This window comes from Aegilops tauschii, chromosome 2 (assembly GCF_002575655.3).
Source record: "Aegilops tauschii subsp. strangulata cultivar AL8/78 chromosome 2, Aet v6.0, whole genome shotgun sequence".
In the NCBI taxonomy this organism is placed as follows: Eukaryota; Viridiplantae; Streptophyta; class Magnoliopsida; order Poales; family Poaceae; genus Aegilops; species Aegilops tauschii.
In genome coordinates, this window is record NC_053036.3 from 347,221,996 (window position 1) to 347,294,084 (window position 72,089).

General features: G+C 43.2%; 2 long non-coding RNA genes across 2 annotated transcripts; one reads left to right on the forward strand and one right to left on the reverse strand.

The window, feature by feature from the left end:
* Positions 1-14,007: 14,007 nt before the first annotated feature.
* Positions 14,008-15,534, reverse strand: LOC120973398 (uncharacterized). The gene is made up of 2 exons (XR_005768183.3): positions 14,764-15,534; positions 14,008-14,671 (listed from the first exon to the last, which is right to left on the reverse strand). It is a non-coding gene; the product is annotated as an uncharacterized lncRNA (long non-coding RNA).
* Positions 15,535-44,444: 28,910 nt separating this feature from the next.
* LOC120973399 (uncharacterized) lies at positions 44,445-47,179 on the forward strand. Its single transcript, XR_012202684.1, has 2 exons — positions 44,445-45,891; positions 46,236-47,179. It is a non-coding gene; the product is annotated as an uncharacterized lncRNA (long non-coding RNA).
* The last annotated feature ends 24,910 nt before the right edge of the window (positions 47,180-72,089 follow it).

The window sequence follows — 72,089 nt, forward strand, 5'->3', positions numbered from 1 at the left end:
CCACGAGGGTGGAGGGCGTGCCTGGGGGGGTAGGCGCGCCCCCCTACCTCGTGGCTTCCTGTTTGATTTCTTAACGTAGGGTCCAAGTCCTCTGGATCATGTTCGTTCCGAAAATCACGTTTCCGAAGGTTTCATTCCGTTTGGACTCCGTTTGATATTCTTTTTCTGCGAAACTCTGAAATAGGCAAAAAACAGCAATTCTGGGCTGGGCCTCCGGTTAATAGGTTAGTCCCAAAAATAATATAAAAGTGAATAATAAAGCCCAATAATGTCCAAAACAGAAGATAATATAGCATGGAGCAATCAAAAATTATAGATACGTTGGAGACGTATCAAGCATCCCCAAGCTTATTTCCTGCTCGTCCTCGAGTAGGTAAATGATAAAAAAAAATTGATGTGGAATGCTACTTGGCATAATTTCAATGTAATTCTTCTTAATTGTGGTATGAATATTCAGATCCGAAAGATTCAAGATAAAAGTTCAATATTGACATAAAAATAATAATACTTCAAGCATACTAACTAAGCAATTATGTCCTCTCAAAATAACATGGCCAAAGAAAGTTCATCCCTACAAAATCATATAGTTTAGTCATGCTCCATTTTCGTCACGCAAGAATGCTCTCATCATGCACAACCCCGATGACAAGCCAAGCAATTGTTTCATACTTTAGTAATCTCAAACTTTTTCAACCTTCACGCAATACATGACGTGAGCCATGGACATAGCACTATGGGTGGAATAGAATATGATGATGGGGGTTATGTGGAGAAGACAAAAAAGGAGAAAGTCTCACATCAACGAGGCTAATCAATGAGCTATGGAGATGCCCATCGATTGATGTTAATGCGAGGAGTAGGGATTGCCATGCAACAGATGCACTAGAGCTATAAATATATGAAAGCTCAACAAAAGAAACTAAGTGGGTGTGCATCCAACTTGCTTGCTCACGAAGACCTAGGGCACTTGAGGAGGCCCATTGTTGGAATATACAAGCCAAGTTCTATAATGAAAAATTCCCACTAGTATATGAAAGTGACAAAACAAGAGACTCTCTATCATGAAGATTATGGTGCTACTTTGAAGCACAAGTGTGGTAAAGGATAGTAACATTGTCCCTTCTCTCTTTTTCTCTCATTTTTTTGGGCCTTCTCTTTTTTTATGGCCTTTCTCTTTTTTTTATTCCTCACTTGGGACAATGCTCTAGAAAATGATGATCATCACACTTCTATTTATTTACAACTCAATGATTACAACTCGATACTAGAACAAAGTATGACTCTATATGAATGCCTCCGGCGGTGTACCGGGATATGCAATGAACCAAGAGTGACATGTATGAAAGAATTATGAATAGTGGCTTTGCCACAAATACTATGTCAACTACATGATCATGCAAAGCAATATGACAATGATGAACGTGTCATGATAAACGGAATGGTGGAAAGTTGCATGGCAATATATCTCGGAATGGCTATGGAAATGCCATAATAGGTAGGTACGGTGGCTGTTTTGAGGAAGATATAAGGAGGTTTATGTGTGAAAGAGTGTATCATATCACGGGGTTTGGATGCACCAGCGAAGTTTGCACCAACTCTCAATGTGAGAAAGGGCAATGCACGGTACCGAAGAGGCTAGCAATGATGGAAAGGTGAGAGTGCGTATAATCCATGGACTCAACATTAGTCATAAAGAACTCACATACTTATTGCAAAAATCTACAAGTCATCAAAAACCAAGCACTACGCGCATGCTCCTAGGGGGATAGATTGGTAGGAAAAGACCATCGCTCGTCCCCGACCGCCACTCATAAGGAGGACAATCGAAGAACACCTCATGTTTCAAATTTGTTACATAACGTTTACCATACGTGCATGCTACGGGACTTGCAAACTTAAACACAAGTATTTCTCAAATTCACAACTACTCAACTAGCACAACTTTAATATCACTACCTCCATGTCTCAAAACAATCATCAAGCATCAAACTTCTCTTAGTATTCAACACACTCATAAGAAAGTTTTTACTAATCTTGAATACCTAGCATATTAGGATTATTTAAGCAAATTACCATGCTATTTAAGACTCTCAAAATAATCTAAGTGAAGCATGAGAGATCAATAGTTTCTATAAAACAAATCCACCACCGTGCTCTAAAAGATATAAGTGAAGTACTAGAGCAAAAACTATATAACTCAAAAGATAAAAGTGAAGCACATAGAGTATTCTAATAATTTCCGAATCATGTGTGTCTCTCTCAAAAGGTGTGTACAGCAAGGATGATTTTGGTAAACTAAAAATCAAAGACTCAAATCATACAAGACGCTCCAAGCAAAACACATATCATGTGGTGAATAAAAATATAGCTCCAAGTAAAGTTACCGATGGAAGTAGACGAAAGAGGGGATGCCTTCCGGGGCATCCCCAAGCTTTGGCTTTTTGGTGTCCTTAGATTATATTGGGGGTGCCATGGGCATCCCCAAGCTTAGGCTCTTGCCACTCCTTGTTTCATAATCCATCAAATCTTTCACCCAAAACTTGAAAACTTCACAACACAAAACTCAGCAGAAAATCTCGTGAGCTCCGTTAGCGAAAGAAAACAAAAGACCACTTCAAGGTACTGTAATGAACTCATTCTTTATTTATATTGGTGTTAAATCTACTGTATTCCAACTTCTCTATGGTTTATAAACTATTTTACTAGCCATAGATTCATCAAAATAAGCAAACAACACACGAAAAACAGAATCTGTCAAAAACAGAACAGTCTGTAGTAATCTGTAACTAACGCAAACTTCTGGAACTCCAAAAAATCAGCCAAAATAGGACGACCTAGAAAATTTGTTTATTGATCAGCAGCAATTGGAATAAATATTTTATCACGTTCTGGTGATTTTTAACAATTATTTTCGTGAACAGAAAGTTTCTGGAAATTTCTGCAAGATCAAATAACTATCACCCAAGAAGATCCTATAGGTTAAAATTGGCACAAACACGAATTAAAACATAAAAACACATTTAACCAGAGACTAGATCAAATATTTATTCCTAAACAGAAGCAAAAAGCAAAAAAACTAAAAATAAAATTGGGTTGCCTCCCAACAAGCGCTATCGTTTAACGCCCCTAGCTAGGCATAAAAGCAATGATAGATCTAGGTAGTGCCATAGTAATAGGATAGATCATTAAAAGTCATTTCATATTCTCTACATTCAGCAGCAAGTTTCCTTTCAGGCAAGAAAAAGTAATCAAAAGGACTAAATTTAATGGGACAAAAGTCCCCAAGATCAATTTTAGGAGGTATAGGTTCCTCCTTCGGCCCTTCATATTGCACAACCAATTCATCATTATAAGCATTCTGTTGACAGAACTTTGTGAGCCTATACTCGAGAGAATATCCTACCTCATTATTTCGAATAGCCAAATCATCATTAAGTTCAGAAATTCTATCAACTAGAACATTGGTAGGGACCTTTTTTCTAAGGTTTTCATTGAAAGCAACATAGTCTAGAGATTGAAAACGCATTATTTCTTCCTGATCAAAGAGGATAGCCTCTATGGGAGGACGGCCAGCGTCCACCCTATAATGCGCAAAGATTTCTTTGGCCTCTTTTATTATAAATCTGAACTCATAAGCCAAAAAGATAGTAGCGGCACGCTTAACAGAAGAATGCTCTATATTAGAAAATTCTAGGAAAATCCTTTGTATGCAAGGGTGCAAGTGCATAAATTGCCTTTCAAGTTCAACTATAAGCATGGCAATAGCGTCCGCAAGACTACTAGTTCTATGAAGAATGGAACTACCCATAGAAGGCAAAGCACCGGCACAAGTAAAGAAATCTTGAATAACTCCTTTTCCAATAATATTACCACTACCAATTCGAAAAAAATTTGTATGCAAGGTAGGGGGTTCTTCAGCAGGAGCATCAGAATTTTCCATGATATTATTATCGTCCATATCGACAATAATTTCCCCAATTTCAGACATAACGGCAGAAAGAGCGAGGGGCAAAAAGGAAAGAAGAAGGCAAACGGAAAAGAGAGGGCGAATAAAACGGCAAGGGTGAAGTGGGGGAGAGGAAAAAGAGAGGCAAATGGAAAATAGTGTAATGCGGGAGATAAGGGTTTGTGATGGGTACTTGGTATGTTGACTTTTGAGTAGACCTCCCCGGCAACGGCGCCAGAAATCCTTCTTGCTACCTCTTGAGCACTGCGTTGGTTTTCCCTTGAAGAGGAAAGGGTGATGCAGCAAAGTAGCGCAACTATTTCCCTCAGTTTTTGAGAACCAAGGTATCAATCCAGTAGGAGGCTACGCGCAAGTCCCTCGCACCTACACAAACAAATAAATCCTCGCAACCAACGCGATAAGGGGTTGTCAATCCCTACACGGTCACTTACGAGAGTGAGATCTGATAGATATGATAAGATAATATTTTTGGTATTTTTATGATAAAGATGCAAAGTAAAGTAAAAGCAAAATAAAAAGCAACGGAAATAGCTAAGTGTTGGAAGATTAATATGATGGAAAATAGACCCGGGGGCCATAGGTTTCACTAGTGGCTTCTCTCAAGAGCATAAGTATTTTACGGTGGGTGAACAAATTACTGTTGAGCAATTGACAGAATTGAGCATAGTTATGAGAATATCTAGGTATGATCATGTATATAGGCATCACGTCCGAGACAAGTAGACCGACTCCTGCCTGCATCTACTACTATTACTCCACACATCGAACGCTATCCAGCATGCATCTAGAGTATTAAGTTCATAAGAACAGAGTAACGCTTTAAGCAAGATGACATGATGTAGAGGGATAAATTCATGCAATATGATAAAAAAACCATCTTGTTATCCTCGATGGCAACAATACAATACGTGCCTTGCTACCCCTACTATCATTGGGAAAGGACACCGCAAGATTGAACCCAAAGCTAAGCACTTCTCCCATTACAAGAAAGATCAATCTAGTAGGCCAAACCAAACTAATAATTCGAAGAGACTTGTAAAGATAACCAATCATACATAAAAGAATTCAGAAGATTCAAATATTGTTCATAGATAAACTTGATCATAAACCCACAATTCATCGGTCTCAGCAAACACACCGCAAAAGAAGATTACATCGAATAGATCTCCACAAGAGAGGGGGAGGACATTGTATTGAGATCCAAAAAGAGAGAGGAAGCCATCTAGCTAATAACTATGGACCCGAAGGTCTGAGGTAAACTACTCACACTTCATCGGAGAGGCTATGGTGTTGATGTAGAAGCCCTCCATGATCGATGCCCCCTCCGGCGGAGCTCCGGAACAGGCCCCAAGATGGGATCTCACGGGTACAGAAGGTTGCGGCGGTGGAATTAGGTTTTTGGCTCCGTATCTGATCGTTTGGGGGTACGTAGGTATATATAGGAGGAAGGAGTACGTCGGTGGAGCAACATGGGGCCCACGAGGTAGGAGGGCGCCCCTGGCGGGGGGGTAGGCACGCCCCCCTACCTCGTGGCTTCCTGTTTGATTTCTTGACGTAGGGTCCAAGTCCTCTGGATCATGTTCGTTCCGAAAATCACGTTCCCGAAGGTTTCATTCCGTTTGGACTCCGTTTGGTATTCTTTTTCTGCGAAACTCTGAAATAGGGAAAAAACAACAATTTTGGCTGGGCCTCCGGTTAATAGGTTAGTCCCAAAAATAATATAAAAGTGAATAATAAAGCCCAATAATGTCCAAAACAGAAGATAATATAGCATGGAGCAATCAAAAATTATAGATACGTTGGAGACGTATCAAACCCTCACTCATCTGCACCTGCTGTTCAGACTTGTTCTGGCTGTCACTTTGGTCAGACATCTTGCAGGCAAACTGTCAGCAGACCCTGTGAATAGATTATAGATGAGGTAGAGAAGATGAGCATCACAAAGTACAGGAGTTTTGCAAAGCAATTGAATCAAAAAGCTTAGTTTTAGTTCTCTACAGAAGTGATCTCGGAGCTACCGAATTGACAAACTCGGTGATACCGAAGCAACACTTGGAACCTAAACTAGTGAACTCGGTAGGGCCGAGTCACAGTTCGGTGGCACCGAGATTGCTAGGGTTTCACAGAATCTTGAACTCGGTCACACCGATTTGCACGTTTCGGTCAGACTGAAAAGCGCATGTGCAATGGCCAAGGCCGAATCAGTGAGACCGATTTCTATAGTTCGGTCAGTCCGAGATGAGTTCTGCGGAGAGCTAACCCTAAAATTTTCGAATCAATCTAGACCTAAGGAAGTTTTTGCTGGATGGATCAATCTCAATCGTGGCAAGAAACATGGCATTGTCCTTGTGCTAGGAATCGGAGTGAAAAAGACAGCACAAGGGGTCGAACACTTACCCTAGAGCGGCGAGTGTTTGCTACGGCGGCAACGGCTGGGCAGATTGCCGTTGACGGCTGCGGAGACCAGCGGCGGGAGATCGCTGGCGGCGAGAAGACGATCCGGAGACCCGAGAAGGCAGAGCAGGTTATGCGCGGTGAAGGATTTCGGAAAAATTTCCAAATTTTGACCCGTCGGTATATATAACCTGACCCTGTCGGTGTGACCGAGTGGAACAACTCGGTGGCACCGAGATGCAAAACTGCAGGTAGTTACTGTAACTCGGTGTGACCGAAAGGTTCTAATCGGTTGCACCGAGATTGAAAACCTAGATCAACTTAGTGATCTCGGTAGGACCGAAAAGGATGAATCGGTCAGACCGAGATGCACAAAGAGGTTTTGGAAGTTTAAGTCTATGACGAATCGGGGACTCCGAGTGCTCCTCACACAGAGTGGTTCGAATCTGACTTGATCAAACTTTGTGATGTAGCATGAATTGAGTTTGAGATGAGAAGAGCGTAGATAGCTAGAGGAAGTTCTTAGGCATTCTTGTCCATCCATTTGGTAAAAGAGAAAAAGCCAAACAATCAAAGCAACAAATGGATGTCCTCGAATGAGAAAAATATGCATTCAACATGCTCACATAATTAAAATGGCAAATGAAATATGTGACAAAGCATGCACAAAGACTCTAGCATCTATCAAGCAATTGGCGATGACTAGGTCATCTATATATGAGTATATTGACTTAGGAGTCAAATGAGAACATTTGATCATAGGTCATACTCATCGTTTAAGCACAAGTGGGGTTACCACTTTTACATAAAGCATTGTTGTGCTCACACCATTAGAGTTGCTTTAGCTCAATTTTAGAGTAAAGCTCCCCCTAGATGTGATATCCCCCTAAGAGGGATGAACTAACCTTGGGTTTTGTCGATGATGACTTCATGTAGGTATTGAAGATGTGGATGCTTAAAGTTGATATAGATCATTCGGAGCAATCCTTTGGAGTGAGTTGCACTTTCAATACCTACACGGGTTAGTCCCACAAGGAACAAGCAAGGATATCCATAGACATAGAGTGATGTGTACACAATATGATGTCCATGAAAGCATTAGGTTACCTTGTCCCTTGTCTTACCAATGAGAGGGTTTGTGACTCCTTGGATTAGTGCAAGATGTGGAAGTTGTTTGCACTTGTCATTGCCAAAATAATAAGAGTGAAGTATGTTGGCGGAGTCACCCTCAAGAACTCTCTAGTTCTTCTTCTTCGGGATCCACACCATCTTGATGGGAATCCTTGGAGTTGTAGTCGTACTTGATGAAGTAGAACTTGATGTAGTTTTGGGAACCCACTTGACTAAGGCCTTAGGTGCTTCTTCGAATGCATCAATTTCCTCTTGAAGCTTTTCCTTGCCTTTTTGCTTGTGGTCTTGTGGTGGAAGATCATCTTGAGCTTGTGTTCCTTTGAAAGAAGTAGGATCATACTTCTCTTGTTGAGGAACAAACTTCGTCTTGGGGTATTGATCTTCTTCCCACTCAACTCCATTGGCATTGAACTTCCGTTCAAAACCAACACCTTGATTCTTCCGGTGTCTTCCTTGCTTGCGTACAATTTCCTCAAATTGCTTACTTCCGGCAAGGCTCTTGTAAACACCTTTCTCTATAATTCCTTTCAATAAACTATTTTCTTGCTCAAGTGTAACTTGGCTAAGAGAATCATTAGTGGAATCAAGAGAACTACTAGAAGCAACATCATTGGATTTAGCATGATTGTTGTTACTACTAGATGAAGAATCTTTCTTGTTCTTGTTGTTAGATTTAACTTGTGGCATGTAAGTAGACAAGAGTAAACGCTTGGCAATGTAAGAAGAACTTTTCTTGTGAAGATCATCATTGATCGCCTTTAAAAACTCATGCTCTTGCTCAAGGTTGAGCTTTTCAAAGCGTAGCTTCTCATGAGTCTTTAAAAGTTCTCGATGATCTTCCAAGGTAGTTTCATGAGCTAACTTAAGAGTGTTTAGTTCTTTAGTTAGACGCTCAATCTCCTTCTTATCATCATCATTCGTTTTATCTTGATTAGCATGATTAATAGCACATTCATCATAGTTTTCACAACTAGAGTTGTCAACAAGTAAATCATCATCTCCTAGCAAATCATCTTCATCACTATTGAAATCAACATACTCGGGGTGTGTTACCTTTGGACCTTTAGCCATGAAGCATCTCCCACTTCCTTCATTTGGTGATTCAAATATGTCGTAGGAGTTGGTTGTCACAAGTGCTAGTTCGGCAACACCTTCATCTTGAGTATGTTCGGAGTCGGAGTGATAACTTCTTTCGGAGTGATTGTCGGAGTTGGAGCCGGATACCCATTCGCCAACATGAGCTTGATGTCTTCTTTCTGTGTAGCTCCTTGGTGACTTGTCCTTCCTTTACAAATCCTTGCTTCTCCGAGAGGGTCTTTGTTCATAACGATCATCTCTACTCCTTCTTTCTCTTGATGGTGATTCTTCTCTTCTACTCCTTCTTTTGGGAGAATCTTCTCTTCTTTTGTAGGGAGCCGTACACTCATTGGAATAGTGTCCGGGTCTTCACAATTGTAGCAATTACGCTCACGACTAGAAGATCTTGTCATTGTAGGACCTTGACTTGGAACTTCTTTCCTTGCTTCTACTTTTGTAGAACTTGTTGAAGTTGTTCACCATTAGGCTCAATTCTTCATTGAAGGTTTGTTTCTCACTTGATGATGTGGGAGCTTCACATGAGGCTTTGTAAGCACCGCTTGACTTGTTATGGAGCTCTTCCTTATCCTTGAGTGACATCTCATGAGCAACAATTCTTTCAATGACTTCCGTTGGCTTGAGATCTTTGTAATTGGGCACCATTTGGATCAATGTGCACACGGTATCATATTTTCCATCCAAGGCTCTTAGGATCTTCTTGATGATGAATTTATCGGTCATCTCTTCACTTCCTAAGCCGGCAATCTCATTTGTGATGAGAGCAAGCCTAGAGTATATTTCAGCGACGCCTTCGCCATCCTTCATTTTGAACTTGTCAAGCTGACTTTGGAGCACATCCAATTTGAATTCCTTGACGGAATCGGTACCTTCGTGCATATCAATCAAAGTATCCCAAATTTCCTTTGCATTCTCAAGACGGCTGATTTTGTTGAATTCTTCGGGGCACAATCCGTTGAAGAGAATATCACAAGCTTGAGCATTGTATTGCAGCATCTTCAACTCCTCCATGGTAGCTTCACGGTTTGGTTCTCTCCCATCGAAGAATTCACCTTGCAAGCCAATACACACAATAGCCCAAACAGCGGGGTTATGTCCAAGAATATGCATTTTCATCTTATGCTTCCAACTAGCAAAATTTGTACCATCAAAGTAAGGACCTCTACGGTGGTAATTTCCCTCGCTAGACGCCATACTCTCCTAGGTTGTGAAACCAAGGCTATGACCATCAAAAGCTATGGAAATTAAAGCAAATGGAGACCAAAGCTCTGATACCACTTGTAGGATCGAAAGTATGTCTAGTGGGGGGTGATTAGACTACTTGACCAATTAAAAATCTAGCCTTTTCCCAATTTTAGTTCTTGGCAGATGTTAGCAACTTTGCACAAGTCAAGCAACCAACCTACACATGCAATTCTAAGAGTATAGCAGCGGAATATAGAACAATGCATATGAAGGTAAAGGGAGGAGTTCGAGGGAGCAAACGCAATGATGACACGGAGATTTTTTATTCGTGGTTCCGATAGGTGGTGCTATCGTACATCCACATTGATGGAGACTTCAACCCACGAAGGGTAATGGTTGCGCGAGTCCACGGAGGGCTCCACCCACGAAGGGTCCACGAAGAAGCAACCTTGTCTATCCTACCATGGCCGTCGCCCACGAAGGACTTGCCTCACTCGGGTAGATCTTCACGAAGTAGGCGATCTCCTTGCCCTTACAAACTCCTTGGTTCAACTCCACAATCTTGATGGAGGCTCCCAAGTGACACCTAGCCAATCTAGGAGACACCACTCTCCAAGAAGTAACAAATGGTGTGTTGATGATGAACTCCTTGCTCTTGTGCTTCAAATGATAGTCTCGCCAACACTCAACTCTCTCTCACATGATTTGGATTTGGTGGAAAGCAACTTGGGGAAGGCTAGAGATCAAGATTTATGTGGTTGGAATGGAATATCTTGACCTCAACACAAGTGTAGGTGGTTCTCTCTCAGAAAATATATGTTGGAAGTGTAGGCATGTTCTGATGGCTCTCTCCATGAATGAAGAGTGGGTGGAGGGGTATATATAGCCTCCACACAAAATCTAACTGTTACACACAATTTACCAAACTCGGTGGGACCGAATAGTTAAACTCGGTCAGACCGATTTAGTTCATAATGTGACCGTTAGGGTTTTCGGTGGGACCGACACGTCAACTCGGTGAGACCGATTTCCTTAGGGTTAGGGCATAACGCAATCTCGGTGAGACCGATTACACAAACTCGGTGAGACCGATTTTGGTAATAATCAAACAGAGAGTTGGTCAGGCAAACTCGATGGGACCGATTCGCTCATCTCGGTTGGACCGAAATGTTACGAAAGGGAAACAGAGAGATTACAATCCCATCCCGGTGAGACCGAGATCCCTATCGGTGAGACCGAAAAGACTAGGGTTTCTGGCAGTGGCTATGTCAATTGAACTCGGTGGCGCCGGATAGACAGTTTCAGTGGGGCCGAGTTTGACTTTTGGTTTGGGACATATGTGGATGTGAGAAAGTAGTTGAGGGTTTTTTGGAGCATATCACTAAGCACTTTGAGCAAGAAACTCATTAAGCAACACCTCACCCCCTCTTGATAGTATTGGCTTTTCCTATGGACTCAATGTGATCTTGGATCACTTAAAATAAAAAATGTAGAGTCCTGAGCTTTGAGCTTGAGCCAATCCTTTGTCCTTAGCATTTTGAGGGGCCCACTTTCTAATCCATGCCATGCCAATCATTGAGCTTTCCTGAAATATTTATCTTGAAATAGCATTAGCTCAATGAGCTATATGTTGTTAGGAATTACCAAAACCACCCAGGGATAGTTGCACTTTCAGCCGTCGAGCAGATGCGCGAGATGCGGCGAATTCTCCCGATCTCGTCCAGATTCGGCGCGGCGGAGCAAGGACGGGCACCAGGAGAGGATTGACGGGGGCGCGGCGGCGGAGGGATGGGGCGCGCGGCGGCGAGCAGAGGGACAGGGACGCGGCGGTGGAGGGATGGGGCGCGGCCCTCGTGTTCTCGTACGGGATGTGGTGGCAGGGTTTTTTTTTTTGCAAAAAAACGGAACGTTATCCACATTTTAAGTAGGACTGCGGGTCAATTTATGAGAAAGGGGGGACTTTTTTGTAAAAAAGCCCAATGACGGACGACCAGAAGCAATGGCTGGTTTATTATTAGGTAAAGACTAGGAAAAGGGCCCGTGCGTTGCAACGGAAGAAAAAAAAATATCATAATCTTCAATGGGCATGATCACATTTTGTTGCATCACTCAGGTACACTATCACTCTCAATTTCATGAAAACATGAACAATTTTTTAAATCATGAACATTTGTTATATTTCATTATCGTGAACATTTTTCAATTTCGTGAACACTTTTACAAATTTTTGAATATTTTCTAAAATCAAGAACATTTTTAAATTGATGAACATTTTTCACTATTTGCAAATATTGCTTTAATAATTGTGAATATTCTTAAACAATTTTCTTGAATCGGCGAACATTTTTAGAATCAACAAACATTTTTATGGAAACTGGTGGAATAATTTTTGAAATTTACGAACATTTTTCTGATTTAACGCACATTTTTTTGTTTAACAAATACTTTTTGAAATGGATGATCATTATTTGAATCAGCGAATATTTTAGGAATGAATAAACTTTTTTATAAGTCACGAGCGGTTTTCGAATTTTAAGAATATTTTCCCATCCGTGAACATTTCTTAAATTGGCGAAATTTTTTCCTATTTCATTATCATTTTTTAATACACGAACTGTTTACAAAATCATGAACGTATTTTGATTTCTCAAAATTTTGGACAGTTTTTAAATAAGTAAACATATTTTTACAAAATCACAAACATTTTCAAAGTCCTAATTTAAAAAAATGGAAATGAAAAAGAGAAATAGAAAAACAAAATTTTGAAAAACAGGCCGCCCGGACATGGGCCGGCCAAACAGGTGCACTGCATTTCTCCCAGCGCGCACTTTCCAGTATAGAGGCTCCAAATGCATGGGCCGGCCCGGGGGGGGGGGGGGGGGGGGCTTCCCTGTGAAATTTTTTTTTATCACTTATTACAGGTGCATTGGTGGGTAATATTTTGCAAATTTGGGGGCAATTCCCGTGACGTACCGCTAGAAGGAATAACCCCTTTATCATTAGGTAGGTATAGATATAGATATAGATGTTTCATTGTGTACTTTTTTTCATCTAAATTGTACGTTGTTTTGTATACATCTGAAACATCTTTCTTTACACGTTGGCCAGTTTTAAAATACATGATAAACATGTTGTAAAATATGTATTTTTATTTATACATACATATACATTGTACATTTTTTATATACATAAAGTACATTTTACACATGTTTAGCATTTTCTAAATACATGATTATCATTTTTTTTCATATATGCTTTTGATGACTATTTTTCATGCACATTGTATACTTTTGTACCCAGCTGGAACATTATTTTTTTATACACAGTTAGAATTTTAAAAATACATAATTAACTTTTTTCCAATTATATGTTTTGTTGTGTACTTTTTTCATACACATTGTACATTTTCTTTATACGGCAGGGATACATTTTTTACATTCAAATTAGGCATGGAGGTTGTGTATACAATGCCTGGGTAGCTAAGTGGAGCACTGCAGAACATAATAAATATAAGATTTAATATGAATCATGCGTTATTTGTATCAGATCATACAAATATGTAACCTGAGTTTTCTTTTTTTTGCGAGGGGTGTAATGTGAGTTACTTCAATATTTTCTATGTATTGGATGCTACCTCCCAATTGAGATCTTACACTTTAGAGTATAGAAGGAAAATGCTGGCAATTTAGGTTGGCTGAACATTCTTTGCCAAGGTATAGTAAATACTTTATTAACTTTTATTTATACTTGGATACAACTCCTGGTTGTACTTTACTGTACATCACTACATAGATATATGTTTTTTTAGTAATGATAAATTTCAGAATAAACAAAAGAATTTCTTTTTTGATGGGAACACGAATATATATAGTTTTAGCACAATACCCGTGCGTTGCAACGGGTCAACCAAATGAGTATAATTCTCGCAAAAATGAAAATAAATAAAAAATTCGGTCTTTAGTTTTCTTCTGGACCAGATTTTTTTTATCTGGAGACGTTGTCGCGTCAATCTTAGTTTTCCTATAAATCTATGGCACGTTGCAGCCTCGCATGGTGGGGTGGGGTGGGGTGGGGGGGGGGGGCATAATTTTTATCTCGCCCAGGCCATCCGATCCTCCGAAACATTTCTCTTTTTTATCTCGCCTGGTGACAGTGATTTGGAGTTGGATGCTTCTTTATCTCGATTGATTTGATTTTACGTGGTTAGAAATTATTTTCACCGTCGTATGCCACAGTTTATGAATTGCAAATTTCAAACTTTTGAGCAATATGAGGGTTGAAATCTTACATGTTTTATAGTACACAAAATGCATACTATTATACTCCGGTGTTACTCAAGGCAATACCCAGAAACATCATCCAGGGCAGGTAAAGGAAAAAAACACATAAATTACAGGGAACTGCTCCTACTCAATTAGTACTAAACTTCTGGCTCCTGCAAGTATGTCCTACCCTAGCTTCAGGAAATACTTGATGATTGTTACCAAAGACACGAGCATTACGTCCAGAAAGTTTGCATGACAAGAGAATCAAACCCCTTCCTTCTGTTCTTACGGAGTTGCAGTCTAGAAGTGTGCCACCATTCAAGCATTGTATTTGAGGGATTGGGAGCACGCAATGAACAAGCATGTGGTCCGTTGTTTCATCCTCCTGAAGACAGAGAGAACACGGCGAGATGGTCGCCTGTAGGCCCCTGGAAACCCTGCGGTCAGACTTCCATATCCTGTACTTGAGAGAAAACCAGATGAAAACTTTACAATTCATTGATGTATAGCTCTTCCGGATAGCATTAGCAAGACAAAAACACTCCTTGCTCTGACATAGAATCTTGTAGCTGGATTCTTCAGAATAGTAGCCTGACGGTGACAAGCGCCAGGCAAATGTGTCTTCAGTATTCCCCTGAACCTGAATCCTATTAATCGCAATCCATAGCCTGAAGTACTGAAGCAGATCACGGAAATAGAGATTATTAGCAATGTATAGTACAGTACCTAACACAAGCAGAAATCTTCCCTCGTCAATGGATAGAGAGATCCATCTGATGTTTTCCACCGAGGCTCAGGACCCTGTAGGCTTCCTTGATTCCTCGCTGCAGGTCAGGCCAATAGTCGATGCTGGAGGCCAAAAACATTGCAGCAAAGGCAGGCAGGCGGCGGGGCGCGCGTCGTGCAGCGAGCGCGGTCGCGGGAGCGCCCGGCGAGGCGCGGGCGGCAGGCGGCCGTGGTCGACAGCCAGCAGGACACGCGGCGGTGCGCGCTCCTGCACGCGGCATCGCAGGCAGCAGCGCGGAGCATGGTGCACGGCGTTCGGTGGCGACTCATGCTCCAGACTCGACGCGGAAGAGGATGAGTAGGAGAAGAGATCGAATCTTGCACTGAAATTCGATCCAAATCAGAGACGGGTCTCGCGCGCGAGCACGGCGCCGCCCACGGCCCGCAGCCCCTTAAGCAAGATGTGGACACGCCGTTCCGCTGCAGCCGCTGTCGATGGCTCCAGGACGCACCTCCTCCGCGTCGCCCGTCAAACCACCGCCCCGGCCCCCGCGCCACCTGCAACGGCCCGACGCCTCGCCCCAAGCGAGCACGCCGGCCGCCTTATCACCCTCCGACGCGACGCCTCGGTCCGCCGCGCTCTACAACGCCCGCCGTCATGCCTCGCCCCATTCCTGGTCTAGGGCGTCGTGGACGCCCGCAGCGACGCACTGCCTTGGCTTCTGCGGCGTCGACGCCGGCGGCAAGCAGCGGGGTGTGGCCGGCGATGGCAATGGATAAGTGGTGGAGGTGGCCGGTGGTAGTAGGGGGTGTTTTGCAAAAAACGAAACGTTATCCATTAGTACTCACTTTAAGTAGGACTGCGGGTTAATGTTTTAGAAATAGGGGGATTTTTTTGCAAAATGCCTGACGACGTACGACAAGAATGTACTCCCTTCGTCCTAAATTTTTTGTCTTAGATACATCCGTATGAATGTATCTAAATTAATATAAGACAAAAAATTTGGTACAGAGGGAGTAGTATGCATGTAAGGAAGAAGGGACGCTTGTGATGGTATTTGTTTCAAACCAATCTGCATGTCCTGATCTGTTAGACACGCTTTGCATGTTTAGTGATAATTTTATAGATATGGTCCTGATGCTTATTTATCTTTCTGGGATTTCATCATCTACACAAATTGAGTAACAGAAAACCTGTTAGACCCACCCCAATGTAATTGAAGTAGTTTGACTCGATTTGAAGTGAAAAGGTCTTTTGTTTCTGTAGATTTGTCCCAAAAAAATCATTTTTTTAGGGAGCGCCTGGAACTCATTCGACTGAGAAATAGATTGGTCTCAGTCGAATCTATTTGTCTCAGCCCGATCACCTGCCACGCCCGAGCCAGGCTCCTTTCTCCCCCGCACAAAGCCCTATTGGGCCGAATACAATCCAGGCCCTTTGTTCTGTTGTTATTTGTAGGTTGTGGGCCTTTTTGGGTTGTTTGTTTTGATTGTCCTTGTTGGGCCTTTTTGACTAAAAGCAGAAAAAAGACAAAAGAAAGCCCGGGCCTCGCTGTACAGGAGCAAAAGAGCTTCGTTGCTTTTTGTCCCTCCCTGTTCTTCTCCTGATCACAGCACATGCCCCAGCCCCCATCCACGAAAATCACAAACCCTCACCCCCAACCCACCCCACTCCTCCTCCTTCCTCCTCCAGACCCAGCCGCCAGGGGACACACCTTTCCCCTCCAAAATGGCAATGTGAGCAGAGGAAGGAAGCTTGTGAGTAGAGGAAGCCGCCAGGGCACACACCCACCCACTTCTCCTCCTTCCTCCTCCAGCCCCAGCCGCCAGCCCCCATCCACGAAAATCACAAACCCTCATCGCAGCACGCAAAAACATGGATGCAGGAAGAGATCAGAGGGCACAAAGCACTCACCAGGGTATGCACGCCTCTCCCCTCTCCAGATCTCGGATTCTTGTCTCTGTTCTTGTATTCTTCAGAATTCTATTGTGAAAAACACAAAAAAGGGAAAAAACAAAAGTGAATACAGAACAACCCCAATAGCTGCAAATTCGTAAAAAAAACAAGGAGCTTTCTTCCTAGGTGCTGCATCCTTCATATACCTGACAAAGAAAACTCTTGACATCGATTCCAGCTATTCTTGATGCTTATGGAGCTTCTCTGTTTGGTTCTCAGGTTAGTGCCTACAAAAAAAGCAAATGAAATTTTAATGAACATCTGAATCTTGCTTGTACTATTCTGGTTATTTGGTTACAGAAATTTGATGTCTGATCTTTTCTACTATTATGTGGAAAACATAGAAACACAGGGGGGGCAAGATACCCAGCAGCAACAGTGGCTGACTTCTGGTGCTTGGAACCAAGGGCTGCATCATACACACCCCTGGATGCAAAATCAGATGCTTCCTCATGCTTCTATGAACAGAACACAAGGGAATGCCCTGAACATTCCAGTGAGTGCAGCTATGTATGGTATCTTCAATAGTCAAGGCAATACACAGGTATTTCTGGGCTCTTTGAAAAAAAACACTTGCTTTTGAAAATTGTCAGTAGACATTTCTGTGAATGTTAAAACTTCTTTGTGCAGGTAAACTTGCCTGTGAACCTGGGTCCACATATTTTAGTGGGTGACTCCAACCTAGTGTGTACTGCGCTCCAACCCCCTGTAAGTGTTTACAGTTTAGAGAAAATGGAAGAAAAAAAGAAAAATTCCACTACGATTGTTTTACAAGAAATTGGCAAAAATAATGATGCAGGCAAACAAAGTCGCTTATGAAGCCCCCATGTCATACACGCAACTCCTACTTGCTGCTGAAGAAGAGGTTCTCTACTAACATACTCCTGTTTGATTGTCGTGGATAAAAACTGTATTAACTTACGAAAATAAACCCAAAAAAGAAAAAAACATCAAACAAACAAAACTAACTAGAGCTGTTCTAATTTTCAAGGTGCTAGATATGCATCCTCACAATCGCAAGAAGATTGCCTTGTTCGTACTGAGGTATGTTTTTTCCTGCTTAAACTTGTGTCTATGTCCCCTGAATAAAAAATGTTTGACTGCTGTGTATAACTATAAAAAAACTCTCTCTACAGAACGATATGTACATGATAACTGGGCGATACAGTAGATCTTCAGAAGATCCATTACAAGCACACACTGGGGGTGGAGCTCAACATATATCTGGAGTCGATGACCAGCATGATATAGAGCTTGAACCTTTTGTTGACAACCATTTTTCAGAAAGCTTGAATGATTTGAACTGGGACAATGAAATGCAGACAGAAGCAGGAGGAAACAAAAACGCATCTATGGTGTCAAATGAGATTGCTTCTGACAATGATTCTGATTCCGAGGATGATCATTCTCCAGCGTTGTTGCAAAAAGCCTCTGAGATTACTGTTACAACTGCTGGAGAAGAAGAAAACAGTGGTGCAGCTGGCGAAGTTCAAAAATTAACACAGGATGATATACTGATATTCCTTGAAAATGACAGTATAGAAGCTGCTCAGAGTGCTAGCCAAGAAGTGCGCAGCCATCACGTACCCCATGTGGACATGGTCTTTGATACGGATGATGCAGCTTACAACTTTTACAATGAGTATGCCTCAATTGCTGGTTTTTCTGTGATCAAAGCATCTCGATATTGTGGCAAGAAACAAGGAGGCAGTGCAGCAACTCGGGTAACTTTCAAGTGCAATCGGTCAGGAAGAGTAATTTATGAAGAAGAACAAGAGAATAGGAAGAAGAAACGACGTGACACAAGGCAACAGAAAACAGGACAAGAGCCCTATCGCAACGCAAGGAAGAAAAAAGCAAACACCATTGCAATAACAGGGTGTAAAGCTCAGCTCATTGTCACCAAGAAGGATGAGAAGTGGGTGATAACAACCATAAACCTACAACACAACCATGATTTGAGTCCTCACACAGAAGTGAAATACCTTCGTTCTCATAACTACATGACAGAGGAGGAGAAACTCCTAATCCGAACTTTCAATGTTGTGAAGCTACCAACAAGACAAATAATAGCAATCCTAAGTTACTTGAGAGGCGGGAACACTCCTTACACCAAAAAGCATGTAAGCAATGTTAGAACAGCCATTGGCAAAGAGAGCAATCAAAATGACATGATGCAGGTGCTAACATATTTCAGGAAGAGACAAGCTGAAGATCCACAATTTTACTATGCGTTCAAAACAACTAAAGTCTCTGATGACGCAAGTAAAGTTTTGTGCATTTTCTGGGCTGACGGGTATTCTAGGAAAGTGTACGAGCTGTACGGAGACTGCCTCAGCTTCGACACAACATTCAAGACAAACAGATACAACCTCCCATTTGCTCCCTTTGTTGGTGTCACAGGACATGGCCAGAACTGTTTGTTTGCTTGCTCTATCATAGAGAATGAAACAGCTGACACCTTTCAATGGTTGTTTGAGACATTCTTGCATTGCATGGGTGGGAAATCTCCGTCCACAATCATAACAGACGAGGATGCTGGGATGAAGACAGTTATCCCTTTAGTTTTCCCGCATATCTGCCACAGGCGTTGTTTGTTTCATATTAAAAAGAAGGCTGAGGAAAAATGTACTAGGACTTTTGCAGCAAATAAAACACTGCATGATGATTTCAGTGACATCATTCACAACTCTCTGACGGTGGCTGAGTTTGAGCAATTGTGGACAGAGATGATCCAGAGATACAACATTGGGCATGTGAAGTATTTCCAAATCATGTGGAAGAAAAGGAAAAGGTTTGTCCCTGTGTATTTCAAGACGGACTTCTTCCCCTTCATTCACTCTACTGCGCGTAGTGAAGGCACCAACGCCATTTTCAAGGACAACATCACGTCAACTCACAATGTGATCAGCTTCCTCCAAGAGTACCAGAAGATTTCAGAAACCATACAAGATAAGGAGAGGGAGCAAGACTCTATCACAAGAACAACTTCGCCGACATTCTGGGCACGAAGTGAGCTTGAGATACAAGCTGCAAAAATGTACAACAGGAAGATATTTTACAGATTCCAAAAGCAGATAAAGTTTGTGCTGAATTTGCATGTTGAAGAGGTTGAGAGAAATGTGAAATATGAAGTCTACAAGACACCAATGCTAGCTGAAAAGGATTTCAGAACGCGAAGATTTGTTGTGATTGTGAACTTGCAGCAACAGTTGTTCAGTTGTATCTGTGGGAAATTTCAGAAAGATGGCATTGCGTGTTGCCATGTCTTGAGAGTCCTTTCTCATCTCAACATGTCTGTGCTGCCAGAAAAATATTACATAGACAGGTGGAGGCCAAAAAATACAAAGGACATACGGGACATCCGTTTCAATGTTCCTTTGGAACTAACTGCTGGAAGTCAACACTTAAGGTATACCCTTCTATCCAACAGGCTCAATGAGATGGCCTCGGACGGTGCATCAACAAACAGAAAATATTTGTATGTTGTAGCAGAATGTGAAAGGGTGCAACAAAGGTTGGATGAGATGACTAAAGAGGATGAACTTGCAGAAGCGCAACAAGCAAATGTTGACAAGGACACAATAGAGACTGATGCAGCACCGCATCCTGATGGTTATGGAGACAAACTTCAAGATCCTGATGTTGCAGTGTCAAAAGGGCGTCCACAAAAAGGACGTTACAAAACTTTCATGGAAAGTTTGGCATCTAAACAGAAAGTCACATGCAGTCGGTGTGGGAAGCCTGATCATTATAAAAGTTCTTGTACTGCAAGTACTGAAGATGTCAATTTGGCTCAGAGAGAGAAAGTCAGTCGCAAACAAACCTCAGGTTTCGCATCAAAAACTTTTCTCTTTTTGGTGTTACCTAACTTTTCCAGCATTACAAAAAGGTCTTGTAGTTCATTTTATTCATTTTGATAAAAAAAATTGCAGCCTCATCTGGGACATCTACGGGCAAGCAACCAGCTGGTGCAAACCCGAGGAGGAAGGCAAGAAAAGAAAAATGAAAATTTGGGTGCTGGAAGTTCAAGAAGGCAAAAAAATATGCAAGTGATGACTGGAAAAATGTAAATGCACTCAAGTTTTGGTTGTTTGTTGTGCCACTGAACAAAAAACAAGAAGGAACTATGATTGTTCATGCATGATAGCACGTTTGCTACTGTTTTAAGACTGTTTTAGGAAATGCATAAGTTATAAATTTCAGTTGTACTAGTAGACTGGTAGACAAAAACCAGGGAAAAAATTGCTTTAGTGTTGGGGTAGCAACACTGACCTTAACACAGTAGGTTCCTTGAAATTTTTTCATCCACTTTTTCGCTTGCGGTGTAGAAGTAGATTCCGTGTGCCAAAGAATTTTGAAATCCTGCACCAAAGAAATGTTGGGGGGAAATGATAGAAACAAAAGAACAAGGGAAAAAAATGTTCTCGTTAGTGCCGCTATAGACGACATAATTTTTTTAGAAAAAGAGGGATACTGAAAATAATCAGACTTAAAAGCATAAAACAAATTAGAAAAAGAACACTCTAAAACCGATGTTTCGATATTGATCTGAAAACAAAATGGGACATTCCAAATTTTTTTCTGGTTAATGACCAGTTTCTACGACACTGCTATACAACTTGGATTTGCTTTCAAATGAAAAAGAAAAAAAACATATCGTTCCTCCATGTACATCGGACACTTTGTGATGTTGTTTAACTTTTGTGATTGTTTTTGATCATCTTGCTAAAGTCCTTTATTGTAGTATTCCTCCATCCATTACAGAGAATGTTGCAGTTGGTTGGCCTCCTTGACCTTCTGAAGAAGTACAAAAAAAAAGAACTAGTTAGTAACCTGAAAATGACATACAATAACAAAAGGAACTTTGTTTACAGTGGCAAACGCAAAAAAAATACACAAAAACTGGAAAGACAGGAGAAAAAGATAAACAATTTTGTATCACAAGTCATTGCTAAAAAAAGCAGAAAAACTTTGCTTCAATGGAAGAAGTAAAAACATACCAATTTACCATGCGAAGTTCTTGACGAGTATTTTGCCTTGATCCTCTGTGTTGTGAATACTAAATAGAATGTCAACAGCGAATCTGACCCTTGCGTTTGCTACGTCGTTCATTGTGAACTGTCGCTGCATAGGATTTCGCGAAGCCCAAGTTTGCATCCAGTTAAGAGCAAAAATCCCACAAGCGTCGCTGTTTTTTTGCAGAAAATTTAACAACAAAAATTAAAGAAAATATCAAAAAGTAAAATGAAAAAACAGTAGTTTCTGAATTTATATTTACACAAATTAGCTTATTTTTACCTTCCGATTTGCTTTGGCATGTTTCGGTACTCTACACCAAACTTTCTGAAACTCATTCCTCTCAGATTAGAATCTTCCCATGTTTTTATGAAATTGTTTATCTAGAGACAATTGAAAAATGAATATGTTTAAGAACACAAAAATGAATGGGCGTTGCATTACCAACTTAATTTAAAAAATAACAGAAAAAGAAAAGATTAGAAAAACTGTTTTAACCATCAAATCTCTGATCCCGATGTGGAATGGTGTGTTCCCTTCATAATATGAATCTAGGAAGACAAACTTTCTTGCTATAATGTCAACAACGAACAAGAACCAGTGCTCATCATGTACTGACGGAAAGAAGATCTGCATTTTTTGGACACACAATTTGATTGCAAAAATTTAAAAACAAAGGATAATAAAAACCCAAAAAATAAAAAAATTAATATAGTTTGGTGTAATGAAGCATACACGATCACTTTTGTGTAGAGGCAATGCTTTCCCAGCTCCATTGAAGCTTCTAAGTGTTTTTCTCTTCATTTCCCTCCTTCCTTCTTCAGATTTCCAATTTTCAAGAAAATAATCCTGATTTGTGAAAAAGAACGAAATTTAATTATTGATCTTCCACCCAAGATGTCCAGTAAAGTGTTGTACAAAAAAACCCTATGTAGAAAATATGTTGAATTGTGCTTGGATATGAATTTTCTTTGTACTTACACCTAGTGTAGTGAAGAAGTAGTGCGTTTTTGATCTCCTTGGATGATTCTCTCGAAAGAGCATCCAACAGAAAACGTTGAAAACATATGCTTCCACGTGACCACTCACACCAAATGAATCGCCAAGTTGTCCAAGGAAAAGGCTTGTTTTGTCAATCAACACAGCCACTTTGCTGCAAGTGGTTGAGAACCAGTATTGTTAGTGAAGGCAACAAAAAATATCAGAAACCATTTAATCACGGGAAAAAAAGTGGAAAATCTAAGTGTAGAAAAAAAACCTTCTGTGAGGTTCAACTTTGCTTAGTGCCACTATGCCCCTGTGTAGCTCTATCTCATGTGGCTGAAGAGATCCTCTCTCGTTGTGATCATATGGTGAGGAGAGCCACTTGCTTGGGTGTGTTATCCTTTTTGGAGGCAAATTCTCTTTACCACTTGATGAAGTGCCTAATGATAGCTTCGTGTTGTATAAATTGTCCGCCGTGTTTACCATACTAGAGCATGAACCATTGAATGATCTTTCCCCCAAAACTTGAACATCCGGAGACACCTACAAAAAATCATAAACACACACAATTTATGGTTAGTTTGTGTGACAGCAAAAAAAGATGATGCTGCAGAGAAGTAGGTGTCAAAAAGAGCTACATAAAAAAGAAAGTTGTTCAACAAATTTACATGTAGGTAGTCACTTACAGGGATTGGTTGGTGTTTAGTGCCTTGTTCATCATTTTCATCAAACTCATCTGAAAAAAGCCTCTTCCCTAAAATTGTTGTTGTTGAATATCTCTGCAAAGTGGCAAATAATGTTGAGAGGACGTGTTCAGCAATCAATCAAAAAAGAAACCAAAAACACGCTTTTAGAGGGCAGACTCACACACATTTAAAAAAGAGAGCAGAATTTATTAAAAAAAGTAAAAAAAGAGGAAATAAGAACATAAGCAACATAACAAAAAAATGATGATACCTTCTTGTGCTTTTGTGTAGGACTTTCAGCGTTCTCATTGTTCCATTTGCCCATTGGGGAGTAGCATGTTGTTGCTCTGTCCCAAGTGTGTGACATGCGTGCAACAGGCGATGTCTGAAAAAAAATGTTTTGTTGTATATTATAATGAAACACAGGAAACTACTAAGGAGATTAGAAAACAGAAAAAGAGCAAGCGAGAAACGAAGATATTTTTTTTGGAAAAAAAGACATACCGAGTTGATGATGCTATCCTTTTCTTCAAACTGTGGAAGAAAGTCTCTGTACTTGCAAATGCCTGTGGACACGGGTTGTCTCTGCGCACACTGTATGGAGGAATCTCCTTGCACTTCTTGCTCATCCTTGCTTGCATTGCATGGATATTTTTTCTTTGCTTCCTACAATTGTAGAAATATAATTGGGTGTGTAAGAAAAATGACAACTAAAAAAGGCAATAGGGGCTATGGAGAAACAATTACCTCTATTTGAGAATTATATTCTTCCGAGTTCATCTCTAATGGGCGCCACAATTCTGGCTCTACTATTTGATTCCCACAATCATCATGGTCTGGGAGAATTCTGCAGCTAGGTGTCGCATCATCTGTGAAGAAGTACTTTTGCCTTGCAATATCTAATGGATGCAAAGTGTCCTGTAACTCTTTGACATGTTGTTGCTTATCGTCTATCCCGTTGTCATGTAAAAGAAGAAGAAAAAGGAAAAAAGGCACAAAACAATGAGAAAATCACTGCCAGCAAAAGCATGCAAAAAAAGACAAAAAAATATTGTCTGATCAATAATAGAAAAATGAAAAAATGTAGGCAGTACTGTTTGATAGTGCTATGTTGATATCTATATCAAGTTCAACGCGCTTCTTGTAATCGCTGACATTATTCGTAGTGTTTTGATCTGAAACAAATGAACAAAAACACAAGTAAATGAAGAAACAAAGCAAGTCAAAAAAATTTAGAAAAACAAGAAACACGTGCTCAGGAGTGCTTCTTGTAATTCTGAAATGTGTGAAAGTTTTTCCCTGGAAAAACACCTTTGTCAATGTTGTTTTGATGTTCCACACATTCAAAAACCACTGCTTGCTTCTCATTTCGTTGCTCCATGGTACTAGTGTCTATGCAATGCTATGTTCATAGAAGAAACACAGGTTCAGTTGGTCTATACAAAAAAAGAACAGACAGAACAACGTCTTTGAATGATGACACTAAGACAAACGTCAAATGAATTCCTCAGGGGGTGTACCTGTGTTTTATTGTTGTTAACAGTATTATGTTCTAACCTTGTGAATGTTGTCTGTACATCTCTGGTGGATACTTCCTTTGAATTGTTAACTTGTGTTGTGCTCATCACTGCTTTTGCCAATCTAGCTGATAATAGCATGTAGTTCAGGCTAGAGCTTTTCTGTGGTGCTTCTATTTCAATAGGACAAGCATTGACACTGCGCTCGAGGATGTTGCTATGTCCATCCAACATATTTGTGTCTTGGTTGTGTTTAGCAGGGCCAACCTTGTTCATGCTTTCTCCCTGCAACACAACAAAAAAATTGAAGTGGTTGGTGTCAGAGTTATATGCACCAAGCTAAAAAAGAAAAAAATGTGTTGACAAAAAAGAAACATCCTTACTTGTTGTTGCAGTGCAATGCATTCAGCACGCACCGGTTGTCCAACTATATGTGTACATCCTTTACCAATTTCAGAATTTACTTCCTGGCAAATTAGTTTACAGAGTTGCATGTTAAATAACAAAAAATTAAGAAAAAAGGATAAAAAATGTTAGATCTTCGGTTTTTATATGAAACTAACCATTTCATCTTGATGTTTGTGCTCATTTATAGGACCATTCCATGGTACTGGTTGCAATTCAGCTTTGACTCCTTGTGTGTCAACTTCAGGTGTGCTTTGCTGGAGGTGTGACCATGGGCATAGTCATAAATTTGGTACAGAAAAAAAATGAACTGAAAATTACACACGAAAAATGTGGATTTAAAAAGACTAAAAAATAAGAACAAAAATACCTTTATTTTATCTTGCAACAATACATCCTTACTTGTTGAAGTTATTGACTGCTGTGTACTCGTCTTCATTCTCTTCTTCCTGCCTCTTCGATCTGCCACAAATATAGTGGGGGTCTTATTACAGAAAACACAACATGAATTAGAACAGGAAAAAATGCTGTAATAACATACCACTGCCAATTTCAATCCCATTAGAATCAACTCTAATAGTACTGCCAGACCAATTATCTTTGTCGGATGTCAAGTACAAGTGCTCGGATGACTCTAACTTCTCTGTATGTTGAGAGCCATTAAAAGAAGAAGAGACAATGTTCAAAGTATCCAGCAACACTTGTTTTGCTATCAGACAAGTGGTCAGGTTTTGATCTTTTACACGCTCCTGGAAATTGAGGAATATATCTTCTTTGATCTAACAAGCAGAAAAAAATTCCACAAAAATAAATCAAAAAAAATATAAAAAGGGGAAACCAAAATAGCTTAAATTGACTGTTGAAATTGCTCTCTCAACCAACTCTCATGCATTTTACCTTATCTGAAAAAGAGTTGCCTAAGACCCTTTGTAGAGCTTTTTGGATGTTTGAGTTCTTGGCGGTGCTTGCCCATGCACCGTCAGTTTCTGCATAGCAAGTTTCTGCCTCATCTTTTATCTGACAAAAAAATGGAAAACAATAAACAAACATAAAAAAGGAGTAGATGTAAGAAACCAAAAAGATACGCATAAAACAGAGGCAAAAAAATAGCAGAGTATGATAATTACTTGAAGAGCTCCATATAATCCATCTTTCCCAATTAGCATATCACTGAAATGTTTAATGCTTTGTCCTTTCCAAAAACAAACCCTGGGTAGTGCTGGTGGAATTGTTATTGATCCAAAATTGTTGAAGTCTAGACACCGAACCTGCAAAATAAACAACAAAAATACAAATGCAGCCTTGAGAATGTTTGATGAGAACACAGTGCTCATAAAATAAAATCAAATTAACAAAAAGTTTCATAAAAACAAAAAGAAGGCGCATACTGCTAGCTGATAAATGCAGCCTCCCAAAGTGGTTGTTATCCGTTTCTGCTTCAGCTTGTCTGTTTGGTACTTCTTGACATAGGCGATATTCCATGTATGGACAAAAGAGCACCAATCAAGATCTTTTGACTTTGACACATCCACAAGTGCTCCCAAATATTTGGTGCTTGGCTTTGTGTTGGATGTGGGACACAGGAAGGTTGCTAGTGCGACAGTCAAGAAGCAGCGAAGATAAACGTCGTCAGGCAGCTCTTCATTTATAATCTTGTTCCCGAAGAAACTTATGGATGGAAGATCTGTTAGCCCAAACAGTGATAGAAACTCCGCTTTGCCAAACTCCTCGTCTAGCACTGTGATCTTTGTTCTGCCTGCTGGTATACCAAGAACTAATGATACGGCTTCAGGGTTGAGAGGAATTGATTTCCCACCAAGTACAATTGCTTCATCTTTTGTGGATATGTTGTCCGCGACCCACTGTGCGAATGGCCGTGGAACATAACAATCATCTAGCTCAAGCAAGTATCCAAAACCACCGTTCCTAACAACCTCCATCCTATGATTGCTTTTGCACACAACATCAACAATCTTTGCGAAATATCCAATGCTAAATCTGCTGTATGCAGTTGCTCTTTCTTTGTTAATGTGTCGTTTGGGTTTTCCTTCCTCTGGCCTTCTCCTCTGGAAATGGGGATAAGAAGTATTATTCTCTAGAAAAAAAATTGGTTATGGCTCACAGAAGTTACAAAAATGAAAAAACAACGAAAAAGCATACCTTGTTCCTTTTCTCTTTCAAAGCACTCCTTTCCTGCTTCCTCTCTTGTCTTTCATCTAACTGTACAAATAAATGGAAAGTTTCTGTCGGAAAATTGAACTTTCAAAAAACGACACACAAAAATAAAAATTAGCTTCTACTAGTTCAAAGCATAATTACAATTCTTCTCAAGCCGTCAAACAGCATGCCGTCAGATGCGTCTGTTTCTGTCAGATCCACTATACTTTGTTCATGTTTGTCATTCATGATGTCATCCCCTGAATCATGTTCTTGGCTACTGTTGTTTGTCTCCAAAAGGTCAGGATTTGTATCTTTGCTTAAAAGCTCCTGTTTAAGATAAAACAAACATTTAGACAAAAAATGCATGAGCAGCAGCAAAAAAAAATGCATAAAAAAACAGTCTCTAGTAGACATAGTGTGAAAATGGAACACCAAACCAGAACATGAGCAGCCAGTGAAAAAACTCCAAGTTTGTTAATTGTGTACATTCGAATATACTGTCTACATAGCAATAAGCTGAAGGAAAAACATAAACATACTTGTAGACACTCTTATATGTCATTGAGGCACACTCAGCTTCACTCAGGCAACTTGAGTTTTTGTGTATATTAAAAAGAGAATTGTCATACATTCAGATCCATTGGGTTTGTTAATAAAACATCTAAAAACTGTGTGCTAACATTCTGAATCCCACACTCTGAAACTTACAAAATCAAGCATCGACAAAAAACATTCCTGAAAAGCACATTCTTAAAACTTACAAAAATCAAACAAAAAATGCGTGGCATGGTGACACATGAAAAATACTAAACCAAACATTGAGAAAAAAGAACTGAGTTAAAGTTAGGGTGCACATTCAGAAAAATACACTACTAATTAAACCAAAAACATCAGGAACTAAAGAAGCATAAACTACTACCCAGAAGCATGGAACACATCTGGTTACAACACCAGTGCTGACCTACTCCTACTGATCAATTAGAAGTACTGTCGCTACGCGACTACGTCAGCTACCTTGGTTTGAATAAGGGACCAGATTTATTTTAGCATGATCTGCTTGATTCCAATCAAAAACAGTTAACAAAAAAATGGACAACTGATATATAAAAATTGAAAATGTTTCAGTCAATTAGAACATTATTTAAGCACAAAAGAGGTATAAATAAGTACAAAAAGAAGAAGGCAAAGCATAGACAACTGATATATATATATATATACTAGGGATGACTTAATTTGATGAACAATTCATCAAGCTTGCCAAAAAATAGCCTCAACTGATCAGGCCATCTCAACTAGGGTGCAAGCCCTTCATCAAGCTTGAACAATTCATCAAAGCTGAAAGTAGTATGCTGGCTCTGTTTGTTATACCCAAAGCTGACTGAGAAAAAAGAAGAAGCATGCATGGTCTTCCAGACTAGAAGTTCGGCCATCTCAACTAGGGTGCAAGCCCTTCATCTACACAGACAAAAAAAATGTTCCATAAACATAAGCCAATCAAAACAGCGAAACAGCTAGTCTGTTCAAACACTTTGATCACCAAAGAAATCCCCTCATAGGGAGAAACACCTAAAAAGCACCCACCCTTGCCGCATAACCACACTCTGAATCTAACAAATTCAGACTTGCCATACAATTTCTCTAACAGAGACAGACATCTATCAAATAGAGATTCCTGGCTCAATGAATCGAAATCCTCATCCCTCTGCTGCCCAACCCACTACTCCAACGTGACCTACACAAAAAATCACGGCGAGGCGACGCATTCTGCAGAACGAAATCGCGGCGCGGAGTTGAACGGAGCGGAACCAAACTGGAACCCCGCATACAAACGAAAAAAAACATCATAGAGATAGCGTGATGTGGGCTTGGTCTTACTCTATCGTGTGCCGCATGCTCAGTGTCGCCGGCGCAGAGATCGGGGCCCCTGCCCATGGCGGACGGCGCGTCGCCTGCGCGGAGCTCCCGGACGGTGCAGACGGCGGGGGAGTTGTCGGTCGCGCGGGGCTCCTGGACGGGGCAGACGGCGGGGGCCATGTCGAGCGCGGTGGGGATGGCGGGTGGCTCGTCGGCGGCGACATCGCAGGCCATCGTCTTCGATGTGCTCGCCCCGTCTCCCCCTTCTCTCTCTCCCACCGATTCAAACAGTGCCAGCCAAAAAAAAGATAGAAGCAGAGCCGCACAACCTGAGGTTATCCGTTGCAAAAACATTGGACATCTTCCACAAAAACCCTCCAGAAAAAAGTAATACAGTAGAATTCAAAAAACGTCCTTTGTGCTCCTACACAAGAGGTTGTTGTGTGTAAAAACATACACGAGATCATACCATGCAAGAAAAAAAAATGATACAAAAAAATATTTGTTTACAAAGTAAAAACTCATTTGTTTTGTTCCATTAAAAAAAGGAAAAAAATCTATCAAAAAAATAGTTGTAAAAAAAGAATGTGAGTCGAGCATCAACTTGGAACTGGTTGAAAAAACGTTCCTCAACAAACACACACACACCGGCACCTCTCAAATTGCGATTTTCAGTGGTTGACTTGCAAAAAAATAAGAATTCGTACAGAAAACAATTTTTCCCCTCCCCCTCCCCCTAGTTGCAAGTCGATCCTCGGCTAGCAACTTCTCCGCCTCGTCCTTGGTTGTGGCTTGATGGTAGAATCACAAAACTATGGACCTTAACAAACACATAAATACGCGACACCCCCCTAGTTGCGAGTCGATGGTTAACTTGCAATTTGCAAACTGGGTCCACGAATAAAAAACACACACACTTGCAATTTGCGAGTCGATGCTTGACATGCAACTGGTGACCCTCAACAAAAAACACACACACACACACCCTCCCCCCTAGTTGCGAGTCGATGGGCAACTTGCAACTGGGGGTCCTCAGCAAACACACACCCCCCTAGTTGCGAGTCGATGGTCAACTTGCAACTGGGGGTCCTCAACAAACACACACCCTCCCCCTAGTTGCGAGTTTGATGGTCAACATGCGACTGGGGACCCTTAACAAAAAGACACACACACACCCCCCTAGTTGCGAGTCGATGGTCAACTTGCAATTTGCAAATTGGGTCCACGAATAAAAAACACACACACCCCCTAAGTTGCGAGTCGATGAGCAACTTGCAACTTGGGACCCTCGACAAAAAAGGCACACACAACCCTAGTTGCGAGACGATGGGCAACTTGCAACTAAGGGCCCCCCTAGTTGCGAGTCGATGCTTGACATGCAACTGGTGACCCTCAACAAAAAAACACACACACACACACACCCTCCCCCCCTAGTTGTGAGTCGATGGGCAACTTGCAACTGGGGGTCCTCAGCAAAACACACACACCCCTAGTTGCGAGTCGATGGTCAACTTGCAACTGGGGGTCCTCAACAAACACACACCCTCCCCCTAGTTGCGAGTTTGATGGTCAACATGCGACTGGGGACCCTTAACAAAAAGACACACACACACCCCCCTAGTTGCGAGTCGATGGTCAACTTGCAATTTGCAAACTGGGTCCACGAATAAAAAATACACACACCCCCTAAGTTGCGAGTCGATGAGCAACTTGCAACTTGGGACCCTCGACAAAAAAGGCACACACAACCCTAGTTGCGAGTCGATGGGCAACTTGCAACTAAGGGCCCCCCTAGTTGCGAGTCGATGCTTGACATGCAATTGGTGACCCTCAACAACAAAAACACACACACACACCCTCCCCCTAGTTGCGAGTCGATGGGCAACTTGCAACTGGGGGTCCTCAGCAAAACACACACCCCCCTAGTTGCGAGTCGATGGTCAACTTGCAACTGGGGGTCCTCAACAAACACACACCCTCCCCCTAGTTGCGAGTTTGATGGTCAACATGCGACTGGGGACCCTTAACAAAAAGACACACACACACACCCCCTAGTTGCGAATCGATGGTCAACTTGCAATTTGCAAACTGGGTCCACGAATAAAAAAACACACACACCCCCTAAGTTACGAGTCGATGAGCAACTTGCAACTTGGGACCCTCGACAAAAAAGGCACACACAACCCTAGTTGCGAGTCAATGGGCAACTTGCAACTAAGGACCCCCCTAGTTGCGAGTCGATGCTTGACATGCAACTGGTGACCCTCAACAAAAAAAAAACACACACACACACCCTCCCCCTAGTTGCGAGTCGATGGGCAACTTGCAACTGGGGGTCCTCAGCAAACACACACCCCCCTAGTTGCGAGTCGATGGTCAACTTGCAACTGGGGGTCCTCAACAAACACACACCCTCCTCTAGTTGCGAGTTTGATGGTCAACATGCGACTGGGGACCCTTAACAAAAAGACACACACACACCCTCCCTAGTTGCGAGTCGATGGTCAACTTGCAATTTGCAAACTGGGTCCACGAATAAAAACACACACACCCCCTAAGTTGCGAGTCGATGAGCAACTTGCAACTTGGGACCCTCGACAAAAAAGGCACACACAACCCTAGTTGCGAGTCGATGCGCAACTTACAACTAAGGGCCCCCCTAGTTGCGAGTCGATGCTTGACATGCAACTGGAGACCCTCAACAAAAAGACACACACACACCCCCTACTTGCGAGTCGATGGGCAACTTGCAACTAGGGGTCCTCAACAAACACACACCCTCCCTAGTTGCGAGTTTGATGGTCAACATGCGACTGGTGACCCTCAACAAAAAGACACACACACACCCTTCCCCCTAGTTGCGAGTCGATGGGCAACTTGCAACTGGGGTCCTCACCAAAACACACACACACCCCTAGTTGCGAGTCGATGCTTGACATGCAACTGGAGACCCTTAACAAAAAGACACACACACACACACACTCCATAGTTGCAAGTCGATGGTCAACTTGCAACTGGGGGTCCTCCGCAAACACACAGCCCCCCTAATTGCGAGTCGATGGGCAACTTGCAACTGGGGGTCCTCAACAAAACACACACACACCCCCTAGTTGCGAGTCAATGGCGAACTTGCAACTGGAGACCCTCAACAAAAAGACACACACACACCCTTCCCCCTAGTTGCGAGTCGATGGGCAACTTGCAACTGGGGGTCCTCAACAAAACACACACACACCCCTAGTTGCGAGTCGATGCTTGACATGCAACTAGTGACCCTCAACAAAAAGACACACACACACCCTAGTTGCGAGTTTGATGGTCAACATGCGACTGGTGACCCTCAACAAAAAGACACACCACACCCTTCCCCCTAGTTGCGAGTCGATGGGCAACTTGCAACTGGGGGTCCTCAACAAAACACACACACACCCCTAGTTGCGAGTCGATGCTTGACATGCAACTGGGGACCCTTAACAAAAAGACACACACACCCTCCATAGTTGCAAGTCGATGGTCAACTTGCAACTGGGGGTCCTCAGCAAACACACACACCCCCTAATTGCGAGTCGTTGGGCAACTTGCAACTGGGGGTCCTCAACAAAACACACACCCCCCTAGTTGCGAGTCAATGGGGAACTTGCAACTGGAGACCCACAACAAAAAGACACACACACACCCTTCCCTAGTTGCGAGTCGATGGGCGACTGGCAACTGGGGGTCCTCAACAAAACACACACACACCCCTAGTTGCGAGTCGATGGGCGACTTGCAACTAGGGGTCCTCAACAAAAAGACACACACACACCCCTAGTTGCGAGTCAATGCTTGACATGCAACTGGTGACCCTCAACACACATACCCCTAGTTGTGAGTCGATGGGCAACTTGCAACTAGGGGTCCTCAACAAACAACCCCCCCCCCCTAGTTGCGAGTTTGATGGTCAACATGCGATTGGGGACCCTTGACAAAAAGACACACACACACATCCCCCTGGTTGCGAGTCGGATGGGCAACTTGCAACTAGGGGTCCTCGACACACGCACACAGCCTCCTAGTTACAAAAGTCGGTTGTTGAGATGCAAATGGGGGCCCCTTGACAAAAAAGACACACACACGCACACATTTCTAGTTGCGGGTTGATTATTGACATGCAACTAGGGACCCACGACAAAAACACACACACACCCCTTAGTTGCGAGTCGATGAGCAACTTGCAACTAGGGGTCCTCAACAAACACACACACCCCTAGTTACAAGTCGGTGGTTGAGATGCAACTGGGGGCCCCTTGACAAAAATACACACACACGCGCACTTCTAGTTGCGAGTCGGTTATTGACATGCAACTTGGGACCCACGACAAAACACACGCATACAAACACACACACACACACACACACACACACACACACACCCTAGTTACGAGTCGATGTAAACTTGCAATTGGACGCCACGAATAAAACACACACACACACAACCTAGTTGCGAGTCGATGGGTAACTTGCAACTGGGGACACACACACACAACCTGTGGTTGCAAAGTTGGTTATCAACATTCAATTGGGTAAACTACAACTGGGGACCCACCCACACACACACCCTAGTTATGAGTCGATGGGCAACTTGCAACTAGGGGTCCTCAACACACGTACACGCCCCCTAGTTACAAGTCGGTGGTTGAGATGCAACTGGGTGCCCCAGTTACACTTGGGGGCCACGAATAAAACACACAAAGACACACACACCCCCTAGTTGCGAGTCGATGGATAACTTGCAACTAGGGGTCCTCGACACACGCACACACACACCCTAGTTACAAAGTCGGTGGTTGAGATGCAGCTGGGGGCCCTTGAAAAAACACAAACACACGCACACACTTCTAATTGCGAGTCGATTATTGACTTGCAACTAGGGATCCACGACAAAACACAGACACACACACACACACCCTAGTTGCGAGTCGATGTCAACTTGCAACTGGGGGCCATGGATAGATAAAACACACACACACACACACACCCTAGTTACGAGTCGATGAGTAACTTGCAACTGGGGAGACCAACAAAGACACACAGGCACACACCTAATTGCGCCTCAATTATCAACAAGCAAAAAAATGGGGCCCCTCGAGAAAACACAAACACTCCCCCATCCCCCTCCTAGTTCCCATTTGATGGTGGGCTTGCAACTGGGGACCATCAACAACACACACTCCGCCTTGTTGTGAGTTGATGGATCGCATACAACTGGGGACCTTCAACAAGACACACACTCTGCTAGTTGATGGCTGACTTGCAAACTCGGTATGTTCAAGAACAATCTTCAAAGAACAAGCTCATACAGAAAACACATAGTCGCCCACCCTCCCTCTCCCTAAATTGTGAGTAGACGGTAGACTTTCAACTACGACCTTGACCGCACTCTCTTAGACCTACGATTTTCAAAGATGACTACTTGCAAAAAATAAGGCATCTATGAGAAAACAATATTTTTGTTACAAAAAAGGAACCGGGCAAACAAAATTGCATGTATAGTGCAGACAGGCAAAAGGGTGTTTATCGTTACAAATCATAACAAGAAAACATTAAAAAAAACATAAACGCCTTTACTCCTAAAGAAACATATTGATGAAAAATATATAACATCACTTATCATTACGAGAAACACATATTCCACATAGTTTTGAAACACACATAGATAATAAAACATCGCAAACGACGAGCCGGGGGGGGTTACTTGGTTCTTGTCAACCGCATAAACAAAAGACCGCAGCGATGTTTTGCATCAGCATACTACATAACTAGGAACATAGCTTCTCGAAAAAGAAAGTGAAACTTAAAGCTTGCTGACGGCAACAGTAACATTCATGCAAGACTTGCTGCTGGCCTTGAAGAACATGAAGATGCAGTCATTGATTTCCAGGGTAGTCTTTGAAAGGAAACGCCTCCACTGCTTTTTGTTGAAAGCTATACGTCCATCAGTAGACGTGCTGTATTCAACACGAGTCTTTGCCTCCCCACTGCTTAGACGAACACAAGCCAACCATTTTTTAGGGATGTTCAAGCTTGTAGCAACCCTCTCTGGCACTTTCTGTATCGACAACAAAGAACACAAAACAAAAAACATGAAAATAAAAAAGCTTGAAAGCAAACGCAACAAAAACTGCATGCATTTAAGAAAATAATGAATGCATATAAACAAAATAAAGTAAACACAAAAAGCAAAATTTTAATAAAAAAGAAACAACAAAACATACCATTTGTCCAACTTGAGTGTCAGTTGTAGTAAGACAGTGTACAAAAGACACTCCTAAAAACTTGGACTTGAAGCTGAGCACCAGTTCATTGAGAATGTCCTGTTGTGCATCATTCAGAGTTAGACCCCCTGTATACTCGATCTTTATGTTGCCACCGTCTTCATCCACATCTGAGATGCCTCCATCTATCATCTCTTCATCCACGTCTGTGTGCAAGTCAACACTTTGAGCGACAACATATGCCTGGCGGGGACGCCTGTCCAAGTCAAAAATGACCACAACACCCTTCTGAATAGAAAAGTCAGAAGTGAATTTCTTCCGGCCACTCCCCTTGATCCTGGTCCTGTGTGCCCCCTTCACAATGTCGACAGAGTACTTGCGTCCATGGGCTTCAAAACGCATGTAGTCCCCGGTAACACCATTGACGTAGACTCTTGCATTTCATGGGACAGTCTGCAAAAAATGTAAAAACAAAAGAAAATATAATTAGGAAACTGTACATAAAATAAAAAAGACATCATTGAATACAAAGTGCGCGACCATCCATGGCAAAATACGCAAAGCATTCTGACTGTAACTTGTACAATCAGGATAACAATCGTTAAAAAACTATGATATTACAGAACTAGTAATGACGTAATCAACCAAACTATTCTGAAAGAACAAACAAATCAATGATCTGACAGTATAACCAATGAATTAGCTAGAAACCCTAGTTGCATGGTCTTCCCCAGTCCCATGTCATCACCGACGATGACATTCTAAACAGCGATACAAAATTGACATACTTATTAAAGAAAAAGCTGATATGAAGCAAAAAGAAAAAAAATTGCACATGGAAAAAAATCAGCCCAATTACCGCTTTAGACAGGAACTCATCACGAATGTCGATCTTGAAGTTGTTGTCAGCACTACCATGGCAAAAGTTCCCACATAGCTCACAAGAAAAAACCTGAGAAGAGAAAAAGAAAAAAACAAGTATTCTTTTAGTCAAGCAAATTTGCAAAAGCTCTATAATTACACTTGGTATCTGCGCTTATTAATGCAAAGAAACTTGGTCATGAGAATAATTGAGACATTCCCTCTTGCTCTGGGCATCACCGAACTAAGCTTCCAGAAATACATGCATGAGGAGGCTAAACAAAAAAAAGGGCCTGCTCCAGCACAAATCAGACACCGGGTAAAAAGGCGTTGTCAGACAGGAACAATAAACATAAAAGTCCAGCTTACTAAACTGTGGATATTATACAGACTCAAGCCGATGTCCCACAAAATTCCAGACGATGTGTGAATAAGATTCTAGAGTACTTATCAAGACTAAACAGAAAGATGGAAAAAGAACAGCCGCAGATGCATGGTTCTAACTTCAGGCAAAAAAGCCCAAAAAGAAGAATAAAGAATCACAGCAATGTGTGAAATCATATTCAAGAGAAAGCGGTAGGCGTCGTAGTTACTCAAACAAAAAAACACCCGTATACTAGGACAAAAAAACAAACAAACAGAAGTTCTGCTGAATGAACTCCACAAACAGAAGTTTTGCAGTATCCCCACTGCAAAAAAATAACTTCCATGATCTCAAATGGAAGAATTATATTCGCGATTCTAAGAAAATGAATGATAACACAGACTGGAACTGAAGATGACAAACTGGGTCCTAGAAGTGCTGCCCTATATAAATGAGCTAGAAGTACATGAATGTACAGACTCTAAATTACAAAAACTGAAAATGCTAGCTGATACATTCAGAAAAAAACAAAAACAAACAACTCAATGTCAGCAGGAACTTGCACTCAATGTCGGCAGCTGGAGAGGAGCCGGTCTTGGATATCTTCAAAGGCTCATGGTCTGGATAGTGCACCAACTCCACCCAAGTGACCGGGCTGGATAGCAAGGTTAGTTTCATATCATTGGGTTCAGTAAGCGCGGGTGATGGGAGGGCACACCTGGCCTGGATTGCAGAGGAAGGTGGCACTCAACTCGGTACGCACCGGCACATACCGGCACGCACCGGCACATACCCTCGTGCAATGCGTGGCTGACAGTTAAGGGTGCAGACTTCCAGCAAGGCGGGCACACTTGGAAAGTCATAGCCGCTAGATGCAGATCAATGAAGAAGAAAGATTCACGGCACGGCGGCACGGTGAAGCCAACAACAACGACAGACAGCACGTACGACACTCCCCCGTACGTACGTGTGTGCTATGAATGTACATACTCTAAATTACAAAAGCTGAAATGCTAGCTGATACATTCAGAAATACAAAAACAAAACGAACAAACAGAAAACTCTAGTCTGCAATATGGGTGCTATCTGCTACATACAGTACAACAATCAAGAATCTAAACAAAGATGAGCACAAAAAAACTAAACAGCAGGCTCTGAAACTAGTCTGCTTACTATTCAGCAGCTATATGAACATGCACAACTACACACAGGGGCATGATCTGAACCTATGGCCACAATCAAAAAACATTTTATTTCACTCTAAAAAAACGTGTGCATTCCACACTCAACAACATTCCTCTTAATGCCTTGCTCGGTTTCATAGCATTTCAAAAGGGTTTTGAAGGGGATTGGAAAAGGGATTAAATCCCCAACAACTCAAAATCCACCTCAAATCCATCCATTCCTCTCCAATCCCCTTGCGGTGGGGATTAACCGAACATGCCCTAACGTAGGTCGCTCATATAAAACACCACCCCCCCAACCACCATCAGGATAATGATGAACTACCTCAAAACAAAAACAGAGGAACAAACCCTAGAATGCAAAAAACAAATCTAAAAAAAAGAACAAGAAGAGAAGACGAACACTCACATCGCCGGCCTCCCCTGCCATCTCTCTCGCTAGAAGCCACCAAGCCGTTCCACGCTTACACTGAAATCAGATGTGAGAGCGCCGTTGCTGGGGAAGAAGGCAGCCGGTGGGAAAGGGGAAGAGACGCGAGGAGAGTGACAACAGCTGCAGGTCGATGGGAAAGGGTTAGACCGTTCGCATTCTAAAAGCATGGCCCAAACACAAACAAAAAAACGGGGCGGCCCAGCCCGAAACAAACAACTCGCTCCCCCGTGTCGCTTCAGGCCCAACAAACAAAACAGCTCGCCCAGGACGAAACACGAATCGTGGCGCGGGTGGATCGGACGGTCAAAAAACTGAATGAGACCAATTTGTTTCTCATTCGAATGAGATTTAGCAAATCCGTTTTTTTAATATGGTTGTCCTAGTTTTTTAAAACTAGACGATGCCCCGCACGTTGTTGCGGGAATATTTTGTAATATATTTCTAAGATATTAATAATTTGATGGAAATAAGAATATTCGGAGAAATAATATGTGAGCTAAAACTAGAAATACATATGGTTATTTGTGTTTGATTATTGTATTTTTGTAAAATATTTATTAAATATATCATGCATGTTTGCATGTTGGAGTGAACCTTTTCCTATGACTCATTGAATACTGAAGTGGGTCTTTTCTAATGCATCTTGCTTGATGAGGTGTCATGCTTGCATGTTGAGAGAAATAGGTTAGTGGGGGCTACCTATTTAGATATAGAAGATATGGTAGTCCCTAAGAGCATCTCCAGCCGTTGGCCCCCAGGCGGCGATTTTACGCGCCCCTTAGGGGCGAGCCGGCGCTAATCGGCGCGGGGGCGAGCGAGTTCCCAGCCGCTCGCCCCAGGGTCGCCCTAGACGCGTTTTTTTAGTTTAAAAAAAATCTGAATTCGGCAAAGTTCGGCTAAAATTCGGCAAACTTGACATTCATCAACATGTTCGGCGTTTACATAGATTATTAAAAAAACATCTACGCGGCGAAGAAGTCGATGAGCGCGGCGAAGTCGCCGACGTCGCCGCCGTCCTCGTCGGCGGCGGCGGCCTTCTCCTTCTTGATGGCGCGGCCGCCCCTGCTGGACCCCTGCCCGGCGTCTCCATGGCGGACCGGCGGCGGCGGCGCGTCGTCGTCGCTGTCGTCGAGGACGACGATGCCTCCCTCGTCCCGGCCACGGCGACGAGCTTCAAATTGCGCGAAGGCGGCGCACTGGTCCTCCATCTCCGTGTGCGCCCAGTCGTCGCGCACCCATTTGACAGCCGCTTCGGCGTCGAGCTCCTCCTCCTTCACGCCGCCGGCGAGCCCGGGCTCCGTCTTCACGACGGGGAGCTCTGGCTCCGGCTTGACGGCGGCGAGCCCCGGCTCCATCTTTGGCTTGACGAAGCGCGGAGGAGCCAAGGAGGAGGCGCGCCGGCCGCCCTCGTTGATGAAGATGCAGGCGCTGCGGGTGCGCCGGCCAAGCGGCGTCTCCGCGGCGGGCTCGGCCTTGACGCCGAGGAGCACCGGCAAGCTGGAAGAGTGGGAGGAGGAGGAGCCGACGAACCTCCTGGGCACCCACAGCCCGGCGCTCCGGCGGGGTGTCGGGACGGCCGCCGCGGCAGGGTATGCCAGTGGCGGGTTATTGCCGCCCTCGAGGTATTCCATCACCTCGTGCAGGGTGCGGCCGGGGACGCCCCACCAGACGTGGCGGCCGTCGCTGTTCTTGAGGCCGCCGACCACCGGCGCCCCGTTCGTGGACGCCAGCCGCTGCGCCTGCCGCCGCTGAAAATAATCCGCCAATGCCGCGTGGTTGTCGGCGGCGTACTGGGGAGGGCGCGCTGCTCCTCCGTCAGGGACCACGCCACGCGGTCGACCTCGGCAGCGAAGAGGCCGGGGCGCGCGTCGACGTCGGGCACCGGGGGGATGGGGACGCCGCCGTTGCTGAGCCTCCACCCCGTCAGCCCGGCGCGCATGTCCGGCGGCGCCGGGATGTTGGCCTCGAAGAGAAGCCACGCCTCGCCCTCCTGGAGCGAGGGGCGGCCGAAGCCGTTGGTCGCCGCGGAGTCGCCGGGGAAGCGTTCGGCCATGGAGAGGGGAAGGGGGAGGGGAGGAAGGGGAGAGCGGCAGAGCTCGACGGCGGACGGAAGGGACGGCGACTGGTTTGGGCTCGGCGGACTCGGGCTGGTGTGGCCAGCAGCGAGGGGAAGCCTCTGGTTTTATAGGTGAACGCGTGGCGGAAGGGGAGGCGTCGCCGCGCCAGCCAGCCCGTGACGCGCCGCCCGTGAAGAATCAATGGCAAGGCTGGCCGGCGGCAGTCTTGCCATTGATTCCCCGCGGGAAACCGAGGCGTTCCGAGGAAGACGAGGCGCGTGCCGCTGACTCGGCGGGCCCGCCGCGCTTTCACGCCAAAACCCTCGCCCCGGCGTCCCCGAACGCCCCCAGCGCGCCGGGTTCGGCTCGGGTTCGCCGGCGCCGATTTCAGCCCAAGCCGGCGAAAAAGGGCTCCTAGGACACGACTAGGCCGATTTTTGGGCGCCGGCGTAGCAAAAACGCTTGAGGAGGGTGTGTTGGAGGCGTGACAGGAGATGCTCTAATTCTGAGTTTGCCTGAACAATCACCGTATCGGCGGTTCGTATCGGCGGACCTCGGAATAGAGATTATGCAAATCTAGCTGTAGAAAATCATAAAAAAGCCTCACACGATGCAACTGAGCCGGAGCGTCATCGCTTGGCATAGAGTGATAAATTTCTGAGCTCTTGGTGCATGAGTCGCTCGATTTAACTGAGCGAAAGCGGCGTGCTTCCCTTGACGTAGCGTGATAAACTCTCGAGCTCTCAGTACATGAGTCACTCGTTCAGTAATGAGGGCTAGTTTTTTTAGGCGATTCTCCCATAATCGCCCCCCTCCCCAGCTTCTTTCAAAATCGTCACTTCGTATTTTTTTACAATTCTAGCTAATTAGACCTTAACTAGATAGGATTGTAAAATATATATATAGTGACGATTCTGAAAAAAGCTAGGGAGGGGGGCGATTCTTGGAGAATCGCCCAAAAAACTGGCCCTGATGGTCCGTTGGCAAGTGCATAATAAAGATTCTGAGATCCTATCACACAACATGCCGTGTGGATGAGAACAACAGATAACAAAACTAAACTCTGATAGAACAGCAACATATACATGTTGCAGCTCTCACAACCGAAGCTGAAATATACCTTGGACATGCATGTAAATTGAACAGATGTCTTGAGAGGGCTAAAGAAAAGCATATGGCGTCCATAACCCTTTCCCGACCACCTGTCTGCGATAGATAACCATAGTCAATGTCGTCCTTTATCACTGGAGACCACCTCCTCCAAATGCTACCAGCGTGGGTGGGAGACCGATCATGCACCGATGCACAACTTCGCATTATTGACTTCTTGTGTTGAACATAATAATATTCATATTCTCCGGTTTGACCTGAAAGCACGAACCGCGGATTCTTTTTTCTTTTTTTTGAGATTGAACCGCGGATTCAAAAGCACGCATTCCTTTACGTTGGTGCAGGTTTCCGCGACACTTCCTCATCAGCTGCCGCGTACCCATACCTGAAGCTGCAGCCTACTAGTCGAGCAGTCATGAACGGTTCAAGTGCAAGTATCTGATCAACATGCGATCAACTCCAACTGAACCCCCGCGTGTGAGACCGGCAGCGCGGCGTGGTAGAAATTTAAGCACAGAGCACACGAGAGCGCACGTCCTGCACGCAGCAACATCTGAACGCAGTTATCTGGCCGCATGCATTTTTATGGGAATGCGTGCATTAATATTGCTGAAACAGCTCGTGTAGTACTAATACAGATGAATACACTTGATGAAGGTACGTTTTCCCTGTCCCTGACGTGCTAGGTGGGTCCGGAGTAAAGAGTGAAGACTCTTGGACCGGCGTGTTTTGTACGGCACCGCCTTTTGGTTTTAACTTGGCAACGTCCTTTTTGGTCAGCCTTGATCCGGTATCCACACTGAGTTAGACCATAATTTGCTGCCAAACCAAAGAATAATATGCCCATAATCGAACTTGTTCCGGCGAGCGCCATGAAAGACGGGTGGGTGAAGTTCTTTGGTAAAAAGAAGAAATAAGGCTCCAACAAAAAGGTTTAAGTCGTATTAATTACTTTCTCTGTCGCTCATGAGATAAACAAACTGGTATTCTCACAATCTTTACCGGCATGCATGTCGTGGCAATTTGAGGTAATAAATCTTTGATTTTGTTACTCTGTTTCCAGCTGATAGATTTGTTCGTGGCAATTTGAAAAGCTGGGAAAATTGCTAGCTGGCTGTGTAGTCTCTTCTATTTATCAGGTGGGTAAGCTTTTGTCAGGGAGAAATTATGATACATGTAGACTTGGACAGCCTCCGGCCACTGCTACGCTTTGCAGGTACTCTGGTCTTACGTGATAAAATGAATTGAGGGCCCATGCTGTACAGACGCGTGCACCGTGCGCTACGGTTTGAAGCGGCTTGTGTCAGGACATGCTGTCAGGGAATACGCATATACGATAGCCAATGTTGGGACTATACTCTAACTAGCAGGCTCCCTGATTGGAATCGCGAAGTTGCCAGCGCGTCGATGCCGTGCATGCAGCTGCCGCTGCGTCCATCGATGCACTTCTCCAGAGCACACGAACAAGTTTTGCACGATTTCTCCGTCCTTCACGTATGCAACACGCCAAGAGAACAGTCTTACAGACTATACTTGAGTTTGCATGCATGATGTATCTATTATTAATATACTAAACCTAGCCAGGTTTCTTTTACCTGGTTTTTATATTTTTTTATCAATGAAAACCTGACCAATGGGGTACTGCCACGTTATTTACTGGGTACCTGGGAGGGTACGGTTTGGCGTGGCTCTAGCCGGCTCCTGGTATATTTGTGTCAGGTTTGCGGGAGCAACTAGTTAACGAGCGCTCCCCCGGGAGCCTCGCAACGATCAGCGTCACTTGGCGCGCTCTCAGCCATTCGCCACGTGTCGCGCACTGGACGCTCCCTTCAGATTTTGTTTTTTTATTTTTCCGTACGCGTTTTCGGCTTTTTAAACGGTTTTTTCCCGGTTTTTTTTTGACATTTTGGTTTTTCCCCGGTGTTTCTTAGCGTTTCGACCAAAAAAATTTTGAATTTTTTTTGCGTGAAAAAACGCGTTTACTTTTTTCTTCTTTCGTGAAAAGTCACTTTTTTTCGCGAGAGGCATGGTTGTGCTTTAACGAGAGTCACGGCCGTGCCTTTCGAAAACGAAAAAAACGTGTTTCTGTTTTTTTTCTTTCTCGAGAGTCGCGGTTTTACTTCCGCGAGAGGCACGGTTGTGCTTTTGTGAGAGTCACGGCCGTGCCTCTCGGAAAGGGAAAAACAAAACGCGTTTTCTGTTTTTCTTTCTTTCGCGAGAGTCACGGTTTTGCTTCCGCGAGAGGCATGGTTGTGCTTTTGCGAGAGTCACGGCCGTGCCTCTCGGAAAGGGAAAAAATACGCGTTTTTTTTCTTTCGCGAGAGTCACGGTTTTGCTTTTGCCAGAGGCACGGTTGTGCTTTCGTGAGAGTCACGGGCGTGCCTCTTTCGGAAAGGGAAAAAACGCGTTTTCTGTTTTTTTCTTTCCACGAGAGTCACGGTTTTGCTTCCACGAGAGGCACGGTTGTGATTTCACGAGAGGCATGGGCGTGCCTCTTTCGGAAAGGGAAAAAAACGTGCTCCCGATTTGGTTTTTTCGTCTGTTTTTTTTTGTGAAAAAAAAGTTCGTCAAAACCTATCAACAAGGGATCTAGTTTTGAAGATCTCAACGCGAGGAATCCAATGGTGAAAACGGTTTGAGATTTGGATGCGCGGTTTAAGAGATAAAACGTTTTGAATAAACAAATCTATGAAAAAGAAAAACTCCCAGGTTACGACAAGTGGCGCGCTGCATGTGCTTGTCGTGACGTGGGAGGGTGAAGTATTGTTTGCACGAGTACTTCTTAATTAGTGATTTCGACAGGTTTGCTATTGGTTTCCATGTGCGCGCGTGCATGTTGGATTGGCCTGCTGCTTCCACTGCCAGGTCTTTGGCGCTTTGCGGTTGGCTGTGCATGCCCATGCTTTTTTTTGGGCTGCATGCTCATGCTCTGACTACAGCTTTGTCCTTCCGTTTATTTTTTTCCCTTCCTCATGTACGTGCGCGCCGCTCAGTTCTTTCGGTCGGCTGGTGCATTTTCTCCCGTCTGTGTTGTTGTCTTGCCAGGAGGGTGACACGTTGTGTGGTTGCTTCGAATTTGACTTGCTCCTCTGCCACAGATCGATTCAGAGGCGGTTGCCGCTTCGATAGCACCTTCCGGACGTTTTTTCTCTAGATCGTTCGAGGCCGTTTTTGGATTGTTTTTTAATTCGTTCGGACCTGCTATAAATAAGGGCGCTCCTTGTTGTTGCTCTTTGCGTTCTGGCCTGGTTCGTTCCAGCTTTGTTCATGGTGGCTCTCGCCGTCGGGGTCGTCCTTGTGGGATCCGAGACACCCTCACGGTGGTGCCGGCCCGCGCGCGCGGAGCGGCTGTGGCGGCCACTGTCAGTGTGCGCCGGCGGTCAAATCCCCCGTCTCTACTGAGCACATCGTCCGTTTCCCATGGTGGTGGCGGCAGCCACCGCACTGGACTAGGGTACGGGCTCCGCCGCAAGCTTCACCTCGCCGTTGGCCATTGCCGGGCTTCCCCACCTCGCTATGATCGACACAGCAGTGACCACCGAGCCCGGCCTCAGCGGCGGTCGACCGCTGGCAGGGAGGAGGCACGACCATGGCGCACTACTTTCCATGCTCGCCGGCTTCGCAGCTTCAGCGCCAGATTAACGGAGGCGACAGCTCTAGACGACGACGACGGCGTGGGCGCAGGGCTCTGGTGCCATGCGACGGCGACCTGGACAGGCAGGAGGTCGAGGAGGGAGGCGGCTCGCGGCATCGAGCATGAGGTACGATTCGACGGCACGGGACGGGCGGGACGCCGGCAGTCTGAACGGCGCGAGCTTGTGGCATTCGCCAGCTGAGCAGCGTCATGAGCACCATTGATGAGCTGCTCCTCTCTCCGGCTCGCGTCCCTTTACGCCCATGTCGCCTATTACACCTTGCTCCGCCGCGACCACAGGCTCGCGCTCCTCCTGGAAGGCGCTGCTGCTGGCCATGTTCCTCGTGCAGGCGGTGGCCTGCGCCGTGAGCTCGCGGTGGTCGAGGGAGGACGCCGTCGCGGCGAGGAAGCGTGGGAGGAGGATGACGCGCTTGCAGGCCGAGTCGGCGGAGGCCGGCATGGGGGCGGTCGAGGCAGTGGTGACGGTGATGAACTCGGACGGGACAGGGAAACAGCCAAACAGGCCGACACGAGGGGTAGTGGGAGCGAGAGCGGCGGCGAGGCAAGCGCGTTGGAGAAGGTGCGGATGCAGGCGACCGAGGCCAGCGCCAACGGGAGACGCAGGGCCGGCCCTAGGCCATGGCAAAAGGTGCGGCAGCCTATATGGCCCATCTCAAATAAGGGCCCATTATATATACATACAAACTAGAAAAAATGTGCTTTGCGAAACATATATTCAATCCGTGGACGGGGGCATTTGCCCCCCCCCCCCCCCCACTTCTCCACATCGTATTTATTCGGTAAGTTGTTTATGTCTAAGTACATGTATCTTATAATTATTATTTAATGTAATCACATATATATGATGTAGTAAGACTTTATTGGCCAATAAATTGTATTTTTGATTTTTATATTTTTATAATAATTTTCATGATATGTAGTATATACCGGTGAAAGAATTTATGTTACCCTCTAATATCTCATTTGCACTAGGGCCTTCATAATTCTAGGGCCGGCCCTGGGGAGACGAAAGCGGCCGTTGCTCCCTCGATCGGGTTGTTGGAGCTCGCCAACCCGGTGGGAGGCAAGGCAAGTGCTGCGCGACCCCGCGTCCCGGAACATGGCCTTTGCCCGTCCTGTAACCGCGCGTCTGCCCAGACTGCCGGCGACCAGCAGTCCCGCGTCGTCGTCGTGGGGAGCTGCCCGCGTCGGCTATAGGCTAGCGAGGAGGCAGAGTCGGCCAAATCCCCAAACAACACCAACGCACTCTTCGCTCCTGGTGCGCGTCACGGCGATGATGATGTTCACGGAGGGCCTCGATGAGTCGGCCATAAAGTTGGATCAAGCGGGGAGTCGGATACTCCCCCGACGTGCCTGGCCGGCGTCGGGTCCCCCCGCCAGCGCCTCGCCGGTGGTATTCGGCTGATTGGACTACGGGCCGCAGCTCCGGGAGCTTCAGCGGCAGCACGAGACAGAGACTACGAGATGTCCATGATTTGCACGGACAGGCACATACCTACTCTCGCCGCTCCGCGAGAATCCATCGATGACGCGACCAGCCGTCCTCCCCACGGCCCGACTGCGAGGCGTCGGCCGAGATGGACATGCGCAAGTCGCTGTTTCACTGTTGCGTGCGCGACGTGGTCCTTTTTCTCTCTTTGCCCTTCAGAATATCCCGGAGCATATGACTACCACCGTATACCGTCTTTGCCGTCCTTCCATGTTGGCTCACCCGGTCCTACAAGATCATCTTGCCCAGGGAGAAAATGTTTAATCCCTGATTAGTTGAGTCTTCCCTAAAAAAAAAGATTAGTTGAGAGTCAGACATGCTGTGGTGCACTGCAATGCGCTTGCTTGAACATGCATATATACAGATAGACTAACATGTACAACCCATAATAAATAAACTAACATAATTAATCTTTCTTAAGGTATCATTAACTTCTCTATTCACGTAAATGATTCTTTTTCTCTTTCTTTTTTTTGAGATTTTTCGGGATTTACAAGTGAATTCTATGGGCTTGCTTTTGTAATTTTGGGGCAATTGAGTGGTTCGTTGGGTGAACATAGCGATTTATTTTGGGATTTATTTTGGGATCAAGCTGGTTTTGCTGCGATCTGTTTGTTTCTGGTTTGGGCGCTGGATAGGTGCATGCACTGACGTGGCGCGAGTTTTGGAGGGATGTGATCATGTGCATGACGAGCCATGTGACTACGTGAGTGTGAACTATTCGGTAGAACGTTAACACCCTAGAATATATGAATTAAATCATATGACTTTCCCTTTGTATACTAAGAACTATGGGTTACATTTCTGCAGAATTGGTCTGATGCATGTATGCCACCTTTGTTCTGATGTTAGGTTTGCTCTTCTGCTCACCTGGTGAATGTTTAGATGCGCGTGCTTTGCTGTTATAGTATTTTTCTATATGGTATCTATTCTAGAAAATGATTCACAGATACTCCTTTACACATGAAATGTTCATTGAATAGAATTATCAAGTTACTGTTGCCCTATTGAAACATGATTATTTAGTCACACATTTTATTTTCATGATATAAGTACTTATGTAGTCATATGGTCGTGCAACTTTTACCAAAATCATATATATCCCATAGTGTTGTCACTTGATCATGCTTCTTTTTTCGCGAGAAAAAAAAATGATCTCGGGTAGGCCAGCATTTGGAGATTTTTTTGTTAGATTTGAGATAAAATATGGTCTAATTTTTTTTACAGCGGTACACTATCCTGCCGATTAGACAATCCCGAGAATGTGGTAAACTAGCATGACCTTCGAAGTAATCAGTGAAGTATCTCTTTTTGTGATTTGTGATTGTTAGGATTTTAGCAAGGTGCCAAACTACCAATTGTGTCTTTTGCATCTTTTGTCGGTACACAATGATTTCTTTGTTTATTACCAGGGAAATGCTCATATGGCAGGGTCAAACTACATGTTAGTGGCACGGTAGTGTCCAAAATGTATACAATATTTTTTAGGAAAAATGATTATTGGTTTTTATAGGCTGAGTAAATACTCCCTTTTAGAGATTTCAATACGAATTACATATAGATGGATATGCACCGCATGTGGTGACACTAAATGTCTCCTTTTCAGTTTGCTTCTAAGTATAACTTCCGTTTCTATGATTATAACCTTTTCCACATAGTATTCTTACTTCAAATTGAAATTCATACAACAAAGATAACATATACAAACACCACGTATCGACATGGCGCGGCGTGTCGCCGCGCGGGATGGCTAGTATAAAAGAGCTCAGCCCCGTGGCGAGCTATCTCCAAATCCAGCTTAGCCGCGGCCTAAAGCACAAGAAGCGCACTTGAAGCTCCGGAGATTACAAAGATATATTTCCGTGCCGAGCTCTTTCTCTTCTCAGCTGAAGCTATCTGCCTCTGCCGTGCGCGAGATACCACACCGGGACGACAATGGCGGCCGCGGCAGCGAAGGTGGTGGTGCTGCTCCTGTTGGTCATCCATGTCCTCGGCGTTGTCGTCGGCGCGGCGAGGCCATTGGAGGGAGATCACGGGTGGACCGGGAACGGGATCGAAATGGTGACGCAGATGCTCAGCGCCGCCAAGTCACGGTCCAGCACCCGCACGCACTGCTGCTGACGTGCATGCACACGTTACTCCTGAAAAACTGTTCTTTGGTTCAATATATATAGGTGGGTCACAGGTCAAAAGAAAAAGATGGATCAACCTTGAAAATGGAAACATGGTCGAGTTTCGGCTCTGTTTGTATTTCTATCGTGATTTGTGGAATGTATAGCTTCGTTATCCCTTTTGTAATATTAAAACCAGAAGTGTGAATATAGCACTTGATAGAGCTAATTACATCACTTGATGTTTGAACTTGGCACGAATATTCACTCTGGTGCCTGCAGTCGCAAAATACAGATAACTGGTTTTATAACTTAGCACACACGTCATGGTGTTAATCTGGTCCGTACACGCAAAATGCAATGACATGGCATCATATTTCGGTTGACGTGCCAGCATAGCATAGGATCCACATGCAACAATAAAACATGACAGCTTGCGTAGTATACGTCTCTATGACCGATGGGTCTCACCTGTCAATACAAAAGGGAAAATAGAAACAAAAGATGGCAGCCGCTTGTACTCGAACAGGCAACCTCAAGATAGCATTTTGATGTCTAGTAAGATTACAAGGCTTAATTTGTTGTAGACGAAGTGGGGTTTAAATGGTCTACGGTCTACCCAGTTTGCACATGATTGTTTTTATTTTTATTTTTGAGAAATTATAAAAAGTACCCAAATTATAATGATAGTAATAAAAAGAAAGTTCATATGTTTGCGTGTTATAAATATATATATAATAAATACAGATAAAATAACTTATATAGAAAATACCCAAGTAATTTTTAAAATGTCCATATAATTAAAATAGTGTTTCTAGATTATAAAGTTTTTTAGTTACTTAGAATAATACACATATTTTAAAATGTGATTCATAAATATTACTTAGTTATACAACAATTTGAATAATTATACGCACATTTTTTTAGGTCCCTAGGACACTCAATCTAGTACAAAACAAATGTTGATCTCAGTATGGTTTGTGTTGACGTTGCAAACTGGATTCCCTATGATGTAAACTACGCTTATGTTGTTGGGGAACGTAGCATGCAATTTCAAAAAATTTCCTACGATCACGCAAGATCTATCTAGGAGATGCATAGCAACGAGAGGGGGAGAGTGTGCCCACGTACCCTCGTAGACCAAAAACGGAAGCGTTAGTATAACACGGTTGATGTAGTCGAACGTGTTCACGATCCAACCGATCTAGTACCGAACGTACGGCACCTCCGAGTTCAGCACATGTTCAGCTCGATGACGTCCCTCGAACTCTTGATCCAGCAGAGGGTTGTCACGACCGGTTTTCCCAATAAAATATTTATTGAGAAATCGATCCCTTTTACGGACCAGTAGAGAAGAATTCCTTCTTACTGGTAGACAAAATCTTGATCACAGAAGAAAATACCAGGAGTACTGAATATAATACAAGGTTGAGCGGAGACTGCTCAACAATTTATTACAAGCACGCCAATAATACATAAAGGCGGATAGGGTGGCATAGCTACTAACTCACGATAAAAGCGGTGGTGGAAATATCACTGCGAAGTGGGTGATATGACTCCTGAAAACTAACAGCTCTTCGAGCGTCGGAGTGAGGCTCGAGGAGACTTATTGTGGGTGGCGGAAGCGTATATGATACAAGTGACCAATATCCAGGATCGCACGGGACTGACTGGGATTCCTCTAGGCGTCGGACTCACTATCAAACTCTTCATCTATGAGATCGCCTTCGTCAACATATGGCCAAATCAACAAGCCAGGTGAGTACTATGAAAGTACTCGCAAGACAGTTCGGACATAAGATATAACAAATGTAAACATGATGCATATGAACAGATTAACAAGTGTACTCAGACAACGAGATAATAATGCATGGAAAAATAAAGAGAAGTCGGGCGGTAGTCCTCCCGAAATCCCAAAATAATACTGAGGGCCAAACGAGTGTCTGAATGACTCCTCGAGAGGAAACAAAAGAAATAACAATGCCGCAGTCGGGCGTCAAGGCGACGTCTCATAAAGGGCTTATCATAGAATATAAGTAACAGTGCATGCCACAGTCGGACGTCTGAGTGACATCACATAAAGGGCTTATATCCAAAGTAAATAACAAGAGTGCCACAGTCGGACGTCTGAGCGACATCACATAAAGGGCTTATATCAAAACTTAATAATTCAGTAGCTCAATAATATAAATCATTTCAAGTACGAGATAAACAAAAGGTTAATCCGTCCACAGGAATAACAATTAAACCGGGTTTACCACTCAAGCTTGTTCACCGGGGAAAAATACCACGAGGGTGTGACATAGATATGGATAAGCTGGTCACAGTCCTTGACCATGGATACGATGACTCGGAAGGATTTGACTCTGCAGAGTTTGTACTTTAACCACAGCCAACGGATTTCAGTAGTCTCGGGGACTAGTTCCGTTTACGGTGTTTTAGGAGAAACACATCTAATCAGTACACACCCATTCAACATTCTGAAGCCAGGAATCACCCTTGGCAACGTTCAAGAAAAACTTTGAGACGGGGAGGCTACAACCTCGCGTAGCATGGGATCAAATTTATATACGCGCGCTCTAAGGGGTGCCCCCCTCTCGGTCCCACCCGGAAACACCCATGCCCCCTGACCGGATGACTGGCTTTAATCCAGGGCCATGGAACCCTCATCCCGGCCCCTCTATTTGGTGTGTACACGGAAAGAGGTTATCAACTTACTAAACCGTACTCTTTGCAGAAAACATGTGGTGGCACGGAAGGGGAAGAACGATAACGTGACTCAGTCCACGTTAACGTTGGAGTTTAACGGATGTCGTAAGGCTGGCATGCTACAACAATGCCACCTTGCTGCCTTTCATGTCACCACATGACTAGGCCATCTCTCATCAGAGATCACAGTAACTTCGGAACACACGGATAGTTGCCTCACATGCAACGAGATACTCACCGATGCTCTTATGCCATGCACAACCATTCAAGCAAACATGCAAAACACCTATCATATCAAAGGTTCAAATATGCTTGCCTGGTTCGGAGAAGTCGGAGTCTAGCTCGGCGAAGTTCGCGGCTCCGTCACCTCTTCCGGAACCTACGATATAGCGAAAACGTATACTAACGTGAACATCGATGCGTGCATAAAAATTGTTCCAAATTTTTTCCAAATAAATACTATAAAAAACTAGACAAAAATATAAGACTGATAGAAAAAGAATCACTCAAAAATCATATTTTATTAAAAAGTTATAAGGGTTTTAGTCCAGGGACTAATCTGTGATGAAACAGAAAAGATCCGGGGACTTAACTGAGAAAACAGAAAACGGTTCGGAGGGAAAGACGTCAGCCCAAAGAGAAAACGTATTTGCCCGAAGGCGCCAACAGAAAACGGTTCGAGAGAGAAACAGAAGAGAGGCTGACGGGGGTGGTCCACATGTCAGGTTTAAAAACCTCGCCGGCGCCCGAAGGCTGCGGTGGTCGCCGGCATTGAACCACGGCGAGGCAGGGAGATCGGAGTGTACCAAGAGGTTCAGTGCATCCTTCCGCGTCGGTGGGTGGTGGACTTGACCGACGGAGAGCACCACGTCGACGGCGACACTTTCTCCGGCGGACGGCGGCTCGGGCGATGGTGGAGAACTCCAGTGGGTGCTGCAAACTCCGAATTGAAGCGCGGGTCAGGAGAGTGGATGCATAAGGAAGCTACTGGCAAGAGCTGAGAGGTAGAGGTGCACGCACGGGAGCGAATCGAGTTGGATCCCGTGGCGGGTCGCGGCGGCCGGAGTTGGGGAAGAAGGCTCCCTCGGGGCTCTTCCAGTGGCTTGGCGTGGTGTTGGTGGAGTGCAGAGGTGGTGTGGGTTCGAGTTCGAGCTCGGGGCCTCTATTTATAGGCGATTCGAGGGGGTGGCCGTGAACGGGAAATCTCCGGCGAGCGATTACGGCGAGGCAGTGGTTGGGCAGGGAGTTTAAGTGGCCAGGCAGCATCAGGGAGGTTCACTGGTGTCGTTCCACTGCTAACCTTGGTCGGGCTTGGCGTAATGGCGCCGGTCCTCGACGGGGCGGCCGTACGGGCATGACGGCGGCAGAGAGCGCGCTCCGCGCCCAGCAGTTCACGACGAGGGTGGCAGCGCGCACGGGGGAGTGGATGGCAACGCGGCGGCCTCCGGTGGCTTGGGCGGCGCTGGACGGCGCCGTCTACGCTGCGCCCCTCTCTGGCGGCCGCAAAGCCGTCGCTGCCGTCGCTCACGGGGTGGCGCACCTCCTCCTGCTCGTCGCCGACGCCCGCAACCTTCCAGGCGTTCGTGCGGCGCAGGGACAAGAGGGAGGGGACGGGGAGCAAGGTGCCACAGCGACACTGGCGAGATTGACAACGAACACTGAAGAAAACGACAGTAGTTTCAGACACTGTATCTCTGAATTAACTGAACATGATGTTGACAGTGCTCTGCAGGTGTTCGACAAAATGATTTGGCATGAAGATTTTTTTTTCTGGAGCTGGGACTTGGTGAGGTGACCTCTCAATGCACCCAGAGGCTGCCTGATTTTTCTCAGATTTTTAGGAGAAGAATTCAAATGAATTTCATCAAATTTGGCAAATCTGGTCCAAACTTGCAGCAAGTATAGCTTGAAATATTTGAACTGAAGACCAGTGGATCTTCATGGATCCTGGTTGAGGGCTCAAAGGACTAGCTAGGGAAATTGGTTTGGAGACAAAATTCAAAGCAGAAAGGGTAGCTCCTTTGTAAACCTCCAAGGATCAAGATAGAAGGCAAAAATTGTTTTTGATGAGAATTTAAATGGAAAAGAAATTTTGGGGAGGTTCAAACTGCTGGATTTGAAGTACATCATGATCCAAAGATGAGGAAAGGCTTATGGGAGTGGATTTCCACTTAGGTCATGGCAAGAGGAATTTTGGAAGGGGGAAAAAGATCACTCAAATACCATAGGGCCATTTAAAAGATTTTTCAAAAGAAATTTTCCCAAGTGAAAAGCATTTGGTTTTGAGTCCAAAATAAAAAGGAAAAACCTCCAAGACCAAAAACCAAGTCTTGGGTGAATTCAAATGAAACACTTGTCATAAAAGAAAATATTTTGAGAGGGAGAGTTCTTCAGAAAATTTTTAAATGACATCCCTCAAATCCAATAAAAGTTTGAAAAAGCCAAATAAAATTTTGGGTGTCAGAAGGGTCGAGGGAGAGTTTCGTCAGCACGACGATGTGGTGACGGTGATGATGATGTGATCCGCGCAGGGCTTCGTCTAAGCACTACGACGCTATGACCGGAGGAGTAACTGTGGAGGGGGGCACCGCACACGGCTAAGAGAATAACCGTTGTGCTTTGGGGTGCCCCCTGCCCCCGTATATAAAGAAGGGGAGGAGGAGGCCGGCTACCAGGGGCGCGCCAAGGAGAGGGGAGTCCTACTAGGACTCCAGTCCTAGTAGGATTCGCCCCCCCTTTTCCCTTCTCATGGAGGGGGAAAGAGGGAAGGGAGAGGGAAGAGGAGAAGGAAAGGGGGGCGCACCCCCTCCCCTTGTCCAATTCGAACTCCCTATGGGAGGGGGGCACGGCCACGCCTTGTGGGCTGCCTCCCCTCTCCCCTATGGCCCATGTAGGCCCATTACTTTCCCTGGGGGGTTCCGGTAACTCCTCGGTACTCCGATAAATATCCGAAACGTTCCGAAACCATTCTGGTGTCCAAATACTATCGTCCAATATATCAATCTTTACCTCTCGACTATTTCGAGACTCCTCTTCATTTCCGTGATATCATCCGGGACTCCGAACAATCTTCGGTCACCAAAACACATAACTCATAATACAAATCGTCATCGAACGTTAAGCGTGCGGACCCTACGGGTTCGAGAACTATGTAGACATGACCGAGACGCATCTCTGATCAATAACCAACGACGAAACCTGGAAGCTCATATTGGTTCCTACATATTCTACGAAGATCTTTATCGGTCAAACCGCAATAACACCATACGTCATTCCCTTTGTCATCGGTATGTTACTTGCTCGAGATTCGATCGTCGATATCCTCATACCTAGTTCAATCTCGTTACCGGCAAGTCTCTTTACTCGTTCCCTAATGCATAATCCCGCAACTAACTCATTAGTCACTTTGCTTGCAAGGCTTATATTGATGTGCATTACCGAGAGGGCCTAGAGATACCTCTCCGATACTCGGAGTGACAAATCCTAATCTCGATCTATGCCAACCCAACAAACACCTTCAGAGACACCTGTAGAGCATCTTTATAATCACCCAGTTATGTTGTGACGTTTGATAGCACACAAGGTGTTCCTCCGGTATTCGGGAGTTGCATAATCTCATAGTCAAAGGAATATGTATAAGTCATGAAGAAAGCAATAGCAATAAAACTTAACGATCATTATGCTAAGCTAACGGATGGGTCTTGTCCATCACATCATTCTCCTAATGATGTGATCCCGTTCATCAAATGACAACACATGTCTATGGTCAGAAAACTTAACCATCTTTGATTAACGAGCTAGTCAAATAGAGGCATACTAGGGATACTTTGTTTTGTCTATGTATTCACACATGTATCAAGTTTCCAGTTAATACAATTATAACATGAATAATAAACATTTATCATAATATCAGGAAATATAAATAACAACTTTACTATTGCCTCTAGGGCATATTTCCTTCAGTCTCCCACTTGCACTAGAGTCAATAATCTAGATTACATTATAATGATTCTAATACCCATGGAGTCTTGGTGCTGATCATGTTTTGCTCATGGAAGAGGCTTAGTCAACGGGTCTGCAACATTTAGATCCGTATGTATTTTGCAAATCTCTACGTCTCCCTCCTTGACTTGATCGCGAATGGAGTTGAAGCGTCTCTTGATGTGTTTGGTTCTCTTGTGAAATCTGGATTCCTTCGCTAAGGAAATTGCTCCAGTATTGTCACAAAAGATTTTCATTGGACCCGATGCACTAGGTATTATACCTAGATCGGATATGAACTCCTTCATTTGCTGCTTCCGAAGCAGCTATGTACTTCGGTTCACACGTAGATCCCGCCACGACGCTCTTCTTGGAACTGCACCAACTGACAGCTCCACCATTCAATATAAATATGTATCCGGTTTGCGACTTAGAGTCATCCGGATCAGTGTCAAAGCTAGCATCAACGTAACGATTTATGACAAGCTCTTTGTCACATCCATAAACGAGAAACATATCCTTAGTCCTTTTCAGGTATTTCAGGATGTTCTTGACCGCTATCAAGTGATCCACTCCTGGATTACTTTGGTACCTCCCTGCTAAACTTATAGCAAGGCACACATCAGGTCTGGTACACAGCATTGCATACATGATAGAACCTATGGCTGAGGCATAGGGAATGACTTTCATTTTCTCTCTATCTTGTGCAGTGGTCGGGCATTGAGTCTGACTCAACTTCACACCTTGTAACACAGGCAAGAACCCTTTCTTTGACTGATCCATTTTGAACTTCTTCAAAACTCTATCAAGGTATGTGCTTTGTGAAAGTCCAATTAAGTGTCTTGATCTAGCTCTATAGATCTTGATGCTCAATATATAAGCAGTTTCACCGAGGTCTTTCATTGAAAAATTCTTATTCAAGTATCCTTTTATGCTATCCAGAAATTTTATATCACTTCCAATCAACAATATGTCATCCACATATAATATTAGAAATGCTACAGAGCTCCCACTCACTTTCTTGTAAATACAGGCTTCTCCAAAAGTCTGTATAAAATCATATGCTTTGATCACACTATCAAAGCGTATATTCCAACTCCAAGAGGCTTGCACCAGTCCATAAATGGATCGCTGGAGCTTGCACACTTTGTTAGCACCTTTAGGATCGACAAAACCTTCTGGTTGCATCATATACAACTCTTCTTTAAGAAATCCATTAAGGAATGCAGTTTTGACATCCATTTGCCAAATTTCATAATCATAAAATGCAGCAATTGCTAACATGATTCAGACAAACTTAAGCATCGCTACGGGTGAGAAGGTCTCATCATAGTCAACTCCTTGAACTTGTCGAAAACCTTTCACAACAAGTCAAGCTTTGTAGACAGTAACATTACCATCAGCGTCAGTCTTCTTCTTGAAGATCCATTTATTTTCTATGGCTTGCCGATCATCGGGCAAGTCAACCAAAGTCCACACTTTGTTCTCATACACTGATCCCATCTCAGATTTCATGGCCTCAAGCCATTTCGCGGAATCTGGGCTCATCATCGCTTCCTCATAGTTTGTAGGTTCGTCATGGTCTAGTAACATGACTTTCAGAACGGGATTACCGTACCACTCTGTTGCAGAACATACTCTGGTTGACCTACGAGGTTCGGTAGTAACTTGATCTGAAGTTTCATGATCATCATCATTAACTTCCTCACTAATTGGTGTAGGCATCACTGGAACTGATTTCTATCATGAACTACTTTCCAATTCGAGAGAAGGTACAACTACCTCATCAAGTTCTACTTTCCTCCCACTCACTTCTTTCGAGAGAAACTCCTTCTCTAGAAAGGATCCATTCTTAGCAACGAATATCTTGCCTTCGGATCTGCGATAGAAGGTGTACCCAATAGTTTCCTTTGGGCATCCTATGAAGATGCATTTCTCCGATTTGGGTTCGAGCTTATCAGGCTGAAGCTTTTTCACATAAGCATCGCAACACCAAACTTTAAGAAATGACAGCTTAGGTTTCTTGCCAAACCGTAGTTCATATGGTGTCGTCTCAACGGATTTAGACGGTGCCCTATTTAACGTGAATGCATCCGTCTCTAAAACATAACCCCAAAACGATAGTGGTAAATCGGTAAGAGACATCATAGATCACACCATATTTAATAAAGTACGGTTACGACGTTCGAACACACCATTACGTTGTGGTGTTCCAGGTGGCGTGAGTTGTGAAACTATTCCACATTGTTTCAAATGAAGACCAAACTCGTAACTCAAATATTCGCCTCCCCGATCAGATCGTACAAACTTTATTTTCTTGTTATGATGATTTTCCACTTCACTCTGAAATTCTTTGAACTTTTCAAATGTTTTAGACTTATGTTTCATTAAGTAGATATACCCATATCTGCTCAAATCGTCCGTGAAGGTTAGAAAATAACGATACCCACCGCGAGCCTCAACACTCATCGGACCGCATACATCAGTATGTATTATTTCCAATAAGTCAGTGGTCGCTCCATTGTTCCAGAGAACGGAGTCTTAGTCATCTTGCCCATGAGGCATGCTTTGCAAGCATCAAGTGATTCCAAAATCCCATCAGCATGGAGTTTCTTCAGGCGCTTTCCACCAATATGACCTAAACGGCAGTGCCACAAATAAGTTGCACTATCATTATTAACTTTGCATCTTTTGGCTTCAATATTATGAATATGTGTATCACTACGATCGAGATTCAACAAAAATAGACCACTCATCAAGGGTGCATGACCATAAAAGATATTACTTATATAAATAGAACAACCATTATTCTCTGATTTAAATGAATAACCGTCTCGCATGAAACAAGATCCAGATATAATGTTCATGCTCAACGCTGGCACCAAATAACAATTATTCAGGTCTAAAACTAATCCCGAAGGTAGATGTAGAGGTAGCGCGCCGACGTCGATCACATCGACCTTGGAACCATTTCCGACGCGCATCGTCACCTCGTCCTTAGCCAATCTTCATTTAATCCGTAGCCCCTATTTCGAGTTGCAAATATGAGCAACAGAACCAGTATCAAATACCCAGGCGCTACTACGAGCATTAGTAAGGTAGACATCAATAACATGTATATCAAATATACCTTTCACTATGCCATCCTTCTTATCCGCCAAATACTTGGGGCAGTTCCGCTTCCAGTGACCAGTCCCTTTGCAGTAGAAGCACTCAGTTTCAGGCTTAGGTCCAGACTTGGGATTCTTCCCGGGAGTAGCAACTTGCTTGCTATTCTTCTTGAAGTTCCCCTTCTTCCCTTTGCCCTTGGTCTTGTTAGCCATCAACACTTGATGCTCCTTCTTGATTTCTACGTCCGCAGCCTTAAGCATTGCGAAGAGCTCGGGAATTGTCTTTTCCATCCCTTGCATCTTATAGTTCATCATGAAGACTTTATAGCTTGGTGGCAGTGATTGAAGAACTCTGTCAATGACACTATCATCCGGAAGATTAACTCCCAGCTAAGTCAAGTGGTTATGGTACCCAGACATTCTGAGTATGTGTTCACTGACAGAACTGTTCTCCTCCATCTTGCAGCTATAGAACTTGTTGGAGACTTCATATCTCTCAACTCGGGCATTTGCTTGAAATATTAACTTCAACTCTTGGAACATCTCATATGCTCCATGACGTTCAAAATGTCTTTGAAGTTCCGATTCTAAGCCGTAAAGCATGGCACACTGAACTATCGAGTAGTCATCAGATTTAGCTTGCCAGACGTTCATAACATCCGGAGTTGCTCCTGCAGCAGGCCTTGCACCTAGCGATGCTTCCAGGAGGTAATTCTTCTGTGCAGCAATGAGGATAATCGTCAAGTTATGGACCCAATCCGTGTAGTTGCTACCATCATCTTTCAACTTAGCTTTCTCTAGGAACGCATTAAAATTCAAGGGAGCGGTAGCACGGGCCATTGATCTACGACAACATAGAGATGCAAAAACTATCAGGACTAAGTTCATGATAAATTTAAGTTCAATTAATCATATTACTAAAGAACTCCCACTTAGATAGACATCCCTCTAGTCATGTAAATGATCATGTGATCCATATCAACTAAACCATGTCCGATCATCACATGAGATGAATTAGTCTTCAATGGTGAACATCTCTATGTTGATCATATCTACTATATGATTCACGTTCGACCTTTCGGTCTCCAGTGTTCCGAGGCCATGTCTGTACATGCTAGGCTCGTCAAGTTTAACCTGAGTATTCCACATGTGCAAAACTGTTTTACACCCGTTGTATGTGAATGTAGAGCTTATCACACCCGATCATCACGTGGTGTCTCGGCACGACAAACTGTAGCAACGGTGCATACTCAGGGAGAACACTTATACCTTGAAATTTAGTGAGAGATCATCTTATAATGCTACCGCTGTACTAAGCAAAATAAGATGCATAAAAGATAAACATCACATGCAATCAAAATATGTGACATGATATGGCCATCATCATCTTGTGCCTTTGATCTCCATCTTCAAAGCACCGTCATGATCTCCATCATCACCGGCTTGACACCTTGATCTCCATCGTAGCGTCGTTGTCGTCTCGCCAACTATTGCTTCTACAACTATCGCTACCGCATAGTGATAAAGTAAAGCAATTACATGGTGATTGCATTTCATACAATAAAGCGACAACCATAAGGCTCCTGCTAGTTGCCGATAACTTTTACAAAACATGATCATCTCATACAATAACTTATATCACATGCCCTGCAAAAACAAGTTAGACGTCCTCTACTTTGTTGTTGCAAGTTTTACGTGGCTGCTACGGGCTTCTAGCAAGAACCGTTCTTACTTACGCATCAAAACCACAACGATTTTTCGTCAAGTGTGATGTTTTAAACTTCAACAAGGACCGGCCGTAGTCAAATTCGATTCAACTAAAGTTGGAGAAACAGACACCCGCTAGCCACCTTTATGCAAAACAAGCTGCATGTCTGTCGGTGGAACCGGTCTCATGAACGCAGTCATGTAAGGTTGGTCCGGGCCGCTTCATCCAACAATACGGCCGAATTAAAACAAGATGTTGGTGGTAAGCAGTATGGCTATTATCGCCCACAACTCTTTGTGTTCTACTCGTGCATATCATCTACGCATAGACCTGGCTCAGATGCCACTGTTGGGGAATGTAGCATGCAATTTCAACAAATTTCCTACGATCACGCAAGATCTATCTAGGAGATGCATAGCAACGAGAGGGGGAGAGTTATCGGCAACAGTTAGTATGACGCGGTTGATGTAGACTCCTAACAATCTTCGATCAGCAAAACACATAACTCATAATACAAATCGTCATTGAACGTTAAGCGTGCAGACCCTACGGGTTCGAGAACTATGTAGAATTGACCGAGACACATCTCCGATCAATAACCAACTGCGGAACCTGGATGCTCATATTGGTTCCTACATATTCTACGAAGATCTTTATCGGTCAAACCGCAATAACAACATATGTCATTCCCTTTGTCATCGGTATGGTACTTGCCCGAGATTTGATCGTCGGTATCCTCATACCTAGTTCAATATTGTTACCGACAAGTCTCTTTACTCGTTCGGTAATGCATCATCTCGCAACTAACTCATTAGTCACTTTGCTTGCAAGGCTTATAGTGATGTGCATTACCGAGAGGGCCCAGAGATACCTCTCCAATACTCGGAGTGACGAATCCTAATCTCGATCTATGCCAACCCAACAAACACCTTCGGAGACACCTGTAGAGCATCTTTATAATCACCCAGTTACATTGTGATGTTTGATAGCACACAAGGTGTTCCTCCGGTATTCGGGAGTTGCATAATCTCATAGTCAAAGGAATATGTATAAGTCATGAAGAAAGCAATAGCAATAAAACTTAACGATCATTATGCTAAGCTAACGGATGGGTCTTGTCCATCACATCATTCTCCTAATGATGTGATCCCGTTCATCAAATGACAACACATGTCTATGGTCAGGAAACTTAACCATCTTTGATTAACGAGCTAGTCAAGTAGAGGCATACTAGGGACACTTTGTTTTGTCTATGTATTCATACATGTGTCAAGTTTCCAGTTAATACAATTCCAGCATGAATAATAAACATTTATCATGATATAAGGAAATATAAATAACAACTTTATTATTGCCTCTAGGGCATATTTCCTTCATATGTTGTTGCAGAAACCAAAACTATCAGAGGCAACTGGTTAGTGTAGCTCAGAAAAGAACTGGCGTAGCCAACAAATCTCAGCAACAGTATTAGCAACCAATAGTACTATATATTAAAGGAAGATAAAGGATTATTCCTGGCCTCTGCATCAAGCGATGCACACAATATTAAACAACAATAATAGCATACCGGTAATGTATAGGATATGAATTTTTCCAGTGAGTCTAAGTTATTTTTTTCCTTTGAAATGTGAAGGATTGATTTCTATCTTACATAGGAATATGAATCCATTCCGACAAACTGGAGGGCTTCAAAAGATATTTTTTCTTTGAAAATTGTATCCTATAGAATTCCTACAAAAATGCTACGAACAAAGAAGGCCTAACTGAGGTAGTATTGAACTTGGCACAATGAAGCTAAGGATAGTAAGGTGAATGGCCCTAGTTTGTTAGAAAACATGAATTTATATGAGTTATTGTTGATTCTTGATGCACTGAATTCTTGTAATTGATGGAATTATGTGTTTTGTCAAACTATCGTCCTTTTATTTTCTCTGACTTGATGCGTATTGAATTGAGTGTAGCAAGTAGCAAGAGGACCATCTTACATTATGTTTAAACCTGAAGCATGCTCTGTTTCTATGCAAACAATCAGCAACTATTACCCAGGAGAAATACATGTACAAGAAACTTTGTCGGCCTGTGAGCATTCATCCCCTTATTCAATTGTATAATAGTAAAAGCACCGAGTTCATCGAGTCGTCAATTATTACAAGGTGTATGTACCGGCAGTAGTATGCATCAGATGTGAAAGTTTGAGAGTAGCATATGAATCAAGCAACGAACAACTCAATTGCCAAATCCACGTCAACCTCCACAATAGCATCCGTCAAAAGATATTAAACAGTGGTGGGTGTTCAACATTGTGGCAGTGGTTTGGAAGGTTGCAGCAACAACATCATCTTTTCTTTTTCTTGTTTTGAAAAAGAGCAACATTGGGTTGTTTTCAGTGGCGGAGCTATGTTGAGGCCATGGCCCCCCCCATTATTCAAATGACAACTCATGTCTATGGCTAGTAAACTTAACCATCTTTGATTCAACGAGCTAGTCAAGTAGAGGCATACTAGTGACACTTTGTTTGTCTATGTATTCACACATGTACCAAGTTTCCGGTTAATACAATTCTAGCATGAATAATAAACATTTATCATGATATAAGGAAATATAAATAACAACTTTATTATTGCCTCTAGGGCATATTTCCTTCAGTCTCCCACTTGCACTAGAGTCAATAATCTAGTTCACATCGCCATGTGATTTAACACCAATAGTTCACATCACCATGTGATTAATATCCATAGTTCACAACACCATGTGATTAATATCCATAGTTCACACTCAAAGGGTCTACTAGAGTCAATAATCTAGTTCACATCGCCATGTGATTAACACCAAAAGAGTACTAAGGTGTGATCATGTTTTGCTTGTGAGAGAAGTTTAGTCAACGGGTCTGCCAAATTCAGATCCGTATGTATTTTGCAAATTTCTATGTCTACAATGCTTTGCACGGAGCTACTTTAGCTAATTGCTCCCACTTTCCATATATAATTGAGAAACACATCCTTATTCCACTAAGGATAATTTTGACCGTTGTCCAGTGATCTACTCCTAGATCACTATTGTACTCCCTTGCCAAACTCAGTGTAGGGTATACAATAGATCTGGTACACAGCATGGCATACTTTTTAGAACCTATGACTGAGACATAGGAAATGCCTTTCATTCTCTCTCTATCTTCTGCTGTGGTCGGGCTTTGAGTCTTACTCAACTTCACACCTTGTAACACAGGCAAGAACTCTTTCTTTGACTGTTCCATTTTGAACTACTTCAAAATCTTGTCAGGGTATGTACTCATTGAAAAAACTTATCAAGCGTCTTGATCTATCTCTATAGATCTTGATGCTTAATATGTAAGCAGCTTCACCGAGGTCTTTCTCTAAAAAACTTCTTTCAAATACTCCTTTATGCTTTCCAGAAAATTCTACATTATCTCCGATCAACAATATGTCATTCACATATATTTATCAGAAATGCTGTAGTGCTCCCACTCACTTTCTTGTAAATACAGGCTTCACCGCAAGTCTGCATAAAACTATATGCTTTGATCAACTCATCAAAGCGTATATTCCAACTCCGAGATGCTTGCACCAGTCCATAGATGGATCGCTGGAGCTTGCACATTTTGTTAGCACCTTTAGGATCGACAAAACCTTCTGGTTGCATCATATATAACTCTTCTTTAAGAAATCCATTAAGGAATGTAGTTTTGACATCCATTTGCCAGATTTCATAAAATGTGGCAATTTGCTAACATGATTCGGACAGACTTAAGCATCGCTACGAGTGAGAAAATCTCATCGTAGTCAACACCTTGAACTTTGTCAAAACCTTTTTTGACAAATCTAGCTTTGTAGATAGTAACACTACTATTAGCGTCTGTCTTCCTCTTGAAGATCCATTTATTTTCTATGGCTTGCCGATCATCGGGCAAGTCAACCAAAGTCCACACTTTGTTCTCATACATGGGTCCCATCTCAGATTTCATGGCCTCAAGCCATTTCGCGGAATCTGGGCTCATCATCGCTACCTCATAGTTCGTAGGTTCGTCATGGTCAAGTAACATGACCTCCAGAATAGGATTACCGTACCACTCTGGTGCGGATCTCACTCTGGTTGACCTACGAGGTTTGGTAGTAACTTGATCTGAAGTTACATGATCTGAAGTTACATGATCATCATCATTAGCTTCCTCACTAATTGGTGTAGGAGTCACAGGAACAAATTTCTGTGATGAACTACTTTCCAGTATGGGAGCAGGTACAGTTACCTCATAAAGTTCTACTTTCCTCCCACTCACTTCTTTCGAGAGAAACTCCTTCTCTAGAAGGATCCATTCTTAGCAACGAATGTCTTGCCTTAGGATCTGTGATAGAAGGTGTACCCAATTATCTCTTTTGGGTATCCTATGAAGACATATTTCTTCGATTTGGGTTTGAGCTTATCAGGATGAAACTTTTTCACATAAGCATCGCAACCCCAAGCTTTAAGAAACGACAACTTTGGTTTCTTGCCAAACCACAGTTCATATGGTGTCATCTCAACGGATTTAGATGGTGCCCTATTTAACGTGAATGCAGCTGTCTCTAATGCATAACCCCAAAACAATAGTGGTAAATCGGTAGGAGACATCATAGATTGCACCATATCTAATAAAGTACGGTTACGATGTTCGGACACACCATTACGCTGTGGTGTTCCAGGTGGCGTGAGTTGCGAAACTATTCCGCATTGTTTCAAATGAAGACCAAACTCGTAACTCAAATATTCTCCTCCACGATCAGATCGTAGATACTTTATTTTCTTGTTACGATGATTTTCCACTTCACTCTGCAATTATTTGAACTTTTCAAATGTTTCAGACTTATGCTTCATCAAGTAGATATACCCATATCTGCTCAAATCATCTGTGAAGGTGAGAAAATAATGATACCCACCGCGAGCCTCAATATTCATCGGACTACATACATCGGTATGTATGATTTCCAACAAATCTGTTGCTCGCTCCATAGTTCCGGAGAATGGAGTTTTAGTCATCTTGCCCATGAGGCATGGTTCGCAAGAATCAACTGATTCATAATCAAGTGATTCCAAAAGCCCATTAGCATGGAATTTCTTCATGCACTTTACACCAATATGACCTAAACGGTAGTGCCACAAATAAGTTGCACTATCATTATTAACTTTGCATCTTTTGGCTTCAATATTATGAATATGTGTATCACTACGATCGAGATCCAACAAACCATTTTCATTGGGTGTATGACCATAGAAGGTTTTATTCATGTAAACAGAACAACAATTATTCTCTAACTTAAATGAATAACCGTATTGCAATAAACATGATCAAGTCATATTCATGCTTAACGCAAACACCAAATAACATTTATTTAGGTTCAACACTAATCCCGAAAGTATAGGGAGTGTGCGATGATGATCATATCAATCTTGGAACCACTTCCAACACACATCGTCACTTCACCCTTAACTAGTCACTGTTCATTCTACAACCCCCGTTTCGAGTTACTAATCTTAGCAACTGAACTAGTATCAAATACTGAGGGGTTGCTATAAACACTAGTAAAGTACACATCAATAACATGTATATCAAATATACCTTTGTTCACTTTGCCATCCTTCTTATCCGCCAAATACTTGGGGCAGATCTGCTTCCAATGACCAGTCCCTTTACAGTAGAAGCACTTAGTCTCAGGCTTAGGTCCAGACTTGGGCTTCTTCACTTGAGCAGCAACTTGCTTGCCATTTTTCTTGAAGTTCCCTTTCTTCCCTTTGCCCTTTTCTTGAAACTAGTGGTTTTGTCAACCATCAACACTTGATGCTTTTCTTGATTTCTACCTTCATCGATTTCAGCATCACGAAGAGCTTGGGAATCGTTTCCGTTACCCCTTGCATATTATAGTTCATCACGAAGTTCTGGTAACTCGGTGATAGTGACTAGAGAACTCTATCAATCACTATCTTATCTGGAAGATTAACTCCCACTTGATTCAAGTGATTGTAGTACTTAGACATTTTGAGCACATGCTCACTAGCTGAGCTATTCTCCTCCATCTTGTAGGCAAAGTACTTGTCAAAGGTATCATACCTTTCGACATGGGCATGAGTCTGAAATACTAATTTCAACTCTTGAAACATCTCATATGCTCCATGGAGTTTCAAAACGTCTTTGAAGCCTCGATTCTAAGCCGTAAAGCATGGTGCACTAAACTATCAAGTAGTCATCATATCGAGCTTGCCAAACGTTCATAACGTCTACATTTGCTCCTGCAATCGATCTGTCACCTAGCGGTGCATCAAGGACATAATTCTTCTGTGCAGCAATGAGGATAATCCTCAGATCACAGATCCAATCCGCATCATTGCTACTAACATATTTCAACTTAGTTTTCTCTAGGAACATATCAAAAATAAAACAGGGGAGCTAAACGCGAGCTATTGATCTACAACATAGATATGCTAATACTATCAGGACTAAGTTCATGATAAATTAAAGTTTAATTAATCATATTACTTAAGAACTCCCACTTAAATAGACATCCCTCGAATCATCTAAGTGATCACGTGATCCATCTCAACTAAACTATGTCCGATCATCACGTGAGATGGAGTAGTTTTCAATGGTGAACATCACTATGTTGATCATATCTACTATATGATTCACGCTCGACCTTTCGGTCTCAGTGTTCCGAGGCCATATCTGCATATGCTAGGCTCGTCAAGTTTAACCCGAGTATTCTGCATGTGCAAAACTGGCTTACACCCGTTGTATTTGAACGTAGAGTGATACGTCTCCGTCGTATCTACTTTTCCAAACACTTTTGCCCTTGTTTTGGACTCTAACTTGCATGGTTTGAATGGAACTAACCCGGACTAATGCTGTTTTCAGCAGAATTGCCATGGTGTTATTTTTGTGCAGAAACAAAAGTTCTCGGAATGACCTGAAACTCCACGGAGATTATTTTTGGAAATAATAAAAAATACTGGCGAAAGAATCAAGGCCAGGGGGCCCACACCCTGTCCACGAGGGTGGGAGGCGCGCCCCCTGCCTCGTGGGCCCCCTGGAGCTCCACCGACCTCAACTCCAACTCTATATATTCGTGTTCGGGGAGAAAAAAATCAGAGAGAAGGATTCATCATGTTTTACGATACGGAGCCGCCGCCAAGCCCTAAACTCTCTCGGGAGGGCTGATCTGGAGTCCGTTCGGGGCTCCGGAGAGGGGAATCCATCGCCATCGTCATCATCAACCATCCTCCATCACCAATTTCATGATGCTCACCGCCGTGCGTGAGTAATTTCATCATAGACTTGCTGGACGGGGATGGGTTGGATGAGATTTATCATGTAATCGAGTTAGTTTTGTTAGGGTTTGATCCCTAGTATCCACTATGTTCTAAGATTGATGTTGCTATGACTTTGCTATGCTTAATGCTTGTCACTAGGGCCCGAGTGCCATGATTTCAGATCTGAACCTATTATGTTTTCATGAATATATGTGAGTTCTTGATCCTATCTTGCAAGTCAATAGTTGATACGTCTCCAACGTATCTATAATTTTTGATTGTTCCATGCTATATTATATTCTGTTTTGGATGTTTAATGGGCTTATTTATACACTTTTATATTATTTTTGGGACTAACCTATTAACTGGAGGCCCAGCCCAAATTGCTGTTTTTTTGCCTATTTTAGTGTTTCACAAAAAAAGAATATATCAAACAGAGTCCAAACGAAATGAAACCTTTGGGAACGTGATTTTAGGAACAAACGTGATCCAGAGGACTTGGAGTCCACGTCAAGAAATCAATGAGGAGAGCACGAGGCAGGGGGCGCGCCTACCCCCCCAGGCGCGCCCTCCACCCTCGTGGGGCCCATGTTGCTCCACCGACGTACTTCTTCCTCCTATATATACCTACGTACCCCCAAACTATCAGAGGCATCCACGAAAACCTAATTCCACCGCCGCAACCTTATGTACCCGTGAGATCCCATCTTGGGGCCTTTTCTGGCGTCCTGCCGGAGGGGGCATTAATCACGGAGGGCTTCTACATCAACACATAGCCTCTCCGATGATGTGTGAGTAGTTTACCTCACACCTTCGGGTCCATAGTTATTAGCTAGATGGCTTCTTCTCTCTCTTTGGATCTCAATACAAAGTTCTCCACGATCGTCGTGGAGATCTATTCGATGTAATCTTTTTTTGCGGTGTGTTTGTCGGGATCGATGAATTGTGGGTTTATGATCAAGTTTATCTATGAACAATATTTGAATCTTCTCTGAATTCTTTTATGTATGATTGGTTATCTTTGCAAGTCTCTTCGAATTATCAGTTTGGTTTGGCCTACTAGATTGATCTTTCTTGCAATGGGAGAAGTGCTTAGCTTTGGGTTCAATCTTGCGGTGTCCTTTCCCAGTGACAGCAGGGGCAGCAAGGCACGTATTGTATTGTTGCCATCGAGGATAACAAGATGGGGTTTATATCATATTGCATGAGTTTATCCCTCTACATCATGTCATCTTGCTTAAAGCGTTACTCTGTTCATATGAACTTAATACTCTAGATGCATGCTGGATAGCGGTCGATGTGTGGAGTAATAGTAGTAGATGCAGGCAGGAGTCGGGCTACTTGTCACGAACGTGATGCCTATATACATGATCATACCTAGATATTCTCATAACTATGCTCAATTCTATCAATTGCTCGACAGTAATTTGTTCACCCACCGTAATACTTATGCTTTTGAGAGAAGCCACTAGTGAAACCTATGGCCCCCGGGTCTATTCTCCATCATATTAATCTTCCATCACTTAGCTATTTTTATTGCCTTTTATTTTACTTTGCATCTTTATCATAAAAATACCAAAAATATTATCTTATCATATCTATCAGATCTCACTCTCGTAAGTGACCGTGAAGGGATTGACAACCCCTTTATCGCGTTGGTTGCGAGGTTCTTATTTGTTTGTGTAGGTGCGAGGGACTTGAGCGTGGTCTCCTACTGGATTGATACCTTGGTTCTCAAAACTGAGGGAAATACTTACGCTACTTTACTTCATCACCCTTTCCTCTTCAAGGGAAAAACCAACGCAGTGCTCAAGAGGTAGCAAGAAGGATTTCTGGCGCTGTTGCCGGGGAGTCTATGCAAAAGTCGACATACCAAGTACCCATCACAAACCCTTATCCCTCGCATTACATTATTTGCCATTTGCCTCTCGTTTTCCTCTCCCCCACTTCACCCTTGCCGTTTTATTCGCCCTCTCTTTTTCGCTCGCCTTTCTTTCGCCATGTCGGAACCAAAAAGAGTTGGGGGTTCTCTCCCGAGTTTTAGTACTTTGTACGATCCTTCTATTCTATCTAAACTCATAAATAATGCTATGGAAAAACCTGCCGGAGTTGTCAATGAGAGTCTTAATAATTTTGATGAAGATGATTCCGGAATTTTTCAGTATTTACTCGATGAATCTTTGAAAGATGTTTGGGATAGGCTGTTAAGGATACGGGCTAACTATGTGCCCCAGTACCAAATTGAAATTTACTTGAAGAGCTTTTACGTTGCCCTACCTTCTTCGTTTAAGCATGTCTTAGATTCTATATTTGAAGAAGGCTTTCTTGAAGGGGATGCCGTAGATACTTATGAAAATATGAAAACCATATTTGGGCACCCCATGAATGAGAAAGTTGAATCTACATCTCTTTTGCTCTCCTACCAAAACGAATCTATTATAGAGATAAAAGCTAGCTTAGATGCAAATTTCCGCAACGTGCTTAATATTTCTTCTACCATTAATAGCCACATGCTTTATCAAAATAGAAAGCTTAATGCCATAGACAACAAGTTTGCTCTTTTCTTCCCTAAAACCAAAGATGCAATACCTAGATCTATCCTGCTTTTATGCCTAGCTAGGGGCGTTAAACGATAGCGCTTGTTGGGAGGCAACCCAATTTTATTTTTAGTTTTATTGATTTTTGCTTATGTTTAGTAATAAATATTTTATCTAGTCTCTGGTTAGATTTGTTTTTATGTTTTAATTAGTGTTTGTGCCAAGTTAAACCTATAGGATCTTCTTGGATGATAGTTATTTGATCTTGCTGAAAATTCCAGAAACTTTCTGTTCATGAAAACAATTGTTAAAAATTACCAGAAAGTGATAAAATATTGATTCCAATTGCAGCAGATCAATAAACAAATTGTCTAGGTCGTCCTATTTTGGAGAATTTTTTGAGTTCCAGAAGTTTGCGTTAGTTATAGATTACTACAGACTGTTCTGTTTTTGACAGATTCTGTTTTTTGTGTGTTGTTTGCTTATTTTGATGAATCTATGGCTAGTAAAATAGTTTATAAACCATAGAGAAGTTGGAATACAGTAGGTTTAACACCAATATAAATAAATAATGAGTTCATTACAGTACCTTGAAGTGGTGTTTTGTTTTCTTTCGCTAACGGAGCTCACAAGATTTTCTGTTAAGTTTTGTGTTGTGAAGTTTTCAACTTTTGGGTAAAGATTTGATGGAGTATGGAACAAGGAGTGGCAAGAGCCTAAGCTTGGGGATGCCCATGGCACCCAAAGATAATCTAAGGACACCTAAAAGCCAAAGCTTGGGGATGCCCCGGAAGGCATCCCCTCTTTCGTCCTCATCCATCGGTAAATTTACTTGGAGCTATATTTTTATTCACCACATGATATGTGTTTTGCTTGGAGCGTCTTGTATTATTTGAGTCTTTTTTTGTTAGTTTTCCACAATCATCCTTGCTGTACACACCTTTTGAGAGAGACACACTTGATTCGGAAATTGTTAGAATACTCTATGTGCTTCACTTATATCTTTTGAGTTATATAGTTTTTGCTCTAGTGCTTCACTTATATCTTTTAGAGCACGGCGGTGGTTATGTTCTATAGAAACTATTGTTCTCTCATGCTTCACTTAGATTATTTTGAGAGTCCTACAAAACAGCGTGGTAATTTGCTTTAATTATTATAGGCATTCAAGATTAGTAAAAAAATATTCTTATGAGTGTGTTGAATACTATGAGAAGTTTGATACTTGATAATTGTTTTGAGATATGAAGATGGTAATATTAGAGTCATGCTAGTTGAGTAGTTTTGAATTTGAGAAATACTTGTGTTAAAGTTTGTGATTCCCGTAGCATGCACGTATGGTGAACCGTTATGTGATGAAGTCGGAGCATGATTTATTTATTGATTGTCTTCCTTATGAGTGGCGGTCGGGGACGAGCGATGGTCTTTTCCAGCCAATCTATCCCCCTAGGAGCATGCGCGTAATACTTTGCTTTGATAAATTGTATATTTTTGCAACAAGTATATGAGTTCTTTATGACTAATGTTGAGTCCATGGATTATACGCACTCTCATCCTTCCACCATTGCTAGCCTCTCTAATACCGCACACTTTTCGCCGGTATCATAAACCCACCATATACCTTCCTCAAAACAGCCACCATACCTACCTATCATGGCATTTCCATGGCCACTCCGAGATATATTGCCATGCAACTTACCACCGTTCCGTTTATTATGACACGTTCCATCATTGTCATATTGCTTTGCATGATCATGTAGTTGACATCGTATTTGTGGCAAAGCCACCGTTCATAATTCTTTCATACATGTCACTCTTGATTCATTGCATATCCCGGTATTCCGCCGGAGGCATTCACATAGAGTCATATTGTTGTTCTAATTATTGA